The 57,605-nt window shown below is 40.5% G+C and overlaps 2 protein-coding genes across 4 annotated transcripts; one reads left to right on the forward strand and one right to left on the reverse strand.

Annotated features, from left to right (window-relative positions):
* Positions 1–12,843: 12,843 nt before the first annotated feature.
* LOC146628537 (deoxyribonuclease-2-beta-like) lies at positions 12,844–18,023 on the reverse strand. Of its 2 annotated transcripts, none has more exons than XM_085357891.1 (7): positions 17,930–18,023; positions 16,854–16,984; positions 16,126–16,336; positions 15,651–15,732; positions 13,997–14,161; positions 13,716–13,901; positions 12,844–13,539 (listed from the first exon to the last, which is right to left on the reverse strand). In XM_085357891.1, the coding sequence occupies exons 2-7, from the start codon at positions 16,943–16,945 to the stop codon at positions 13,106–13,108; spliced, it is 1,170 nt and encodes a 389-aa protein (XP_085214017.1). In that variant the 5' UTR covers positions 16,946–16,984; positions 17,930–18,023; the 3' UTR covers positions 12,844–13,105. The 2 variants fall into 2 exon arrangements, with proteins under 2 accessions (XP_085214017.1, XP_085214016.1); XM_085357890.1 differs by having other exon boundaries at positions 12,845–13,539; positions 16,854–17,006; positions 17,930–18,022.
* A 9,238-nt stretch (positions 18,024–27,261) lies between these two features.
* LOC146628538 (uncharacterized) lies at positions 27,262–34,166 on the forward strand. 2 transcript variants are annotated; one of them, XM_085357892.1, is made up of 10 exons: positions 27,262–27,439; positions 27,599–27,800; positions 28,596–28,764; positions 29,777–29,870; positions 29,962–29,994; positions 30,556–30,624; positions 32,642–32,769; positions 33,316–33,451; positions 33,591–33,661; positions 33,936–34,166. In XM_085357892.1, the coding sequence occupies exons 1-10, from the start codon at positions 27,316–27,318 to the stop codon at positions 34,164–34,166; spliced, it is 1,257 nt and encodes a 418-aa protein (XP_085214018.1). In that variant the 5' UTR covers positions 27,262–27,315. The 2 variants fall into 2 exon arrangements, with proteins under 2 accessions (XP_085214018.1, XP_085214019.1); XM_085357893.1 differs by having other exon boundaries at positions 27,262–27,433; positions 27,590–27,800; positions 29,962–30,003; positions 30,568–30,624.
* The last annotated feature ends 23,439 nt before the right edge of the window (positions 34,167–57,605 follow it).

The raw sequence follows: 57,605 nt of genomic DNA on the forward strand, positions 1-57,605 counted from the left end.
TTATTTCAAACAATCAACAGAAAATTTCACAGACATAGTTTTATGTAAGGTTTTTAAGGCTGTGGTGTTAATTTTTAAGTAACATGAGCCCAGCAGCAGCAGCAACGCTAGGCTAACACTAACTAGCTAGCAAGATTATAAACCTGGTGCAAAACTAAGAGAAGCCACAAAATCAGTTTGAATAAGAGTAAACATTTACTCACCAAGTCAGTGTATCAGGTAAAGATCCACAGCAATGACAATAATCTCTTGAACTGACGCTTCTCCAGGTTTGCTCAACATATTCCATAACAAATGCTGGCACCATGAACATGCGGACTGATCCGAGAGGTAGGAGGACGGTAGTCACGTGGCATTTTCAAAACACATCTTTCATCCTTCCGCACTGAGAAGCAAAACTTCCAGCTTACTTAGTTTTTCTAAGTTAAGACAACTCAAATAAATTGAGTTTATCAGCATTTTCGCATAAAAAGTACTGGTAACTTATTTAAATCGAGTTCTAATAAAAAATTGTTAAAAATTGAGTTCACCCTATTTAATATTTTTAATTAAACACAATATTACATTTTACAGTGTACGTCATGTGACAAATATGGCCAATGTGATTGGCTGTGCCTTTCAGTGAGCTCTGTTTAGTTTTAGCAGCGGAAATCCTGCGCTGCCAGGAGGAGAGGAGGATGACAGCCAAAAGGAAGAACCTGGATATAAGAAAGTATTTTTCAAAGAAACCTGTAAGTGACTTAAAGTCAAGTTCACTCATAAAATGTGTCCGTCATAATAACGTTACAGGCTGTGCTAGGCTTTGGCCCACATCAGTCTAAAATTGTATGTAACCATTAATAACGTGTTTTGGAAACTAACTGCACAACAGGCAGCACTCCCAGAGTAGCATTTCTAATATTGATTGAAGCTGTCGGAGAAAACGGCAGCCTCTAGCGAGCCAGGATATTAGTTTACAGAGGCTGTTAAAATTATAGGTCTAACGTCAAAATGTCGGTGACACAATAATTTCATCCTAATGGTACTGACATATTCATAGTGTTAATTTTTGAGACAAAATATCATGTAGTCACGATTTTGCAAATATTCCACCTTGTAGTGCAGTTTACACAAATTGTTGTAAAAATGCACTCACCCTACAAACATTACTGATGAGTCAAGATCTGCACAATTTGACAGAAACACTGAAGCAGCTACACATTTTATTCTTATTGTCATGTATGTCCCATTTGTCAGGTGACAAAAGAACCAACACAAAGCTCAGAGAGCAATGGTGATGCAAGATCACAGGTGAAATTGGATGATGATTTGGTGGTTCATTACTGTATTTGAAGCACATGTGTGACTGCATGTATTTGGAATGTCTCATTGTTATTTATCAGGTGACAGAGGCAGCTCTGCCATGTTGTAGCTCAGACAGAGGTGAAGAGGCGAGGTCACGGGTCACTGACTGATGATTTGGTGCTATAGATTAACTAGTATTATTATCATGACAATTGTCAGGCTGATTTTAGTCATCCCAGTATCCTCAGTTGAGGCTGAAAGAAGCTTCAGTGCTCTCAGAAGATTAAAAACATGGCTAAAGTCAACAATGACTCAAATGAGATTAAACAATGCTGCTGTATGCCATGTCCACCAGGAGAAACTGGACAGTATAGATGTAAAACCAATATGCCAGCAGTTTATCTCTGTTAATGAGAGGAGAAGGCATGTGTTTGGCTCCTTCACATAGTGGACATTGAGTTGTTGTGTGAGACACCAGTAGTATAAATGTCTGTTGCTGTAACAGTAGCTCATGCTTAGAATAAAAAATCCCAACTCATTGATTTGATCGGGGCAATAGTGTGGCTAAAATGTTGCATAATTTTGCTGAGAGATCTTTTACTTTGTGGTAATCTTAGATGGACATAAACCACCAGGTCATTCAGTGTTCCCTTAGTGCTAATGTATCAGAGATGTTGGTGTAATGTAACTGAAGTAATGTTGTTAAGTCCTTGAACTCATATTCGTTTATTGTCATGACTGTATCAGGCCAATGGGGATTTCTTCCTTTTCTTTTTTTAACGGTATAAATGAATGGTGGTGGATTGGCCAGTTGGTCATGATCGACTCTGGGCTGGACCGATTACAGCCGAGGAGGTTAAACTTTAAAGTTAAGGTGAAAAGGAACGCGATTTGTCCCGTACCACTTCAGCTAGAAAGTTGCTAATTCAATCATTAAAACTGATCAATGATCAGCTTTTCTCTCTGCGCCAGAAAGAGGAAACCAGCGGAGGTCGCATTAAACAACAGCAGCACGTTTAAGCTTGATCAGCTGTTGTTAGCATTTATTTAATATTAATTTCTCGTATCAGCTGATGTTTGCTGGAGCCACAGCTGTAAAAGCTGCTGGTCAAGATGTCGATTTGGATATGTGGTGAGAGGGAAACATGAAGATGAAACCAGGAGATGTCCTTACTGAATCATCAGAGCTGAGCAGGTGATGGAGAAACAGGTTTACCTTTTAGGTGACATGAATGAGTTCAAGGGAAGTTATGAACTGTTTCTGAGAGACAAATAACATCAGGATTCTTTTCTATGTAGCTGACAGCTGGTAACTGTGCAGGGGCGGATCTAGCAAAGTTTTGCCAGGGGGCCAGTTAGGCCATTAACAGGGAAAGGGGGGCACAAAGAAATACTTTTCTTTCTTATTCTCATTTAAAATGTCTCGCTTTTAACAAATAATTATCTGAATCTTTCAACTAACGTTTTCATCTGATGTAAAATGTATAGAAATCCATTATTGTATTCAGTAAATATTAAGTCTAGTTAGTATACACCCTAGTAAGTTATAGTATTCTTTACTTTGGGAAGGTACCTGATAGGTTTGTAGCTTGAACCTATTCGCTGGAACGTTGAAGGCAATATAATTACAATAATAATAATTGCAAGACACGAAGTAGGCAAAGTTCTTCTTGTTACTCATGCATGAGGGAGACCTGCCTGGAGCCAAGTGTCGTTCCACCACTTGACCTCCGTCAGACTCTCAGCCAGGTTCCCCATAGCACTCCTTTTATTGTGGTTACATGAATATGCATAGGTTCATTAACATACGACATCTACATACACACAAAGAGTACCTTGCCTGTGTGTGTGTGTGTGTGTGTGTGTGTGTGTGTGTGTGTGCGTGTGTGCGTGCGTGTGTGGGGTCAGAGTGTGACCCCATAAACAACTTCCCTTAACCTGCTGGTCTGGAAAATCCAACAGTTCATCTAAACAAAAAAGCACTTAGACTAAAACAAACGTAGCCACGTTTATCCTACCATAAAACAATAAGAGAAGGTACGACCTCTTCCCATGCTCCCAGGATGTAGGTGTGCATTCCAGTGTGGAATACACACCAAGCCTTTGCAGCCTGTTAAAGATCACACAACCTATCACTACACAATTGATTATACACCTCTAAGCATATATGGTTAAATATTTCTAAGCATAAATGACAATCAACAATACAAAACCTAACAGTACCATCTGTGCAGTCTGCAATTCTGTTGAAGAAAGATGTTGAATCTATTTAATTACTGGAGAAAAATAATAGATTTATGTGCATTTGTTTTATACGTGCATTAAATTTAAATCAGTTTTGTTAGTTAAGCATCTTGAGGCAGAGGGTGGGGGAGTGGTTCCCTTTTTTTTTCTTTTCTTTTTTTGCTGGGAGTTGGCAGCTCTATTAGTTATAGGTATATGTAATTATAAATTAGGTGTTACTGTTTAGAATACCAGAATAGGGAAGGTGGTGTAGGTTTAAGCTTATTATAAAGGCTTTAAAGGATTTATGACTTTTCCTATAATACCATGGTGGGCCGGTCACTAGTCAAAATGCCGATATTTTGTCTCAGTCCAGCCCTGCTGAATTTGAAGTTATTTTTATTTTTGTATGATACCTGATTTATATTGAATATGGCTGAAGTAAACTAAAGTCTAAAATACTTAGTCATTTGTTTAATTGTAATTTAGCATTATATAACTCACATATAAAACTATCAATTGTAATTTTAAATGGTTTAACCCTTTAAAGCCGGTCAGAGCGGGTACGCTCTGTTTTGCGTAACTATTTTTAAATCCCGGTAGCTCTGCAACCACGTAAGCTAGCGCAATAATTTTTTTTGCATATGAAACTGGAGGAGTTGTACTTACATCTTACGCCATCAGCTTGTCCTAGGTCACAGTTTCCTTCCACATATAGCTTTGCAAAAACTGTATAAAAAGCACTTGCAGCAACAAAAACATAATATTCCAGAAACACGCTTTGCCGATCCGATCAGCTGTTCATAACACTTCCTACATCCATCAGCTCGAACTATCGCATGTCCTCCATGTCCTGCCCAAAACCGGAAGTGACGTCATTTTGTGGAAATGAAGTTTTTTACCATCAGGGCCTCATGAGCCTATACTGGTGTTTTTAAAAGTTATCTTTGACTTTATGACTTTCTGTGTCGTTTCTGGGATGCTTAGGACTCATATTGCACTGCTGGAAATAGTTTATTTTGATGCATACAGTGGGGCAAAAAAGTATTTAGTCAGCCACCGATTGTGCAAGTTCCCCCACCTAAAATGATGACAGAGGTCAGTAATTTGCACCAGAGGTACACTTCAACTGTGAGAGACAGAATGTGAAAAAAAATCCATGAATAGGATTTGTAAAGGATTTGTAAAGAATTTATTCGTAAATCAGGGTGGCAAATAAGTATTTGGTCAATAACAAAAATACAACTCAATACTTTGTAACATAACCTTTGTTGGCAATAACAGAGGTCAAACGTTTACTATAGGTCTTTACCAGGGGTCCGTTCTTCGTACGTCGCTTACTACATCCAAGATCAAATCATCGCGCTAACTCTGAGCTCGCTATTCCGGTTCCACGAACACACCTGTTGTTGACGATTAGTACAGCTGGATGAAGTAATGTGAGATCACTGGGTGGCCCAACAGGGGCTACGCATCGATAGTAGAAACATTGATCGGCAACCCTTTGATTGGTCGGCGAAAATGTCGAAGGAGCGCGCTCGGTATTTTCCGGCAGCAGAGCAAGAACTCTTGAGTGAGGGATTTCAGGAGTTTCAGAGTTCAATCAGAACGCAAGAGAACACTGCAAAGGCTGCAAAAGCAAGGAGAGAGGGCTGGCAGAAAGTTGCTGACAAATTAAACTCGTAAGTAATTTAATAATAACAATAATAATGGAGTGGATTTATATAGCACTTTTCAAGGCACCCAAAGCGCATGACAATGCCACTATTCAGTCACTCTCACATTCACACACTGGTGGAGGCAGCTACGGTTGTAGCCAGGCTGCCATATTGCGCCATCGGCCCCTCTGGCCAACACCAGTAGGCGGTAGGGTAGATTTATCATATCACACTATATTATCCAATATTATATTACATTATATTATATTATAATATGTTATATTATATCCTCTTTCACATTAGAGCCACGACAGGACCCACTAGAACATGGGAACAAGTAAAAGTGAAATATAAGAATATTCTACAGAATGGTAATATTTATCACCTACATTGCTTTTAGTCTCTTGCAAAGAGACCCTGAAATAATCTGTTTGTTTGTTTATAACAGCAACCAAGGAAAGGGCAGCGCAAAAAAAGACAGGTGGTGGTCCTGCACCCCCTCGTCAACAAGTTGGTTAAGTAAATGATACCCTCACGGGAATATCGATATCTCTCTATGAGCACACTGTCGCGCTGAGCTAAAGGATCCTGTCTATCCCGCAATATACGCTGAATTCTGAACACTCTCCTTATCAATCTTGCACCTTCCGCAATGGGTGGCTCGCGTATACGGACAGGACATGGCTGCGACAGGCTTCCCAAATCCACCTTCGCTTTTATAGCCGTGGTCTCCTGTTACGTTTCGGTGTGTCAGTGTTTTGTTTTTACGTGACTGTCATGTGTTTCCTGTTTTACTTTGAAGGTCTGTTGTTATCTTAGTGTGTTCAGTTTACATTTTCCCTGTCTCGTCAGTTCTAATTTGCCCCAGCTGTGTTTCCCTCCTGTGGTCCATTCCCTAATTGCTCCTTCTATGTATTTAAGCCTTGTGTTTCAGTATGTCATGGTCGCGATCTTCCCCCCCGTTGTAAATAGTTTGACGTCTTGTGTTTGGTGATGTAAATAAATGTGGTATCTTGCTTTAAATCTCGTTTTGGGGATTATTTTTGTGGAAGCTCGTATTAGTTTTTTCTCGTGTGTTTTCCTTATTTTTATTTTTCTGCGTTGCACCCCGGTTGCCTAGGCCGGGGTGTAACATATGGGGGCTCGTCCGGGATTGCCTTCGCTGGGGGGTCCGGGGACCGCCCCAGCCTTTGTCGTCGCTGGAGGGTCCGTGGGACCGCTCCAGCCTTCATCCGCCTTCGCTGGAGGGTCCGTGGGACTGCTCCAGCCTTCATCCGTCTCCGCTGGAGGGTCCGAGGGACCGCTCCAGCCTTCATCCGCCTTCGCTGGAGGGTCCGTGGGACCGCTCCAGCCTTCGTCGTCTGCTGGAGGGTCCGTGGGACCGCCCCAGCCTTTGTCGTCGCTGGAGGGTCCGTGGGACCGCTCCAGCCTTCATCCGCCTTCGCTGGAGGGTCGGTGGGACCGCTCCAGCCTTCCTCCGCCTTCGCTGGAGGGTCCGTGGGACCGCTCCAGCCTTCGTCGTCTGCTGGAGGGTCGGTGGGACCACTCCTGCCTTCATCAGCCTTCGTCCGTCTTCGCTGGAGGGTCCGTTGGAGGGACCGCTTCAGCCTTCGTCCGCCTTCGCTGGAGGGTCCGAGGCACCGCTCCAGCCTTCGTCTGCCTTTGCTGGAGGGTCCGGGGCACCGCTTCAGTCTTCGTTTGTCTTCGCTGGAGGGTCCGAGGCACCGCTCCAGCCTTCGTCTGCCTTCGCTGGAGGGTCCGGGGGACCGCTCCAGCCTTCGTCGTCTGCTGGAGGGTCCGTGGGACCGCTCCAGCCTCCACCAGCCTTCATCCGGTTTTGATCAAACATTTCACTTGGGGTTACATGTTTGATTTTTGGGTAGGGGGAATTGTTACGTTTCGGTGTGTCAGTGTTTTGTTTTTACGTGACTGTCATGTGTTTCCTGTTTTACTTTGAAGGTCTGTTGTTATCTTAGTGTGTTCAGTTTACATTTTCCCTGTCTCGTCAGTTCTAATTTGCCCCAGCTGTGTTTCCCTCCTGTGGTCCATTCCCTAATTGCTCCTTCTATGTATTTAAGCCTTGTGTTTCAGTATGTCATGGTCGCGATCTTCCCCCCCGTTGTAAATAGTTTGACGTCTTGTGTTTGGTGATGTAAATAAATGTGGTATCTTGCTTTAAATCTCGTTTTGGGGATTATTTTTGTGGAAGCTCGTATTAGTTTTTTCTCGTGTGTTTTCCTTATTTTTATTTTTCTGCGTTGCACCCCGGTTGCCTAGGCCGGGGTGTAACATCTCCCATCTTGATTACACGAAGTAATTTGCAATTACTACTCTGAAATATGAATTACATCTGTAATAATCACATACATGTAATAGAATGTTAATAGTTCATTTCCCTTTTTTAGGAAATGACCTGTATGTATCTGTGTGAAATCAATGAAAGGATCAAGTGCTGCATTATCTTTAGTTACATTGATGTTATTTATTTATGGTGAAACAGTGGTGGAATATCGCTGTTGCTTTCGTATAAATGACGCGGACATACCTGCGTGGCCGCGATCTAATCCTGTTTACATAAAGTAAACCTGCTCCCGAACAGGTTTACGCTTACGGCTCTGTTGCTATGACAGCAAGTCCCGGATGGGCTTCGGGGAACCGAACGATCCAGGATCACGCGAAATCGTCAACAATCAAATCCAGCTAACTTACTTAGCGAGGTACGAAGAACGGACCCCAGGTTTGCACACACAGTAGCTGGTATTTTGGCCCATTCCTCCATGCAGATCTTCTCGAGAGCAGTGATGTTTTGGGGCTGTCGCCGAGCAACACAGACTTTCAACTCCCGCCACAGATTTTCTATGGGGTTGAGGTCTGGAGACTGGCTAGGCCACTCCAGGACTTTCAAATGCTTCTTACGGAGCCACTCCTTTGTTGCCCGGGCGGTGTGTTTTGGATCATTGTCATGTTGGAAGACCCAGCCGCGTTTCATCTTCAAAGTTCTCACTGATGGAAGGAGGTTTTGGCTCAAAATCTCACGATACATGGCCCCATTCATTCTGTCCTTAACACGGATCAGTCGTCCTGTCCCCTTGGCAGAAAAACAGCCCCATAGCATGATGTTTCCACCCCCATGCTTCACAGTAGGTATGGTGTTCTTGGGATGCAACTCAGTATTCTTCTTCCTCCAAACACGACGAGTTGAGTTTATACCAAAAAGTTCTACTTTGGTTTCATCTGACCACATGACATTCTCCCAATCCTCTGCTGTATCATCCATGTGCTCCCTGGCAAACTTCAGACGGGCCTGGACATGCACTGGCTTCAGCAGCGGAACACGTCTGGCACTGCGGGATTTGATTCCCTGCCGTTGTAGTGTGTTACTGATGGTGACCTTTGTTACTTTGGTCCCAGCTCTCTGCAGGTCATTCACCAGGTCCCCCCGTGTGGTTCTGGGATCTTTGCTCACCGTTCTCATGATCATTTTGACCCCACGGGATGAGATCTTGCGTGGAGCCCCAGATCGTGGGAGATTATCAGTGGTCTTGTATGTCTTCCATTTTCTGATGATTGCTCCCACTAGGGCTGGGCCATATTATACCGTTCACGGTAATACCGGTATAATGTTAGGCAACGATAGGAAAATGAAATATCGCGATAGAATGGGAGTAAAACGCGCATGCGCAGTGCCTTTGTTTTCATACGCACATGGCCGATTGTTGAGTGAAACAGATGAACCAGAATTGGTTTGTAAAAATGGTGCAACTTCCGTGATGTGGAACTGGTTTGGTGTTTATCCATCAGATACACAACAAAGCACATTTTTTTGCAGAACATGCAAGCAGCCGTTGTTATTGTCATATTTGTCGGACTAAGATGCTCTTAAATCTGGGAGTAATCTGGGTCCTAAACTCCGTATGCTTCAGGTCAAACAACACTGCAGCATCACTTAGAGTTAAAAACTGTCTAAATTCTTTCATCTTTAATAAAACGATCAGCATTGCTGCTTTACCAGGTGTAACTATAAAGTTTAACTTCCAGGCATCCATGAAAACAAAAGTTATTACATTTAACGGAGTTAGAAGTTAGCAGGAAGCTAGCGGAAGTTAGCTCGCTAGTTTCGCTAGTTACCTAAGCATGATATTGCATGTTCTGACTGAGAGATTTCTGAAAAAAATCAAACGTACAGCTCTGCTATCACTTCCAACATAAATGAAGACAGGAAACTAAACAGCAGCGACGTTTGCAGGGTTACTGAAGTTGGGCTAGCTGGTATATAATGACGTGCTACGTGATCGCTAGCGACACAGCTATGTTAGCATAACATAAACAGTGAAGCTGGAGGACGAACACTAACACTTTTCCACTTATAAAAGTTAACGTGAAGGTTCTTCATGGTTAGAGACAAATGCAATCGCATGGCAGGATGCTGTAAACGGACCAAACTTCAGTCAGGAGAACAACTGAGATAATCCATCCACAATACGAGGTTAGTCATTAATATACTGCAGCAACATGGGAATAGAGCAGCTGCCAGAGAATTCAACATTAATGAATCAATGGTACAGAAGTGGAGGAAGCAAGAAGAATGAGTTTAATAAAGTTTGATTTATCTGACTGCTTTGTTTCGCTTAATGTGCCTTATAATCCCTTGCACCTTATGGTCCGAAAAATGCGTAATGCACACTGCAGTTTAATGTTGCAAAGCACCTCACAGTAGGTATGGTGTTCTTGGGATGCAACTCAGTATTCTTCTTCCTCCAAACACGACGAGTTGAGTTTATACCAAAAAGTTCTACTTTGGTTTCATCTGACCACATGACATTCTCCCAATCCTCTGCTGTATCATCCATGTGCTCCCTGGCAAACTTCAGACGGGCCTGGACATGCACTGGCTTCAGCAGCGGAACACGTCTGGCACTGCGGGATTTGATTCCCTGCCGTTGTAGTGTGTTACTGATGGTGACCTTTGTTACTTTGGTCCCAGCTCTCTGCAGGTCATTCACCAGGTCCCCCCGTGTGGTTCTGGGATCTTTGCTCACCGTTCTCATGATCATTTTGACCCCACGGGATGAGATCTTGCGTGGAGCCCCAGATCGTGGGAGATTATCAGTGGTCTTGTATGTCTTCCATTTTCTGATGATTGCTCCCACAGTTGATTTCTTCACACCAAGCTGCTTGCCTATTGTAGATTCACTCTTCCCAGTCTGGTGCAGGTCTACAATACTTTTCCTGGTGTCCTTCGAGAGCTCTTTGGTCTTGGCCATGGCGGAGTTTGGAGTCTGACTGTTTGAGGCTGTGGACAGGTGTCTTTTATACAGATGATGAGTTCAAACAGGTGCCATTCATACAGGTAACGAGTGGGGGACAGAAAAGCGTCTTACAGAAGACGTTACAGGTCTGTGAGAGCCAGAGATTTTCCATGTTTGAGGTGACCAAATACTTATTTGCCACCCTGATTTACGGATAAATTCTTTACAAATCCTACCATGTGAATTCATGGATTTTTTTTTCACATTCTGTCTCTCACAGTTGAAGTGTACCTCTGGTGCAAATTACTGACCTCTGTCATCATTTTAAGTGGGGGAACTTGCACAATCGGTGGCTGACTAAATACTTTTTTGCCCCACTGTATGCTGCTTTTTTGCAAATTTGCATTATAATATTTATTTTCGTTTTTCCTGCAGTATATAAAAATTGGTGTATTTCAAAAATAAAACTTTGAAGACAATTAAAATAAATTTCCTGTGGTGGGAAACTATTTTGTGCAACTTTTTTGTATTTGCAGTTTTGAGGGATAAGCTTCTTAAATTTCTCTAACTAGAAATATATGTTAAAAAAACAAAAACGATTTTAAATTTTTTTGTACTTTATTGCACTTTTTTGCAATGTATGTAATTACTATGCACTTAATGCAGACATATTATTAAAATTTGGGCTATAATGGTTGTATTGATGTATATCAACTTGAAATGCTCCCAATAATGGCACTACAGCATGTAAAAATACAATATAAGCTCTGGCGGACTTGGTTCTATGGTAGGTCTTAAAGGGTTAAAAGCATGTAGAATAGCATATGTAGGCAAGTACATTTATCCTTTTGTTATCAAGAAGCAAAGACAAAAAGGAAAAAACCCCTGAATCATTCGTCCCCACCAATGCCAGAACGAAATCTACGCCCTTGCTCTCTTTCTTTCTCCCTCCTCCTCCCCCCAGTCATGTCTGTCCCGTATTTAGCGAGTGAAAATGAAATAAAATAAACAACAAAAAAATGTGAATCAAATTGACCATTACGGCAAGGCTGGGATGGTCCATTTGGTAAAGTAAATCCGTTGGGCATCTTTCTTCGCCTTTAGACAACAATTCTGATGGCAAAAGAGCAAAACGGGACAGATAAAAAAAAATAAAAAAAAATAAAAAAATTAATCCTGGATTCTCCAAAGTGTTTACCTGCTTACCAAATTGGCCATAAAAAAGATAAGTATAAATTAGTTTCTCTTTGAAATTTTACTATGTTAAAATATTTAGAATTATTTTGACACTGAACACTGAACAAAATTAGATTTATTTATTTTTTTGAAAAACACATTCCTCATATCTGGGCTGGAGCCTATCCATGCTGTCATAGGGGAAGAGGGGCGGTACACCATGGACCCTCGACAGTTGTAGGGCTAACACAGACAACCAATCACACTGAGATCATATTTGCTTCCTCATGTATGTGTAAAAAATGATAGATGCAGCTATTTGTACACCAGGGGGTGCTGGAGAATAGGGTGATAAATACAGATTAACCCTTTAAGACCTACCATAGAACCAAGTCCGCCAGAGCTTATATTATATTTTTACATGCTGTGGAGCCATTTTTGGGAGCATTTCAAGTTGCTATACATCAATACAACCAATATAGCCCAGATTTTACTAATATGTATGCATTAAGTGCATAGTACTTACATAAATTGCAAAAAAGTGCAATAAACTACAAACAAATTGAAAATTGTTTTTGCTTTTTTAACATATATTTCTAGTTAGAGAAATTTAAGAGGCTTATCCCTCAAAACTGTAAATACAAAAAAGTTGCACAAAATAGTTTCCTACCACAGGAAATTTATTTTGAGTGTCTTCATAGTTTTATTTTTGAAATACACCAATTTTTATATACTGCAGGAAAAACAAAAATAAATATTATACTGCAAATTTGCAAAAAAGCAGCATATGCATCAAAATAAACTATTTCCAGCAGTGCAACATGAGTCCTAAGCATCCCAGAAACGACACAGAAAGTCATAAAGTCAAAGATAACTTTTAAAAACACCAGTATAGGCTCACGAGGCCCTGATGGTAAAAAACTACATTTCCGCAAAATGACGTCACTTCCGGTTTTGGGCAGGTAATGGCGGACATGCAAAAGTTCGCGCTGACGTCTATTCCAATGTAGGAAGTGTTATGAACAGCTGATCGGATCGGCAAAGCGTGTTTCTGGAATTTTATGTTTTTGTTGGTGCAAGCGCTTTTTATGCAGTTTTTGCAAAGCTATATGTGGAAGGAAACTGTGACAGAGGACAAGCTGATGGCGTAAGATGTAAGTACAACTCCTCCGGTTTCATATGCAAAAAAAATTATTGCGCTAGCTTACGTGGTTGCAGAGCTACCGGGATTTAAAAATAGTTACGCAAAACAGAGCGTGCCCGCTCCCACCGGTTTTAAAGGGTTAATAACAGAGATAAAGAGAAACCAAATCATGGTGTCAGATTAATTTATTTTATCCAACACAAAAAAATCTTGTTCTCATAATCAAACAGAATAAAATCGGTGAATCATGCTGTAATACTTATCTTTTCAGAAACAGGCAAACTGTGATGACTAAACCAATACGTCTCTAACTCTTTTTCTTTAGCATTTTATTAAAAAGTAGGAAACTCTACAGTGATGTTAAGCTGTATTCAGCCCATGCGAGTATCAGTGCTGAAATCAGGGCTTGGCCCACAGTCAGGGTCGATGTCCATGATGTGGAATCCATGACGTATAGTAGGTGGACAATCCTCAGTGAGCCCAGCAAAATTCAGGAACATGTCTCTTATTCGTTGATTGTTAATGCACAGCGCCCCACCTCGCCTCTCATACTGGGTTTTAGCCCTGTTTACATCAGCAATACAGGTCCAGTGTTTGTTTTGGTTTTTGGTCACACACCACTTTGAATGGTCATTTGAAGGAGTCCAACTACCCACACCTGTATTTGTATTGATATTTTGAATATTGTACACTCTGTGGTTGGGGTCTGAACAATAGGACGGGGCCCGTCCAGCCTGGCAGCCCCAGGTCTGCACAGCAACATCACTGTCAATTACTTGGGCAATGGTGAAGTAGAGGTCTCCAACTACAAGAAACAACAAGAATCCTTTAATCCTGTCCAGTTCTTACAAACTGATTCTGATTAGTACTATTGAACAAATAAATAAAAGCAAATTGAAAAAACCCCACACAAGCCCCACACTTGTTTAATTTAAAAGGTTAGCCTTTAAGTTGGCACTCATATACATACAGACATCTCACCTGTTAAGTGTTCTGACTGTTGTTTAGCAATGCTGTAAAAGTTCTGATGTTCTTTTGACGTCAGCATTTGTAAGGTTCTTGGTGGGTTGACTTGAACCCATTTTGTTGCTTTAATGAGCTCTTGATGGAAATCATTTGGAATATCATAGTCAAAAGGAAAAGCTCCGATGTACTGCAGGTGATTACCTGGAAATAGATCAAGGAGATCTTTACTGTGAGCTTTAGATCAACCTCTGGGGGTTAAATTGTGAAATGTATAGAATTTAAATTGTGCTTATTACCGATGTTTTTGAACTGGTCGTAGGGGAAAGTTACACAGATGAACGTCTGAGCATTTTTAAATCCGCTTTCAGGCCAGAACTTGTTTTGGTCTCTTCTGAAGGGGAATTGAGGCATGCTGTGTAAGAGCCAGACCCCATAATTGTTTTTTTCAACCATCAGAACCCCTGTGAACCGGAACAGTTACACAGCTGGTCATTAAACAGTAGAATGGATACCCATTCATCAAATACTTTACTCCTTGCTAGCCCACTCATGGATGACTCAACCAGTCAACAGACTTTGTTTCTAGTATTGTCCCTAAATGCATGCGCAGATGGCATGGAGTGGAGTGTGATGAGGACCCAAATGCAGGGCCCAAAATGTAGTCTTAACAAAAGGCAAGCTGTTTATTAGCAGAGCACAAACAAGGAAAGTGAAAATGAAGATAACGATAAATAAACTGAGTAAAAACCAAACAATGGGGAAAATAAAACCCCAAAAAACCTGGAACATGGATGTCATGGCTAGGTGGCCAGTGTGTTGTAGTGTGAACCCAAAAGCAAGTGAATAAGAGGCAGGATCGAAATGAACAGAAAGCGAGCCTTTATTGTGTCTGATAACACATAAATCAAACAATAACAAAAACTGGACAAGAACTAGCAAAAGCCTGAACTGGGAAAAACTACAGGAGGAGAAATCTGGGACATGAAGACGCAGGGGAGGTTAACAGACAACTCGACAACGAACACAGGGAAGCTCACACAATACATACACATGAGGGTGATGAGGGAAGTTTAAACACATGGGAATGCAATTGGGATGAATAGACATAATGACACAGGGGAAGCAATACGAAACACGAAATGAGAGACTGTCAAAATAAAACAGGAAACACTAAGACGCAAACTATAACACACAACAAGACACATAGCCAGGAGGAAGGAGCGCACATGAGAACAGGATTGACTTGAACCATAGTAACACAAAAATATATAAACTCAAAAGTTAAGTTCAAGACCCAGAACCCTGACAACAGAGAAAACTAACAGGAGTAGCAAGATGAACACACAAACTGATAAAGGGCTGAGGAATACGGGGACAATATAAACACTGAGGGGTGACAAGGGAAGTGGAAGCACATGAGAACACAGCAGGAATAAATTAGACATAAAGAGACAGGGGAAGCAAAACTAAACACACTGAATATAGGATGCAAAACTGTCAAAATAAAACATGAAACACACTGAGGCATAGACTAAGAAACATGGGCTTGACACAGAAACGTGTGTAAACCAACAGATACAAAAGATGAAACACAAAGAGAGGAACAGGTAAAGGTAAGAAACACAGAGACACAACCTAAGACAGGGAGAGTGAGAAATACACACAGAGAGGGTGAAGGAGCTAAACACAGAAAAACATGACACAAGAGGAACCTCACAGACAAGCAACCAGTAACCTGAAATATAAATAAACTCAGAAACACAGAAAGAACTGAACTCAAGACTAAACTGTAAAACTTCAATATCTTCGCAATATCACCAAAAGAATCACAATAACAGGATAAACTAAAAATGCTCAACAGACCCAAAACCATAGCAAGTATTTCCCTTATATGATGGACTCGCGACAGTGTGTTCTTAGTGAAAAGATACAATCTCTAGCTTTACTTACCTTTACTGTGGCCAAAAATGTCAGTGTTGGCACTACATCCTGGAGGCTGATCGCTGTAACTGAGGAATCCAAAGTTTCGTGGCTGCAAATGATGCAAAAAAAGCTACATTAACACTTTGTAAGTAAACATACAGAGCAGGCCTACATGACAACACAGTCTCACAGCAGAAACACTCATGACATTCAACCTTTTAATTCCAGCTTCTAGACAGAGATTTTGTCTGTTTTTCAGGTAATCTGCCTGGTTAGGTTTTAGCAACAAGGCTGTTTGGTAGTTTTAGGTTTGGGTTAAAATGCAACAGTTGCCACTTTTTAAAGCTCCATTTTCTTGGTTGCCATTGTGACACATCCTCTCTGAAAAGTCTTAGCAACACATGTTGCAGAGACAAAATTATACTTATTTTTGAAACAGATTAGTGTTCACTGGTAACTTGGTTTTTGTCTTTTATGTGTTTAACCAACCAAAGACTCTCACCATGTCTTTAACTGACTTCAAGATTGGCCTCAGCGTGTTGCCCAAGGCAGCAGAAGAATCGATGAGGTTCTTATAGTTAGTTGTACCGGGTACCATATCCACTCTTTGTGTTGAATCGATGTAAATGTATTTTATCTCCCTTTTATATATTTTAGTTTGAGGATTTTGAGGATCTGGGATCTTCTCTCCTGGTGCCTTATATAAGATGTACCTGATCACAAAGAGAAATAAAATGTAAAAAGAGACAAAAGGATAAATGTTAGCCTGACTGACTCCCACTAAAAACATTTGGTTAAAACCCTTTCTTTGATGCCCAGGGGACACCCTTAGCATAATTTTCCAACAGAGTTGTCACTGAGAGGCAGGTAAAGTGACAGACGGCACAGTCATATAACCTTTAACCAGAGTAAAAGAGTTGGTTCTTTGTTGTTTTTTTTGCACTTGTTTGCATTTTGATTTTAAATTTTCAACTCTACCTCTGCTGTTAGTGTTTAGTTTTAAAATGTTAAAAAACCCACTCACATTAAGCACTCGTGTCTGTTTCACTCCTCCTATTGCTCTCTAGTGTACTGTTCTACACATTAAAAATGAGGATGAAAGAATGCCTGCTGTTGTACAGTGTTAATAAAAACAGGCTTTACTGAGACTCAGTATGTGACAAGTTAAGAGTGAGACAAGATTAGTTCATTGCTGTCTTAGAAAGGATTTTAATAAAAGTGTTTCCTCACCAGTCTACCTCATGATCATTGTTATCCCTGCAGGTCACTATGGCCTCAGATCCCAAGAAGAACAGAGTGAGAGTCAGCACGAGCCTCCACATCGTAAAACAGCCACAGCACAACCTGGTTTATGTTGGCACCTTCCAGGAACAGTTTATTTGCCTAAATTATTAAATTTCAGGAGGTTAAAAAAGATATTTTATAGTATTGCTGACATCCTTTTTATGAATATGGATTAATTCAGGACTCATATACATACACACACACACACACACACACACATACATATATACATATATATATATATATATATATATATATATATATATATATATATATACACACACACAAACTCACAAAAAAAATTTGTGAGTTTGTGAGGGAATCATGTCCTCTAATCTAAATGTCCAGCAAGTACAAAGAAGTCAAAAGGTTAAATATTCAGCTAATCTGGCACTGAATGATTCAGTATTTCACATTTAAAGGTGTGGATTTAATTTCAATTAGCAGCACTTTCATTCTGAATGAAAAATGGGCACTGGTATACTGGTATATCCTGCAAACCTTGTTGGCCTATTCTCACACACACACATACTCTGGATGTATCAATGGTGCAATGGTGGTGTTTTGTATCTTGCACGAGGCTATTTAGGCATGCAGACCAGAGCCCACTCCTCCTAAGCCCTGTGTCATATTTGGTAAATGGACTGATTCTTATATAGTGCTTTTCTACTCTCCCCGAGTACTCAAAGCACTGTATACAACATGCCTCATTCACCCATTCACACCCACTCATACAAGCACTTCTAAACTCAAGTGCAACTAATAAACATAAACATAAATGTTGGGGTTAACATCTTGCCCAAGGATATTTGGCATGCAGACTGGGGGAGCCAGGAATCAAACCATCAACCTTCCAAGCAGTAGCTGATCTGCTCTACCACCTGAGACACAGCCACCCCATATTTTAATAAGCTTTGCTGTGCAGACTGCACATACTGGGGTACATGCACAGTGTTTCTTTTGGGCTAAAGCCCAGCCTTTTCCCTCCCTGTCAGCACATCAGGAGCAGTGAAGCTTCTTACCTTCCACCACTTCAGTCGTCTCAGTATTTCTGACAGAGCGTGGTCTTCACCTCAGATCTATCCACCTCTTTGTTTATTTGTCTGTTCCCCCTCACTTAAATCCTCTCCAGCAGGCTGCTGATCAGAGGTTAGACGGAGGCTCCATTTATGGTCATTTAACCTTGTGAAGAAACTAAATGCTGTTTGATTTTCAGCAGTCAGCATGAATCTGTACTTTGTGCCTCACAAATAGAATAAACTGAACTAAAGTGCAGTATTTATTTGCTTTGGAGCTTGTTTTTATCTCTATACATGTACGGCATAGAGACTGTTTGAGAATTAAAGCTCAGACCAAAGGAGGTCCCAATTTAAACTCACACTCCCACCACCTCTACAGGGAGTGCAGAATTATTAGGCAAATGAGTATTTTGTCCACATCATCCTCTTCATGCATGTTGTCTTACTCCAAGCTGTATAGGCTCGAAAGCCTACTACCAATTAAGCATATTAGGTGATGTGCATCTCTGTAATGAGAAGGGGTGTGGTCTAATGACATCAACACCCTATATCAGGTGCGCATAATTATTAGGCAACGTCCTTTCCTTTGGCAAAATGGGTCAAAAGAAGGACTTGACAGGCTCAGAAAAGTCAAAAATAGTGAGATATCTTGCAGAGGGATGCAGCAGTCTCAAAATTGCAAAGCTTCTGAAGCGTGATCATCGAACAATCAAGCGTTTCATTCAAAATAGTCAACAGGGTCGCAAGAAGCGTGTGGAAAAACCAAGGCGCAAAATAACTGCCCATGAACTGAGAAAAGTCAAGCGTGCAGCTGCCAAGATGCCACTTGCCACCAGTTTGGCCATATTTCAGAGCTGCAACATCACTGGAGTGCCCAAAAGCACAAGGTGTGCAATACTCAGAGACATGGCCAAGGTAAGAAAGGCTGAAAGACGACCACCACTGAACAAGACACACAAGCTGAAACGTCAAGACTGGGCCAAGAAATATCTCAAGACTGGTTTTTCTAAGGTTTTATGGACTGGTGAAATGAGAGTGAGTCTTGATGGGCCAGATGGATGGGCCCGTGGCTGGATTGGTAAAGGGCAGAGAGCTCCAGTCCGACTCAGACGCCAGCAAGGTGGAGGTGGAGTACTGGTTTGGGCTGGTATCATCAAAGATGAGCTTGTGGGGCCTTTTCGGGTTGAGGATGGAGTCAAGCTCAACTCCCAGTCCTACTGCCAGTTTCTGGAAGACACCTTCTTCAAGCAGTGGTACAGGAAGAAGTCTGCATCCTTCAAGAAAAACATGATTTTCATGCAGGACAATGCTCCATCACACGCGTCCAAGTACTCCACAGCGTGGCTGGCAAGAAAGGGTATAAAAGAAGAAAAACTAATGACATGGCCTCCTTGTTCACCTGGTCTGAACCCCATTGAGAACCTGTGGTCCATCATCAAATGTGAGATTTACAAGGAGGGAAAACAGTACACCTCTCTGAACAGTGTCTGGGAGGCTGTGGTTGCTGCTGCACGCAATGTTGATGGTGAACAGATCAAAACACTGACAGAATCCATGGATGGCAGGCTTTTGAGTGTCCTTGCAAAGAAAGGTGGCTATATTGGTCGCTGATTTGTTTTTGTTTTGTTTTTGAATGTCAGAAATGTATATTTGTGAATGTGGAGATGTTATATTGGTTTTCACTGGTAAAAATAAATAATTGAAATGGGTATATATTTGTTTTTTGTTAAGTTGCCTAATAATTATGCACAGTAATAGTCACCTGCACACACAGATATCCCCCTAAAATAGCTAAAACTAAAAACAAACTAAAAACTACTTCCAAAAACATTCAGCTTTGATATTAATGAGTTTTTTGGGTTCATTGAGAACATGGTTGTTGTTCAATAATAAAATGATTCCTCAAAAATACAACTTGCCTAATAATTCTGCACTCCCTGTAGCTGCACTTTTAATGCATTCATGCAGCTTATGTGCTGACTTCCATCACGGTCTGTGACGCCTGCAGCCACTGTCTTTACATTAGCTGATCAAATTATTTGAACTATTCTATTCAGCCCAAAGGACGTACGAGGCTCGTGTGAACTAATTACCCTTTTATAACAGGGTTGGTGATCCGTATTTAATTACATGGTTTTCTTTTTATAATCCAGCTACCCATCAGGTGAACCCTTGTTTAATGAGAGAGGGTTTGTTTTTAAATCAGGTTTCTGGAGTTTTCAGGAACTACATGGGTGCCTGAAAAATGTAAAACATTTTGTAAAACAAGTATTTCTTGGCATTACACACAGTGCTTTTGTTTTCTTAATGTTTACTCAAAGTTTACTCAAAGATTTTCACATTTTCACTTTGCCTTTGAAAACAGGTCTGATGACTTACTCAAGTTATTCCTCCATTCAATGCAGATGAGCCTCACTGTTTTAATAAATATAGACAGATTTATATTTTGACATGGTTTCTAAAAATATTATAAAAGGTTATTATAATTTTTTAAATTAACATTCTAATTCTGTTCTTTACGAACACCAGTTTTTGGTTTCTCTAAACATCAGTCCATGTTCTGCGTCACCTGACTAACACAGTTGTCTCTGCACTTAAAAATATATCGTTAGTATGTTCACAGATCTCTCTAAAGCTGTTGATGATCATCATATTTTATTGGAGAAGTCACTCAAATATATTATTGCATTATTATGTAGAAATGGTTAAAGTTCAAGTTCAACAGAGGTCAGTTTTTATGTGTTTTGAGCTGTTTCGGCAAAGTCAGATTATTCTGTGGAGTTGCACAAGATTCCATTCCTGGATCCTTGTTATTCCTCATCTATATTAATGATTTTTCTAAAGTTTCTAGGATTATTCAGTAATAATACAATTAAATAAATGCTTAAATATACTATTTTGAATATAATCAGTTTAATCATTTTCTGTGGTAAAACTAAACTCAAAGGATTTATTTCTTCCTCGATTTGTGAATCTTGACATCTTTATTTTCCTAAAATCCTCACTTAGGGCTGTCAGTTTTCTATGAGATATAAATTATGCTATAATAATTAAACCTACCATGGGTTGAGAGGTGGGGTACACCCAGGACAGATTAGCAGCCTGTTGCAGGGCTAACACAGAGAGACAGTGTCACGATCCTGGATCTTTTGACCCAGCGTGGGTTTTAGTATTGGGTTTTAGTTTATTTTGATGTTTATGTTTAAGTTCACTTATTTATTAGTTTCCCCTTGTGTTTTCAACCCCTGTGTTAAGTCTCCCTTGTCCTTTATGTGTTTCATGTCTTCATGTCTTTTGTTGTCAAGTTCATGTTGTCATGTCTGCGTTTTATTGTTTCCTGTTTTATTTTGAAAGAGGTCCTGTGTTCCTATGTTCATTGTGTTTAGTTTTACACTTCCCCTGTGACATCGTTATGTTCATTTGTTTCAGCTGTTCCCCCACATGTTGCCACTTCTCCATATCACCTCATGTGTGTATTTCAGTCCTCAGTCTTCCTGTGTTCAGTGTTTTGTCCTCCCTCATAGCTGTGTGTAATTTCCCTGTGTCTCCCTGTGCATTAGTTTTTCCAAGTTTAGTTTGTGTTGTTTTGTATCACTTTTTCTTCAGTTCAGCAAATAAAGCTGAATTTTTGAGTCAAGTTCCTGTTCTGCAGAGTTTGCTTTTGGGTCCTTCTCCTGCCTGCACACATCCGTTTTGTGACAGACAGTTAACCATACACACGCATATTCACACCTTTGGGCAATTTAGAGTAACCAGTTGGCCTAATCCCACTAACTGAATGTCTGTGAACTGTGGGAGGAAGCCGGAGTAGCTGGAAAGAACCCACACAGACACAGAGAGAACATGCAAACTCCACACAGAAAGGACCTTCTTGCTGTGAGGCAACCGTGCTAATAAATTTCATATTTCAGTAAATTTCATGTGTGGACTCATTCATTATCTGCATTTAGCCAGTTTTTAATATGAATTAAACGGAGGCTACAAAATAAGTGCACTGACTCTTCTCCTGTATGTTATTTGTATTCTTTTTCATTTTGGGGATTGTTTGTAAAAGTGTAAAAGCAATACGTTGAAATTGAGAATTATTTGTGGCTGTCTATCTACAAACAAATCTGTCTTCCACTTTACTTGATAAAATCTTTTCATGTTGATTCCACAGAACGATTTATTTATGTAATCTCATCAGCCGGTAATTCTTCATTTTTTACCTTCATCATCGCTTCTGATTGTGCGTAAGTGCTTAATGTACACAAACTTTGACCGAATGTTTTCATAACCAATTATAAGTATTATTAGATAACCTTTGATTGGCTACTTGCCCAGCAACAAAGACTATGGTTACTATAACAGACTATGTTCTTCGTGGTAAGTCTGACAGTTTCAGCTTTAAAAACAGACAAACACTGAGTGCTTGTGTGAGCACTCAGTGTTTCCTCCACCCACATCTGTTCGATGATCACCCGACACAAATCCAACAGTGTGCCTACCGCAGTCAGTCAGCCAATCGCATGAGGAATATTGTCTTTTAAAGACACATAAAACCTGCCCAGCAACTCCTCAGCTTTGTTTCACCGTGCTGCCGTGATGCTTCCATGGAAGTTTCAATGAAGAGGCGAACTGGCTTCAGTCCAGACAGACTCAGTTCGCATGCTGGGAAAAATGTTGTTCATATGCATTTAGACTAAGTGAGCAAAACAGACTCAGATATTGATTTAGAGAACTCGCTGATTGTGTCAAGGTAATGATGTCATTGCTTGGCCTGCTAATAAACTTCTTACAGATTTTATTTTTAAAGTACTCAAATGGAAAATAACCACTGAGCTTTACCAGCTCAGATTTTAACTCCCTGTAAATGTGTGTGAGGACCCTAGCTGCTAGCCACATATTTTCAGTGTGTGATGGTCTGAACCAGTGTTCCCTCTAATTTTTCATGTGACTGAGCAAACACACAAACTCCCTGAGCGATCCCTTGGACCACTGTGAGCAACAGCAGATGTGTGCACTGTGGTCACACCAGCATCGAATCCATGTTACATGGTTTATTAAAATAATCAAATTACAGCATTTACAGTTATGGTAGACTACTTTTAATTAAGTGCTTTAGCCCACTTACAATGAAAATTTTAAAAAGTCATGTTCATGGTCTGTGTAGTATGTTAACACTATTGGAAGTAAAAATATTGTAACTTGTATTATGAGTCTGTGGTCTGGGAGAGAGTCCTGTAACTCTCTGTGTGCAGAATACAGTATATAATGACCAGTGTTGGGCAATTAATTATATAGTTACTTCTATAAAAAAGTAACTGAGTTTTGCAAACAACTAAGTTTTTTCAGCTATTTATCTAAAAACGCAGCCAAAGCGGTTTTTTAAATAAACATTTCAAACTATTTACAGAACAATCAGCTGTTCTGCATCAAATTTGATGCCACAGAAATTATTTGTGCCACTCCAAAAAATCATTTTTGTCCACTATGAGATAAAGAAGAACATCAAAAGCCTGACAGCAGGAGATGTATCACTCCTGTAACACCTGTAACATTCAGTAGTTGCCTCATTGTTCTGACACACACAACAAAACTATTGACTACACTACACACTAACTACACAAGACAACACACTAACTTTAGACTCCAAACACGCTAAACGTCGCAAATCTCTCACATCTCAAAACACCGCCTTCACTCCTAAAACTTCCCCCTTTCCTAAACAACTAGATGCCATGTTGCCATATCATTTTTTTAATTGGTCGACATGGTACATTTTTCGACCAATGGGATTTTTTGTGTTTCTTTTTATCGCTGTGTGACTGTTTTCATGTGAAAGCTATTAAAACCCGATTCTTTGATCCCCATGATAGAACAGAGAAAACCCGACTCAGAGTGGTCAAAACATTTATAATTCTTTATTCAATCATCTTCCGGAAGAGAGAAAGCCCTGCACAGCCCAACGCCAGTGGCAGGATCTCTAATATTAGAAGCTAAGAATGTCTCACATATAGGTGTTATTTTGGTACTTTACACATCACACAATTTCGATACAAACAACTCCTTATATGGTACAAGTTCCTCTTTTCTGTCTGGCTTCCTGCATTTATTAATGTGCTTGTATAGCTCTACACTAACTTCCTGTTTTTCAGTCTGGCTGAGCACTTAGTTTATGAGTCAAAAGTGGCCTTGCTTTACAAACCTTCATTATTAAAGTACATAAAACAATATAATCAGAAAATAAGCACTAAGAATATATTAATTACACGACAAAGCCTGTGTGCGCTAGTACCGCTTGCCACTCGTTCCCAGTATCCTTTGCGGTTTTACCCCTGAATGACATCACATTTTCAATCTCTATAAAGTCCACACTTTTTCCGTCAATTGTTCCGTCTGTCCTGCTCACATCTCCAATAGTTGGTACATGTTGTCATTAACGTGGCTTCACTCCTCATCAGCCGCTTTGCTAGCTAAAACACCGGTGTCGGCACATAAGGATGCTGTCATAGCCTGTCAACAACGTTGATTAGCTGCGTATATACGAATGTGAATCGTATCTTTGGCTGGAGCAGCCAGTCACCGGTCACTCACTGACTCACACTGCAGATAAGAATGAATTGTTAACGTATTTATTTTAATTTCAATTCAGGTTAGTTTTTTTTTGTGTGTGTGCAACGCAGATTTTCTGTGCGCACAGACCGTGCCAACAGTGCGCGATTGCGCATGCGTGCAGCTTAGAGGGAACATTGGTCTGAACTGCTTGTGGAATATAGGAACATCATCTCGCTGAAACCAAGACTGTCCCTGAAAACGACACCTGAGGGTCAGTACATGTCGTTCCTAAATCTGTATTATTGTGGCATTTGCACATGTGCAGGTTGCCCTGCCATGTGCACTAATGCCCCCCAAATACCTTTAGGGATGCTGACTTTGCACTGATTGGATGGTCTTGCTCCTCTTCAGCCTGTAGGATCCAGCATCCATGATTTCCAGCAGAGTCTGGGACTCTAATTGGTCAGAAGAGAGGAGAGGTTACCCCTAAGCCTACATCCATCATAGATGAGCTCAGGCTCAGAGAAGACAGACGTGTTTGCTCTATTTGTTCTTTATGTTCTTTATGTGGTGAAGTTTGAACCTCACGTGTGGATGCACGGATGAGCTGTAGTCCCTGCTGATGGTCTTCAGAGTTTTATGATCTCACGCAGATATTTCACCACAGAATCATCTCTGAGGACCTGAACATCACCAACATCCAAGCTGTGGAGCCCGGTCCCTGTGTGCAGGCATTTCTCTCGATCCTTTGAACCTTTTCGAGAGATTTTGACCCATAAACAAACAAATCCAAATAATTCAAATTCTTCTCAAATTCTTCTCAAATTGTTGAATTATTTGTCCACGTTTTTCGTAACAGAACCATAAACATGTTCTCTTTAGTTCTGAAACAACTTTTTGTATCTTAAGTCTCTAATTAACCTCACTAGTTGGAAGAAGTCCCAAACACCTGCCCCTCCAAGTATTACACGACTTTCACAGTCTTGTTGTAACATGTTGCTAATTTAAAATGAAAACTTAAAAAAAAAAAGTTTCTGCATGTCATATATTTTCTTTTAAATGCATTTTTAAAGTGATCATTCATTTGTGTAACTTACATTTTGTACATCATCCAGAGTATTTTAGAAATAAATGTTTGCAACATGCAGAAAAGAAAAGAAAATCTCAAAAATGAGATGAACAGAATAACTTGCTCACGGTTTGGAAATGTTTTAAAGACCTTACTGCATTACTCAAAGTGTGACTTAGTGCCAGTCAAGCAGGAACAAGGATTTTCCAGTGAAGTCTATTTTGGCGTTGGGTGTTCTTTGATCTGATACCATCAGTTGTGGTTTGGCTGCTGCATATTACAGATTGCAGAGCAAAAGGAAAACATTTCAACTCAACAAACCACTGCGACTAGTTAAAGCACTTTAACTACAGTTTTTCGAGTGACTAAGGTAAGACCCGACGGTTTAACCTTAACATTTCAGATTAATTCATTCATTCATAATTAACCCATAAAAGCAAAGATTGAACAGAGCTCAAATTTAAATAGTTACAAAAGTTTTTAAAGATTTTAATTTAATGTTGTTTGCTCAATGATATGACTTCAAATGCATATGCAGGGCTGGGTAATAAATGGGATCATAATAAAAATGTTTATATAAACTGACAATCAAACTGAAATGTGCTTAAAATACTGATGAAGCTTGTCACAAAGCCTTGTTTGTGGTTGTTACCTGATTTAACATCTGATATTTTTAAAACTAATGAAACAGCATTTCGTGTATATTTGATGCTTCTTGGTTACAGTGTATGGTTCATGTGGCTACTTTTTTCCCTCTCAGACTTTAAATGATCTCTAAGTGATCTTTCTCATCAGCATGTTGTCATCCTTTAAACATGCGAACAGCATTTTCTGTGCATGATTTGGAAACATTAAAGATGATATTGAACTGATTTATTGCAGAAAGGATTAAATAAATCATTTTATTTTTTTTGTTGCCCAGCCCTACAACTATGTACTTACTATATGCTAAATCAGTATAGATGCATGCATCTATAACACATAATATCTTGTTTGTTGGTAGTAATCTGCATTACTGATGCAGTGAACAGAAACAAAGGTCATGCAACTTTTGGAAAAACTGATGAATCCATTCCTGTTCCAAAATATTTTTGGTTAAAAATGTAAATTTTAGATTAATTATAAAAAGTTATTGATATAAAAATCAAGAACAGACAGGTTACAGTTGGTATGACCAGTCTGCAGTTCACCTACAGAGAGTTTCTCCGCCAATGATGACGGATCACTTAAAGTGAGCTTTTACACATCGCCGAGCAGTCAGGATGTTTGTAGAGGCAAAACATAAAAGCTAGAAGACGACGAAGTCTTCTTCAAAAAGCTCAAACATGCGATTCATGCCCGCCGCCACAGTGAAAAGTCAACAAATAGAGGGATCAACTCCAAAATCCATCACAGAACTCATAAAGAGGGGTAAACTCATTCCCAGAGTGTTTTTAAATGTGCACTAACTGATGCAATACTAATAATTAATATTCATTAATATTTTAATATATTAGGGGCTTGTATCAAAGTGCAGGTGAGGAGGCATGATGAGAAGACATCATGGTTTCAGTTAAAAAAAAATCACAACATCAGCTCTACACACTGAAAAATGAAGTGGTCCAGTACAGGAGTGAGACCAGCTGGAAGTAAAGTGACACGAAAGTAGTAGAAATACTGCCAGTTGTTTTTAGCTGCTCTGTGACTTCTGTGTCCACAGATGTATCAAACTGAAACCAGCACGGTTCTTAAGAATGTGGGAGCCGATGCAGAACTCATCTCTAATAACAACTTAAATAACAAGATGGATCTGCTGACTCTGGTCAAAGTCAGTGAGGGAAGATTCTGGCCCGTACCAAAGTACAAGCCCATGGAGTTCAGCCTGTCTGAGCTGGCCGAGCTTGAGGAGGAAGAAGACACATGTAAAGGTGTGTAACCACACACACACACACAAACACACACACAAATACACACACACACACTTGGTCCCCACAAGTATAATAGCATTCCAATTTTCTGTCACCACAAAGACATCTAAACATGTCCACTCAGACACACCCAACATACTTATGTGATGCTCCTTCCAGATTATAAGGAGGAGGTCTTGGTGAAGGATTTCACGACTACTATGGAGACAAAGGGGAGTGGAGAAATTGGTGGGGGAGATGATATTGTGGGTAAAGCCAAAGTTGAGGCAACTGGTGATACCGTGGATGGACTGGAACAACCTGTGAGCATTATAAAAAAGAAAGCCGACGTTAAAAAACTGAGGAACAAGTTCAGTGGCAGGTAAGTGTCCGTCTCTCTGCTCGAGTTCAGCAGCAGACTTTCTGTAAACATGGAAATAACTTCCAGGCCTGCATTCTTTCTTTTGTCCAGCGGGGGGCAATTTAAAAGGGTTATCAGATAAGATTAGATTAGATTAGATTAGATTAGATTAGATTAGATTAGCCTTTATTGTCTTGGGTGACATTTCTCTTGGACAAACACGAGATATAATAGGTAACATGTAATATCAGGTAACACACATACAATTTCATCATCACCTAAAGAAAATTTGTACCCAATTAACTCAGGGTTTTGGGTTTTTTTTCCTGTGGGCATTGACTCATACTCTTTATAAAGGATATGATTGATATCCTCAGAGATTTTCAGACTCTTCTTTATCACTGACTCTTGAAATACTGGAGGGCAAGCTCGGGGAGCGTGCCAATTATCTTCTCACCCCTTTCAGTCAAATTTTGAAATTGGGAACTGAACTTAGCAGAAATGTTAGAAATCCACATATGATGAACCTGCTGTATCTGACAGTCCAGGTAAACACCTAAATACTTAAACGTGTCACTAGTTCAACCTTCTCTCCAATAATTCATCATGGTTATCATCACGTAGTTATTTGTATGTTGCTCCCACAGCCCTCTGTGACTCCTGTACGTATAAGCTCAGCATGTGTAAGATTACGATTAACTTTCACTTACGTTTATCTTGTAATTAAAAACACCACATACCATCTAACTATATGTGCATCCTCCTTTGCCAACAGTTCCTAACCTGTTTCCCTCTCTTGGTGCTTTCTGTTTCCAGGAAAATAAAGAAGGAAAACATGGAGTTACTGGGACTGAAGGACAATGACAAACTGACTTTTGTTTACCAGAAAGTTTACAACAGCGGGCCTGTCAAGATGATTCGAAAGTCTAACAAGAGTGGGTCCATCTCAGCCTCCTGTCAGAAGATGCTGCATGTTCTTATAAAGGTGAGTGAATCTGACGTTTATCTATGAAAGCTGAACTTTGATGGTATGAGGTGATTAAATATGTACTGTAGAACATTGGAATAGAGCCAAACTAATTTAACCTGAAACCACAACAAGCCATCAGAGAAAGTGAAAAGTTCTGTATGGGCTCTACAGAGAATCAGCTCATCTATGAACACTGAGCCAGCCCGGTCAGTTCTTTAATGAGCAACACAATCTAATGTGAACAGAAACATCAACATGTCAAAAACAAGCCGACCTGATGGCAGACTGGATAATCAGTCCATCCTCATTATCACCAGTTACCTCATCACTCATACTGTAAACTGTAAAGCTGCTGCGTTGGTCATTTTAAACCACTTCAAGGTTGCTTTAAATCTCAATTGTAAATTGTACATTTTAGACTATTATTGACCCTTTTTACCTCAAAGTGTATATTTACTCCCCTGTCCTTAGTCTTAAAGTGTATATTTATTTCCTACTCTTCCTGTATTTATTGTTGTTCTTTTGCACTAAATGGAACTGGAGCCTCGTTGTCTCATCTCTGCTATATACTGTACTATATGTAGCAGATATGACAATAAAGTTTACAGCAGACACCAGCAGGCCAAAGCCCCAGCACCTGGTTGATAGAGAAGTGCACCAGGACCCAGGCAGACCAACCAGAGCGCTGGAGTGCATGGCACCGTCAAAGGCTAATAGTGCACTGATAATATAATTATGAGCTCACTGATTCTATGAGCTTTAATGATAGTCCAGAGGCTCTGCTAATGGCAGCGCAACAACAGCAGCAGGTCAAGAGAGTCCATTGTTCTTATTTTTTGTTTCTAAATGCTGTATAAGGCAACAAGTATTCACCACAGAAACAAACAGTTTCTGCACAATCCTGATTTTAATGTATTTAATGTTGTATGATTAAGACGTTGTTCTAGCACTCTTCTGATCTGTCTGAGGAACAAACCGACGTTTCAGTATTTCTCAGTAGATCCAACATCGTGTTATTTGTATTTAGGGCAGCAAGAAGGAGGTGACGAGCTTCACTGTGCCGGAAAACTCCACCTTTGGTTTTGGTCTCATGGAGCTAAAGATGGATGATGAGAAGCTGAGTAAGAGTACATGACTGTGTTTAATGTTTCCGAGTAGATTTAGTGTGTTTTCCTGTTACTGAATGTAACAATGTCTCTTTTCTCATCTTAGAAATCACATGTGAACCCTTTACTCATAAAACAGGTTTATTCGGTAGGTTGATTCTCTTGTTGAAGGTTTTTCTTCTTCATTTATAAATGTCAGATTTAGTCTTGATTCCATGTTTGCCTTGATCTTTACTTTTGGGAGGCGTGAATGATTAAATCAAGTTTGACAGTTTAGAATAGAATAGAATAATCCTTTAATTGTCCCACAAGAGGAAATTTGGTTGTAACAGCAACCAGAAAGACACATATACAAACAAACAGTACACAGGACACAGAACAGAAACATACACAATTTGTTCTTACATACTTACATCAAGGACAATGGTTTCTATAAACAGAGTACTGTACAGTTATTAAATTAAATAAAATTAACTACAGATGGCAAACCCAGGTTGTAGCGCGAATCGGTTGATTAAATTATTGCAGTTACAGCGCAGATGTAAACATCTATGATGTTGTTGGGAGCAGTTTTGATTGTACAGTCTGACAGCTGCAGGGAGGAAGAACCTGCGGAAATGCTCCTTCATGCATCTAGGATGTAGCAGACATTTATCAGACACTGTGCTGTTTTTCCTTTTGTGGCTTTAATCATTCTGAGGTTTGTTTCCAGGTCTGTTTGCCAACGATGCCATCAACTCCAAAGAGATGCTGCACAAAGTGAAAGAAGGTGTGTGTGTGTGACTTTTAAAATTTTAGAATTGATTTATTTTTTTAAATAACACTGCATCAGCATTAACAATATTTTAAACATGACAACGGCTCATTCTGTCACTCTCCTCCTTATCATCATGATATCAGAGATGGATAGGGATGGGTATTGATAAGATTTTCACGATTCCGATTCCATTTTCGATTCTGTTTAACGATTCGATTCTTTATCGATTCTCTTATCGATTCTTTTTTTTTTTTTAAAAGGAGAACACTAAGGTCGATTAGCTTAGAACTTTGTTTTATATCTTCTCTTTGAACAAGATAGAAATTTAGGAGTAACATGGCCTTACAAACCCAACAGTGAGATCTTAAGAGATCCAGCCTACGGCTCTTCAATGGGGTGTCACAGGGTCCCCAGGAAAAAAAATTGTAAATGTAAAATAATAAAATAAATATTCTTCTGTAGCAATAACAAAGTATAACATAAATTATTCTGTAGCAATTACACAAGAATATCCAGTAATGTCCCTGCCTACAATTAAACACATTCACTTACCAAAAATCGGGGGCATCTGCTGTGGCAAATGGGTGCAAGCCTTTGACCACAAACTTAGTCACTGCTCGGTAACATTCGTCTATCCTGGCCTGAAAGGAGATGCTACCGGTAGACTGCAGCGAGAACTGCCAGCGAGCGCCAGCCAGACTCTGTCTGTCTCTCTCATCATGGTCACCTACATGTACAGTAATGGCAGGTCTTGTAATAAGGCAGATTGCGCTAACATAATATGCACTGTTAGTTGATTATTTACCTGCCGCATTAACGGGAGAGGACGTGCAACGTTACTGCTGCTGCTGGGTTGAGAGTCACGAGTCCGGAGCGGAATTAAAAACACGTGTCATCGCGTGTTTTGTGAGCAAATGCTTTTGCATATTCGTAGTGTTTCCTCCCTTAAATGAAATATCTACTTTGCAAGTTGCCCTGTTGTCATCGGTTCTCATAAAGTATAATCAAACTTTTGAGCGTTTGAGCCGCTTAGGCGCCGTGTTTCCTGCCAGGTAAATGACGCTCCGCAACGTGGTGACGTCATTCGGGGCGACTGGAATCGATAAGGGAATCGTTTGCAAAAATGGCAAACGATTCCAAGGAATTGAAACAGTGGGAACCGGTTCTCAACAAGAACCGGTTTTCGATACCCATCCCTAGAGATGGACATGTAAAAAAAAAAAACAAGTAAAGTAAGAGTAAAATAGAAATGTTTCAGTAGCTGTGATGGATCCTGTATAACTACATAATTTAACAATAGAGCGCTCCTTATTTGTGCACATTCACCTGTCTGAGGTGAAAAAAAGTCGCTCGGTTGGTAGCTTTAGGTTGAGGTTGTGCAGACACATTGATGTGTCTTTAACATCTCTGCCATTGGATGTAGGAGGATTATGGAGAGAAGTGCAAAAACAGATAGTATATTCCAACTATTCCAATACTATAGTATTCCAACTATAGTATGGAAAACTGCCATCTGCAACATAAACAGTTTTATGGGCAGTAACAGGGACTCCCAAAGTCATCTGTTTGAACAATCATTGCTAGGAACCAAAACAATCACTTGGAGGTTTTTTGCTCAGCACCATGTCATCCAGGAACCACTCACTAACCAATCAGGTATAAATACGTTAAATATGGTAATGTGAGAAATCATAATAGATTATGGGAATTGTTTTGATCTGTGTTTGCAATAAATAACTTGAAATAAATATTTATTTTGATCGAAGGTCATTCAGGTTTGTCTGGTGAGATACGCATGCATGAAGTGTTTGAGTGATGAGTCATGTTTTACTCAGAGAAGTGTTAAGTAAACCTGAAAACATGAGACATAAAACCTGATTATGTTTTACTTTTTTTAATAAATTATTTGATGTCTGCTGGGATTTGACACTGAGACCTGATGCTTAATAAACTGGTTTCTATGGTTCCAATAAAAAGCTGCTTTCATTTACTGATGGTATGATTGGTGCTGCTTCTGTGTTTGCTGCAGAACTGGAGACGAAGGATCATCTTCTGCTGCCGCTCGGAGAGCTTCCCGAGTCGACCCGTCGTGATCTGCTGAAGAAGCTCAGCGAGCTTGCTGAGGACGGAGATACTCTCTCTCTGCTGGAACAGACAGTAAGAAGAATATTGACCAGAGTCTGGTGTGTGCTTCTCCTAAGGTTCAAGGCTCATTGCCATCTTCATCAGTTACTGCAGCCTGGTCAGCTTACACTGAGATAAACATCGGTGTTGCAGGTTTTTAAAGACGTATTGGATATTTCAGTTTATTTTAAAATACACTTCCTTGTCATCTTAACAGTTTTTTCTTCTTTTTATCTGAAGCCAAATCAGTCCTGCTGGCTGGTCTTTATGATGTTAAACTAAGCACAGAGGTAGTTCAGGGAGACACAACCAAGCTGCCCAAAGTTTCTGCAGGCCACTTTGTAACCCAACGCCACCCCACCTGCCGTCTTCCATGTGTGCTCGAACAGTTCTGCTGATCATTAACGCTGTTAATAAATTAATAAAAAGGGAAACATCAGTTATCAGAGGAAAAAGTGATACTGAAACAAAATAATCTTAAAACCTGTTTGAAACTACAACTTCTATGACTACAACCCAACAACAACAACTATAATAACAACAATAATAATAATAATAATAATCCTCTGCTCCTCTCAGCTGGACCAGTGCACTAAAGGAACCTCTGAGCATGTCCTGTCTGAGGCTGTCTCCTCCTTCATGGACCTTCTTGATATCTCAAACATCTCCAGTGCTGTGAAGGATGCCGTTCATCTGTTGGTCAGCACGTTGGACAGTAAGTCAGCTGACCCGCTCTGAGACATTTATTCCATTTAGTAACATGTAGATTTAATTTTATTGACACATCTGAAGCAAAGTGTTTCAGCTCGTCACATCGTCATCAAACTTTGTCTTTCTTCTTCATGTTTGTGCAGCTCTGCCAGATGAAGTGCCACCACTTCTGACCCGCTGCAGTCCAGATACTCTGAGAGTCCTCAACCAGCTGGTGGGTTCATTCACTCATTCGTCTACATTCATCTACATGCTCCTCTCAAAAGCCTCATCACACCTTATTCCACACAAGTGCTTGCTGTAAGAATATGTGCAGAACATGGTTGGGCTTCCTGAATTAAGCAAGTGAACATTTACAGTGATTTTACAGACCCTGTTACACTTAACAGCACATCAGCAGCAGCTCCGCCCACTATCAGCAGCCTGTGGGCGGAGTCTTCCTCATGTTTGAATCTGATCAGACAACAGCTCCCTCTCTGCTTCTCCAGGTGGATGGTCTGAAGGACGGTCGGGCCACACTGCCAGAGTCCCTGCCCGTCCCCCTGCAGGAGGGAGGGGAGCTCCGCTGGGCGGCCGAGTTCATCTGTTTGAACGATCAGAAGCTGAAAGAGTTGAGTGACGGCTGGGACCGGCCCGAGCTGCCCCCAGAGGTTCTGCTGGAGGTTCTGTGCCTCGCTGTGCAGGGACTCAGCCTGATGCAGCCCACAACAAACCCTTAATGTCAGCTGCTGTGATCTTTGTTAACCTGTTTTCACAGCAGCTGATTTTATATTGTGTGCAGCTTCAAAGCAGGTAACATCAGTACCTACAGCTGGGTTGATTCCAGCTTTTGTGTTGCAGCGTTTCTCTGCCTTTATTGTCTTTCCCAGGAGCAAAATGACTTTAATTTGTAATAACAATAATAATAATAATAATTTACTTCATGATTCTTGTCATTTATTGGTTTTGTTGCAGTCTTTGTTTATAGTTCCTGTTCCCTCCTGTGTTCCCCATCTCTGTCTCCACGTTTTAATATTCTGAATGTGAATTTATTATTCTCCTTGTTCTGAATTAAAGCTTTATGATTCACTGAAAAGAGCGAGTGGAGCCTTTAAATCTAAGAAAAAAATTTTACAAGAACCCCTAAAAACACATAAATGACAGCAGATAAGGATCAGCGCCGAGGTAATGACACTGACATTCAGAGAAAGGTTGTAATTCAAAAATAATTAGGAAAGTAATTTAAAAAAATCAGTGTTCACAAAAAACCTTTTTTCTATTAAAGTTTGTACATTTGTATATGTAGTTTAAAAATCTCATCTTGTTAAAGGTTGTATGTTATTACTGATGTAAAATCTGAAGGTGTTTCTGAGTTATGAGTAGTGTGAGTTGTGAAACAGCATGTGTCAGAATAGAGAGGTGGTGTGATAATTATGTATATGTATGGGGAAACAATTAAATGACGAGAGTCTAAAAGATTTAAACCTGACAGCATTAAACTGTTTATCAGGAGGATGAATCCTTTAATCCTCTGTGGGTTCAACATGAGAACACTCACTAGTGGGAAAAATGCAGGCATAGTCAGAAGATGTTCTGAAGGTGGAATTTAATACAAAAGAACTATTTACAATAAATAAAAATACAATAAATAAAAAATAAGAAAATAAAATAGTTTGCTTAGAGACTAACTGACTGAAGTGAGTTCTTCATAAGTCTGCCGTTTTAACAGCCAGGCCACACGTTACCCTCACTGTAACCACCAATAAACTGACTGTGTAGGCCTGGGCAACTCCCTTTACACCCTGTTGTATCCCACCAGGCATCATGTCTATCCATCTTTCCCACAAAACAGTATGTCTCCCTGCTCATTACCAACAATAGTTTCCATATTAATCATATATATTTATACAACTACTTGCAGGCGACTTAAACAGGATGGTTAAAAGAGGAAGAACCCAAACAACATAGTACAGGTCGCGTGACCCCAAAGCGGGACAGGAGCCCGCTATTTAACACCAGGAACGACATGCCTCACCTCCAGCTTTGTGGTCCGAAACAGTGCAATCCTTTCAGTGGCAAGTAAGTGATAATACACGCTGGCTGCACGTGTACTAAAGTCACCTGTCTTCCTTTCCTCCTGTTCGACTGCTGGACCCAGCGACATGCAGCAGTAACAAAAAGGCAAGTGTGTGGAATGCGCGCACGCATCCATCCCACGACAGCCCACAGTCAGTTGTAATGATAATCAGTGTTGGGGAGTAACGTAATACATGTACCGCCGTTACGTATTTAAAATACAAAATATGAGTAACTGTATTCCGTTACAGTTACCGTTTAAAAAGGTGGTATTCAGAATACAGTTACTTTGTTGAAATAAATGGATTACACTGCGGTACTTTCCTGTTTCATTTTGTCGCGGGTCAGGACTGTTTGGGTTTTGTTTGACAGCTACGTTCTGTTGTTCCAGGCGGCAGCGTTACGGTTGCCATGGTTACAGGGCGACGCTCTCTCTCTCTCTGCGACTGTGTGTTTCCTGGGTGAGAGAGCGCCTTTTCGTTGCTGTTGTTGTTGTGCTAAGCTAACAGGCAGAATGCTACAAGCATAGCTCTAAAGAATGTAGCATCATGGGCAGTGTAGTCCGTGTTGCAGGGAGAATGGACTGCCATACACGTTATGGGTCTGTGAGCGCGAGGAGGGAGAAAAAGGGGAGTGGAAAGGTACGAGTTGTCATCGAGGAAAAACGGGAGCTGGAAGCATGTAAATATAATAATAACCACTTCAGCCAAGAAGAGTGCCTTACGAGCCCAGTTGTAAGTAAGCTATTAAGACTCGACTGTACACCGTGTTCCTGTTTTCCTCCGAAAACAATAAGTTCCGTTGGAGCAGCCTTTCAACGCCTCTCTCTGTCTCTCGCAAGAAAAGTTGACCCACACAACAAAGTAAAGCTATTTTTCGGCTACGAGCCGACAGGGACCCCGCCGTATTAGTCAGAGGTCCCTTTACTACAGTTCGGAGTCGCGGACCTTCAGTAATAGTAATAAATCACACAGCAATAGTACATTCACGTTGTTGTAAAAAGCATGATAATATATTAAGTAATCCAAAGTATTCAGAATACATTAATGTCATTGAGTAACGTAACGGAATACGTTACAGAATACATTCTGGGGCATGTACTCTGTATTCTGTAATGGAATACATTTTAAAAGTAACCTTCCCAACACTGATGATAACAGCAAATCCTTATTTGCCTAGTATCATGTTTTATGTTGTTAATACTCCTAGACTGTAGGGGGAGCTAGAGAGCTAGAGAGAGATACCTCGGGGCAGACGGTGATGGCTAAGCTTTGTTTACATGTGAACCACAGCTCGATAAAATACCTTCTCTTCAAGTAATGGTGTCATTCTTGAGAACCCACAACAACATAAAGAAACAAGACATGGTGTCAGAAGCTAGACTTGAAGAAAGGTAACGGACTACAACATAGCAGTAGCGATGGATCAGCTTAGCAGTGAACGTAGTGTAGCTAACTCGCCGAGGGGGAGAAAAGAGACCTAGTGACGTGAGCATGGACGTCTTATGATGGGATTATACTGTGCGATTTTTGGCCCATTCTGAGACGATTTTTCAGTCGTGCGACCGTTTTGGTGATTGGCCCGATTCTGGCCTTCATTGTGCATCGTGTAGTATACGTGGGGTAACGAGAAGCGATTAACACCTCACGACCAGCTCCCGATCATCAATCGCTTGGTCGGGAGGATTTCAAACATCCTCGTGAGCGTCGTGAGGGTGTCACCGCAGCTTCTTACACTGCGCACGCGCAAACATATAAATGTCGGTGAAAAAGACGGAGTAGCACGGCAGTGCAGCGTGTGATCTGGACACAAGCGATGGAGGCACTTGTAGAACTTTGGAAAGCTCATCTGAGCCTTTTCAATGTGGCCTCAGAAAATTATCACGACCACAGTAACCGTGAAAATAGTTGGATGGACATTGCTGCTCAATCACAGCTGACTGATCAATGTTTTTCATTAGCAATTTAGCAAAGTTGATGGTGGCAGTGTGCGTGTCTGTGTGAGTGAAAGACAGAGAGGGAGAGAGAGCGAGAGTGACCTTAATTTTATGGACGCACAGTTTGAGCATTCAGGTCGCATCAGAGCATCGGGCCATAAAGTGTGAGACCCTGCATCCTATCAACTTGAGTTGATCCCTGCGAGTCAATCGTACAGTTTGAGCAGGAGCTGAATCGCGCGGCTGAAAAAAATCGCACAGTGTCTGCCCAGCATTAAGCTGGGTTTGTAGCTTAACAAAATTGTACTGAAACATTTGACAGATTTTTGAACGCCGTGTACCACATAAAATAGTTTCGAGGTCAGTAAACACAAACAGAATTCATACATAAGGCACACGGGATTATAAGGGGCACTGTCGATTTTCAGAAAAATCAAAGGATTGATTTTAAGTGTGCCGTATTTTCCAAAATACACAGTAATAACGATGGCCCACTAGCATGCTCTACCAAAAATAGTGCTTTGTTGTGTATCTGATGGACGAAAGCTAAACCAGTTCCACACCACTTAAGTTGCAGCATTTTTACAAACCAATTCTGGTTCATCCGTTTCATTTAGCGATCAACTTTTGCTCTTCTCATTCTGCGTCGCCGCCATGTGCGTATGTAAATAAAGGCACTGCGCATGCGCATTTTACCCATATTCTATCACGATATTTCATTTTCCTATCGTTGCCCAACATTACACCGGTATTACCGTGAACGGTAGCCCAGCCCTACTTGTGGTCACTGCGGAATGCAACATCCTCCTAAAAATGTCCAGCATATGGGAAAAGATGCAATAATTGTAACAAAAATAACCATTATGCTAGGTGCTGCAAAGCTCAAACCTCGAAACAGAGTACAGTACATACTGTGGATGAAGAAGACACAGAGGAGCTCTATGTAGCGGCAGTGACAGACAATAAGACAGGTGAAAAGGACTGGATAATGACACTCAAAGTGAATGACACACTCATGAAAGTCAAGCTGGATACTGGAGCTCAAGTGAATGTGATATCAGAAGCAGAGTTCAAGAAAATCCGACCTAGCCCTAAAATACATCCAACAAAGTTTAAAGTGAGTGGATACTCAGGTGCAGAAATACCTGTGAAAGGAAAATGCATGGTTAAAATGACACACAAAGACAAGGAGCACACACTAACATTCATTGCGGTGCCCATGAATGTGCAGCCTATACTAGGGTTACATGCCTGTGAGAGTCTGAACCTAGTGAAAAGAATGCTCGTTGTGGAAACGGATGATGACATGGACTATAATGAGTTGATGAAGGAATATGGTGACCTATTTCAGGGACTTGGTTGCCTTGCTGGAGAACACACAATCAGAGTCGATGAAAGTGTAAGACCAGCCATTCATCCATGCCGCAAAGTACCATTTGCTCTACAAAAGCCACTGAAAGCCAGGTTGGACAGGATGGAAAACCTGGAAGTGATTGAAAAGATCGATGAACCAACGGAGTGGGTGAGTTCTCTTGTTATTGTGGAGAAAAAGACTGGAAAGCTCAGAATTTGCATGGATCCTAGAGATCTGAATAGAGCAATAAATAGAGAACATTTCAACCTACAAGAGAAGAGATAATGTCACAGTTTGCAAAAGCGAAGTACTTTAGCAAGCTAGACGCTTCATCAGGATTTTGGCAACTGAAGCTGGACGAAGCAAGTTCAAAACTTGGCAGGTACAGATTCCGGCGACTGCCATTTGGCATTGCTTCAGCACCTGAGGTGTATCACAAGACAATACACATGATCTATGAACACCTGGAAGGAGTCGACACGTCAATGGATGACATCATTGTGTGGGGTAGCACAAAAGCTGAACATGACATGAGACTGAGAAATGTTCTTGAAGCAACCAGAAAAGCCAATCTGAAGCTGAACAAAGAGAAATGTCAGCTTGGGGCGAAGGAACTGACATTCGTTGGAGATATCCTGAGCAGTGAAGGCATCAGACCAGATCCTCAAAAGGTGTCTGCAATTGAAAACATGCTGAAGCCCCAATGCAAGAAAGATGTGCAGGGATTTAATGACATGATAAACTACATGGGAAAATTCATACCGAATCTCTCGGGAAAAAATGGCACCACTGAGACAGCTAACTGAAAAGAGAATTGCATGGGAGTGGAATCATGAACATGAGAAAGCATGGCGTGACTTGAAAGATCTGCTTACAAAGGAACCAGTTCTGAAGTTTTATGATCCAATGAGACCTATTAAGATCTCATCAGATGCATCAGAGAGTGGGCTTGGAGCTGTTCTTCTGCAGAGGTATGATGAGTGGCAGCCTGTTGCATATGCATCGCGATCCATGACAGATGCAGAGACAAGATATGCACAGATTGAAAAAGAACTGCTTAACATATCAGGCCCCATCTTATCTTAATGACCTTGTAGTACCATATCACCCTATTAGAGCACTTTGCTCTCGCACTGCAGGCCTACTTGTTGTTCCTAGAGTATTTAAAAGTAGAATGGGAGGGAGAGCCTTCAGTTTTCAGGCCCCTCTTCTGTGGAACCAGCTTCCAGTTTGGAGTCGGGAGACAGACACTATCTCTACTTTTAAGATTAGGCTTAAAACTTTTTGCTAAAGCATATAGTTAGGGCTGGACCAGGTGACCCTGAATCCTCCCTTAGTTATACTGCAGTAGACGTAGGCTGCCGGGGATTCCCATGATGCACTGAATATTTCTTTGTCAGTCACCTTTCTCACTCACTATGTATTAACAGACCTCTCTGCATTGAATCATATCTGTTCTTAACCTCTGTCTCTCTTCCACAGCATGTCTTTATCCTGTCTTCCTTCTCTCACCCCAACTGGTCGCAGCAGATGGCCGCCCCTCCCTGAGCCTGGTTCTGCCGGAGGTTTCTTCCTGTTAAAAGGGAGTTTTTCCTCCCCACTGTAGCCAAAGTGCTTGCTCATAGGGGGTCATATGATTGTTGGGCTTTTCTCTGTATCTATTATTGTACGATCTACTGTACAATATAAAGCGCCTTGAGGCGACTGTTGTTTGATTTGGCGCTATATAAATAAAATTGAATTGAAATTGAATATAGATCCACCACAGCTCCTTGAGGTTACCACACAAACTGGCTTCATGGCTAATCTGCATCGCTACCAAATAAACATTAAATATACAATAAAATGCACTAAAAATACACAATAAATAAACACTACACATAATGGGAATTAACAGCCAACTTTCCCACATTCTCTGCAACCCTGTGGACTTATCTTTAGACCAAAGTCAAGTTATTTAGTATTTTGTATCTGCTTACCTGCAAATATATAGATATAGTACATCGTTACACATTTGTACACAGTCTCACACAGCTCTTGTTAGTCGTACTGTATGAGTGGCCTGGCTTGTTTGCTCCCACTGCTCCTGCTATTCATTTCAGGAGATACTCCCTCTTGTGGTGTAACAGAGGAATAAGTACACTTCCAGCACACTGGCTGTCTCCCAATTCAGGGTCTGCAGCCTTAAAGTACGCAGCTTCAACGATCCTCAAGGGCCGCGTACTCAAAGACCGCTAAGGCCGGAAGTGCGAGGCTTGTGTAATGGGACGGTCTAGCCTCCGTTGCGCTGATACTGTTGTTTGTCAATAAAGTTAAAAAAAAAAAGCCTCCGTTGCGCTGCCCAGGTTGCCTAGCAACCATGATACTAACCACTGGAAACTTGTCATACAGCTTTGTTTGACAGAAATGAAGGAGAAAATATTTTGTTCATTTGTTTGTTTGTTTCTACATGAGCTTTGATCATTCTCTGTAAGATTAAGCTCAGCTATTGAACGGTGTATATTTTAAAGTAAAGGCTTTAAAACCAAGTTAGTACAAACGTCACTAATGTCACATAACTTTGCCGACATGTGGCCAACAGTAATGTTTAATGTTCTTCGTTATTAAACATTTGCACATAAATAAGTGACATAATATTCAGTACTTACTTTTCACAGTTTAAGATAAGATAAGATAACCTTTATTAGTCCCACACGTGGGAAATTTGTTTTGTCACAGCAGGAAGTGGACAGTGCAAAAGTTATGAGGCAAAAATTAGAATACAATAAGAATAAATACAGTACACAACTGTACAGAATAGAATAAAATAAAATAAATATACAATAAGATAAAAATAGAATACAAATACTATATACAACTGAGTAAAAATACAACGATGACAGAAACTCTTCGGCCGCTCCGCTTCTGCCGTCTGCGGCAGAATTCTCCACACCGACTGCCGTGCTATGAATTGTGGGATATATGGGACCACGAAGTCTACACTGCCACAGCCTTAAAATTCAGGGAAATGAAGGACGCATTTCAGGGCCGCATTTCGAGCAGCCTTTGAATTGGGACAGCCTTCGGCGCGCCGCTGTAACGTAATCGGCCTTGAAATGCGTACTTTAAGGCTGCAGACCCTGAATTGGGAGACAGCCTATGTCTCATTGGAGATTGGGGCACACATTATTTTACAACATCCATCCATTCACTTCCGCTTATCCTTTTCAGGGTCGCGGGGGGCGCTGGAGCCTATCCCAGCTGTCATAGGGCGAGAGGCGGGGTACACCCTGGACAGGTCGCCAGTCTGTCGTAGGGCCAACACACAGGGACAGACAACCATTCACGCTCACATTCACTCCCACATTCACACCTATGGGCAATTTGGATTAACCAATTAACCTATCCCCACTAACTGCATTATTTTACAACAGCTAATGAAAATTGTTATGGTACGGCTGTGTGGTAGGCAGCATGTAGGACCCAAACGCATGTCACTCAAATGGAGGAATAGACTTAAAGAGGCTGCTTTATTGCGGTGCAAAAACTCCACAAAAATAAACACGCAAAAAACAAACAAACTAGAAGCTAATGCTAGACACATGGAAACGGAGCCCAGGGAGAAACACACACAGCATGAAGAGGGTGCAACACAACACTGACAGAGAGAAACGCTGCACCTAAATACAGTGAGGGATGACGAGGGAATGAGACACAGAAGGAGAGCACAGCTGGGAGTAATCAGACCAGACGAGACAAGGGAAGAAAAACCAGACACATGCACACAGGACAGGAACTATCAAACTATCACAGAAGCAAAAGGAACTACTAGAGCTTACAAATACAGAATCATAAACCAAAAGACTAGTAGTGATAAATCATGATGAAATCAAAACACAATAAATAATACAAAAATCGCCGACCAATGACCGTGACAAAAGTATTTGAACAATCAAAACATTTTAACCAAATATTATATTGTAAATAAAAGATTATGTGGGGTGTCTTGTTTTTGTCAATAATGCCTTTCTTGTCCTTACACTAATCTCCCCTCAAACTTCAAACTGACATCATTTTACCAGCTAACACAGGACTCGTGCTTTCAGTGATGATAAACCTACACGCATTCATCTCTCTCCAGTCCAAACAAGTACCGACACGTCCATTTAGGGATGCGGATTTTGTTGGTTTGTGTGATGTTGTGGGCTTGGTCTCTTATTTTTCCTGTTTTTGTTTAACTGGTCTGTGTCATACTTTGGTCATTTTTCTTTACATTGAATTTTTATAGCTATTTTGGCCTTTGCCCAGTTTGACTTCTATCGAGGAATGTTGTAAAATGACCACCATTATGTAGAAAGGCACCACAGACAACCTGATGCTGTTTCAACAGCAAAATTTCATTTAGTAAGTCTCTTCAAAAAAATACTGATACTTTTTTAAAAATTTGTTCTTTAGAGTTTTGTCATCATACAGACGCAAACATGTTTTATGGCCCAAACATTCCTTGTACAGACTAGCCCCCGCTGTAAAGCCATCAAGCGCCCACCCAACCAAGCTTCATGTAAAGTAAAAATGATGGGGACAGTAATGCTAAGATCATGAAAAGTCAAAGTTTCACACTGATCAAAAGGCCTGATTCTCGGGGACAGCGGCTAATAGGAGTTCTGCTCACCTGTTTACTACCGAGGAGAATAAATGAGAGTATGGCACAGAATAAAAATATATCAATAATCCATGGAGGAAAATAATCCCCAGGCGATCTCTAGAGGCTTCAAACTACTACTGCTTCAAAGCTTGCTTCGGTATGGATCATTACAAGTGACTGATGACATCTGAAGTAGGAAGCTCTGATTAAATCACATGACTGGTCAAAGCCATCGATACAGCCATTTAACCATCCCAGCACACTGTAGTAAAGCTTGTAATGAACCACCGGTCTGTTCCATAAATTGCCAATACTGGAGTTGTTTGGAGCTCTGTGTGCAGTAGCGTTAGTGATGGGCACGCTCGGAGGCGTGCTCCATAACCTGTATAGAGTAATCTGTCGTGCACAGGAATAAGCTGCATAAAGTCTTGGTTAGTTACAATAATACCTTGATAAAATTCAGTGTTGAGTCTTTACTTGAGTCACCATCAACAAAGGTCGTCCTGCTGCCTCTTCTCTAATCCCGATTCATTTTAGGAACAGAGACATCTTTCAACATGGAGCACCTACACCTCTCTCAGGAGGGAAGATTAAGGCACAAATTAGAGACAGGACAAAAACCCTGGTGTCTAATGTGTTCAGGTTCAGACAATCAATAACCTGACTTATGGAGACTGAAAAGTCTCTTATTGGTTGTAATAGTTGTTTATCCAAAGGGTGGAGCTCCACACAGTAAAGTTTAAGGACATTTCCGTGCAGAGTCATTAGCTGATGAACTTGTAATAAAGAGACTTTAACTGAGGTGAAAGTGAACCTTTGTCAGGCCTCCTGTCTCAGATTCTCGTTATTTCTTACCAGGACAAACAAAATGAGAGGAAAGCATTAGCACTGACACACACACTGTTTTGTTCTTCACTTCCAGCTGGGATTCAGCTTCATCTGAATAGTTCACATAGAACAGGATAAAAGCTTCTGATTAATGATTATTGGTCTATATAACTTTTTTTTAAACAAAGTTTACAAAGAGCTCTGAAATAAGAGCAGAGATCTGAACACTAACCTCAAACACAAAGACAAAAGGGAAAATCAAATATAGAAACACAAACTGTCACCATGATTCATTAAAAATAAGAGTAATAAAGCTCTCATAACAGATACATTAAAGCTGCAAGAAGTAGTAACTCTCCCTTTGGAAACTGTAACAACACCCAAAACATATTTCAGCCCAAATATTAATCTGTGATTCTATAAAGCAGGGGTGTCAAACTCAAATACACAGTGGGCCAAAATTCAAAACTGGAACAAAGTCGCGGGCTAACATTAATATTTATTGAAAAAAAAATCTTCCTCCAGATATAAGAATGAATCTTTTCTTATGGACTCAAATAAGTTTTGCTGGAAAACTGAATATGGAACAAGCAAAGTTTAATACTAAACAATATATATATTAGCTGTATAATACTAGTAGGCCAGCTCTAATAGTAATTTGGTATGGCTTCGCGGGCCAAATGTAATTAGGCGGCCAGAGTTTGACACCTATGGTATAAAGGAAGAAATACATGAACATAACTTTTCTAGTGAAAATAAAAACAGTCAGTGATGAAGCTCAGAGTTCAGTCATATTAAAAGTGCAGTAAAAACTGTCAGATAAATGGTGTTGATTAGGGGTGTCAACATCAGGCTGGGAGGGGCCAGAATCAGCCAACACTGTATGGTTATGGAAAACATGAGGGAGGGCATAGTTTTTGGACTTTTAACTTTATGAAAAAAGACCACAACAAAATGTTTTTGTTTTGTTTGTTTGTTTTAGTTTTACAGCTTTTCCAGCCTCCCCCGTTATAATAATAAACAACAATGAGCTACCAGAACTTGTAATTTTACAGATTTATTTCTTACAATTTAAGTCCAAAGAGTCATGCTGGCGGATATCTTTTTTTAATACAGCAGAATTCTTTTTCTAGGACGAAAATCAAAAAGACATAATGTTGAAATTACCCTTTTTTTCTTATGTTAATATATCTCAGTGATTAAATGTTCAGTTAAGCTTCTTTACATTGACAGAAAGGAGGGTTTCACTGGTCCAACCCACTAAGATCAAAGTGGGCTGTAAGTGGCCCACACTGTGAAATGAGTTTGACGTCCCGGGTGAGATCAGCAGAGAACATGGAGGAAAGCAGCTCTTTGTGAGGCTGTGGATCCTCTTCATACGACCTCTCTGTGACATCAGGCTGCTGTGGATCAGCTTTACATGAATATACAACAACATCCTGTCTATGAACAGAGGACATGGGGAAGCTTCAGACTCAAACTCTACAAGTCCCTTATACAGTCCAGGTCAAAGTCTGATGATCCTTTATTAATAAAACTTTATTGGTTAGTCAGTGTGAACAGTAAGGCTCACAGGGTGATGGAGGGGGGGGGATGGGTGGAGGTGACTTTTCTTTTATTTGATGTAAACTCTTTCAGTTTTGTTCTCATCTTATGAAACTCCTCAATGATCTTCTGACTCTGATCAGCTGCCTTTTTGATGGCGTCTCTTAACTTTTGATCTTCTTCAGGAGTCGCAGTCACTCTGAAGACTTCCTTGATGAGCATTACCAGACCACCCATAACATCCAGCAGGGTTTCAGTTATAACCAGAAGTCCTGAACTCATCTCTTTCAGGTGCGACACCTGTCTGAGGGTCCTCTGAAACTCGTCCACATCAATCTGAGAGTCTCTGGCCTGAGCTTCAGCTGATTCCTTTTCCAGCTTTTCACATATCGTCTTTATTTCTTCCAGGTTCTTCATCATTGGTCTGACTTTGGCCATGAATTCTTCTCCCCACTTTTCTACTTTCTTTGCTTTTCCTTCCTCTGACAGAATTTTTATTACATTGGTAGTAACAACAGTGGCTCCACCTCCGGCAGCTGCAGCTAAACTCACTCCTGCAGTAAACGGAGCTGCTAAGATCCCACCAATTAGAAATCCAACTCCCACTTTTCTCGCAGTGTTAGTTTTTCTCTGCATTTCATCTACTTCATCAGAAATCCTCCTAAACTCTCTCATAATCTCTCTCATGCTTGATTCACTCCTGTCAAACTCTGCAGTGAATGACTTTGCAGAATCTTCAAGTTTGTTCTTTAATTTATGCAATTCAGGAGGCGGGTCATTGCTAATTCTTGCATTTTTTGGAGCTGAGGCCATTTTGCACAGCTTCCTCTGAAGTGGACGTGTGGTGAAAGTTTTACCGTGGGTAAGTAGGTAAGCAGTCTTATGGGAAGCAGCTTGAACTCTGACCTTTGGTTTGGATTGTAAATCAAACTGTTCAGCAAGACTCTGTGGACACAAACAGAAACAGGTCATTTTCAAAAACGTTAAAACACTGATGCTCACCTCTGCTGTTAGCTGACAGCCAGCAGCTGTTACCCCGTATGCACTGATTTAAATGTATTCATTTCCTTCCACTTATCCAATTCAGGGTCACAGAGGGGGGCTGGAGCTTATTACAGCTGCTACAAGGCAGGTCACCAGTCTGCGGCAGAGCTAACACAGAGGGTACGTCCACACTAATGTGTTTTCGTTTGTAAACGCATCTTTTTCTCTCCGTTTTGGCTTCCTGTCCACACTGAGACAACGTTTTCTGTCAAGGAAAATGCAGCATTTTGAAAACGCTCTCCAAAGCGGATAGATTTGAAAACGCCATTTTCGTGTTGCAGTGTGGACAGTGAACCCGGAGCCTTTTCAAAAACGATGATGCATTTTAGTCATGTGATGCAGTCACGTGACCAATTAAACAAAGATAGCGGAGGGCATTATACAGCAGTTGCTTTGTTTGCTCTCAATTTTGACAGCCCTATTAGAGATTAATATCAGTTTGTACATGCTCTGGAAAGCTTTTCTTCAAATTCTGTAATTCTCACTCGCTTTTGCAACTTTGTACTTTTGTGTTACTCGCAGCAACAATGCCACCTCATTGTTAGTCCATTTAAATACCCGGTGCTTTTCCTCGACCTTTTGCCGCGACGTCTCAAAGAGCCGGAAAGTAAATAAACGGCAGACAGAAATGAGGCAGGCCAAATCTTCTTGATCTTCATCTGTGGGAGGAAGCTGGTGTACCCGGCGAGAACCCACACAGACACAGGGAGAACATGCAAACACAATGCAAATGGTGGAATTCAACTCACGGCCTTCTTGCTGCAAGAAAATAAAAGTCAATAGTAAATAAAATATTTTTTGACATTTACCTGAAAATAAATTTTAAACAACAGCAGATCTTCTTTGCGTTGCTTGATTGATTAATCTTTCTCACTGATGATGATAGAAATACAAACACTGTCAATGTTCAGCAGGAGGATCAGGCAGGATTCTGGAAACCAGGAGTGAACTCAAAAATATAGCTTTACTGCTGAAAGCCCGCCGGAAGACAAAAAAATATCTGCTGAGCTGATTCAAAGGAGACCACAGGAAACACAGAGCAATGAAACACACTACCACGAGGGAGGATGCGACAACTAACAGAGGAAGATTTACATAATAAATACATGAGAGCTAATGAGATGCTGAGATAATCACTGAAGACGAGACAAGAAGGACCTGATACAAGGATCAGAACAAAAGGAACACAGGGAGCTATCCAGGTCTCAGGGCAAAAACTGGAGGCTTAGAGGACATCAGAGGGACAGCTCAGGGAGCAGTTTGGAGACAAAGTTAGAGAGGTGAGTCTGACATGACTTAGACGCGTGCAGAGGAGGGAGAGTGGAGGTGTCAGGCAGGTGGAAGATTACAGAGAAGGTTCATGGACTCCATCCACAACGTGCAAAAGGTGCACAGGCCAGCTTGGGACTCTTTTAACTCAAACAGCTTGAGTAGGAAACACGAAGGCAAGACACTCACTCTTTTATCAGTGAGCTCCAAACATTCTGCACATCACTGCAGAGATTTCACAGTTAAACAAACTCTGCTGTTCTGTGAGTGATGACGAGCAGCTTCATTCCAGTCAATGAGCATGTCAGCGACAGTAAGACGAACATTTCACATCTAAAAGAAGCTAAACCTCAGTGTTTCTTCAGTTTGTAACAACAATAGAGCTTTGTGTTTTCTCTTTTAATATTTAATCTGGTTTGATATGGATTTATGACATTTAATCTCACACATTCTTGGACTTTGCTGTAGGGCTGTGCGATATGACGAAATATATCAGATGATGAAATTAAAACGTCTATCGTTTCATATTATACACTATTGTTCATTTCGTGGTGTTGCAAAATACACTGTTTACAGCAATATTTTTTCATCGTTTGGATCGTCACCGTGTTGATGCAGGCACAGAGAATACCAGCATGGCCAGTGAAGATGAGGAAGAACCAAGTAGCTCCAAACAGAAGGACCTCTGTAGCATGCACATGATTTGGTTGTGCTGCAAACAGGTCCCCACCACAGACTCAAACAAACCTCTTCTACCATCCACGCAAGAATCATGTGAAAGAGTATGGAGAGAGTTTACGGATGAGAAGCAAAAAAGAGCTGTCAGGTGCTCAAAATAAACCTTAGACTCAAACTTTAGAACAGGCTTTCCCCGCAGCAAACCGTGTAATAAATACAAAGTAAATGGCAGCCGTTACAACTTTTATCTCAAAACACTGCAGGGACACAACGCCCAGCTGAAAACACTTCACACAAGTCAAGTTGGCCAAGGCTCACAGAAATTACAGAAAAAGAACTATTTTGTGATATATGTCGTTATCGGGATGAGAAATGTCTTATAACGGGATATGAGATTTTGGTCATATCGTACAGCCCTACTTTGCTGGCATTTTTTTTATTAGGAAGGCTGTAAATTAATGTTTTCCCGTTTCTATTCAGTACTTCACCTTCACGTTTCTCTGTCACAGTGATCCTCCACCACTTTTTCTCCAAGAAAATAAATAAAAATATAAAATGAAACCATCATGCAGTGACAATAACAATTAAACAATGATTAAAACACACTAGGACTAGATTTTAAAATATTTTTCATCAACAAGTAAAAAAATGCATATACGCATAGACTTACATTGGAAATAGCAATAAAAACAATAGTAGTAATAACACTAACAACAACTATTTATACAGCGTCTTTCAAGAAGAACTAAGGTTGCTTTACACACAAAGGCGGACAGGTGTGTTGAGTCATGTTTACCTTTCACATGGTCTGAAATGCTCGTGAAAATGTTTGATCACTCTTGTTCACAAATTGTTGAGTTCATAATTTGACAGACTTAAATAAATAAATAATTCACTGCTCACGTTTAGGCATCAAAGCAAACTCCTTGGTTAGGATTAGAAAAAGATGAGTTTAGGTTCAGGTGCACTGGCTGTACCTTGTTTAATGACTGAGCAGTAGTCAAACTCAAACTCTCACAGCTCATCCGGAAGAGAAATAGAAATGCAAAGGAAAAGCTAAAACACTGAAAAGATTTATTTTTTAATGAAGAACTTCGAGAAAATTCTGCACTTACTTGGACAGCAGAGCTTGTGGATTGATGGCAGAGAGTTAGTCAGGATGCTTTTGAGTGGTCTGACTTCAGGAATAAGCTGTGAGGTGAATTATTAACTTCTCCACCTTGCTTCATCAGTCACATGACCCGGTATCCCCTCTGTCAGCCTTCAGTCTGCATCGGTGTTTGTGTTCAGTTACAACAGTGATTAACTTTGATCTGATATGCTGGACTGCTGGAATCCAGTTTAAAGTTTGACCATGATTGAAATCTGTATTTCACAGTTCTTTAAACAGTGATAAAGCTGTTCATATGGTATTGGTGGGTTTCTGAGAGGTTATTAATGAGGCGCAGACACACGAGGGAGGGAAAGACTGGCTTTGATAAGCTGTCTGTGATCAGAAGTACACTTTACATTTGTATGTATGTACTGTTGAGATGAGATTGCTGAGGCGCCTCAATGCTGTGCTTTATATAAGTGTCATATAATTACATAGTGTAGTATTGAATGGAAGCGGTCCTGATATTAAAGGGCTTAGACTACGTGTCCTTTAGTGATAGAAATGTAGGAGACTCTCGCCCACGCTTGTCTGCAGGAGTTGATAACAGGGAACCATCTGCCAGTGGAAATTTACTAGAAGGGAGTAGGGCAAGGATGCAGCCTCGCTGGAGCTGAGTGAAGATGTTTTGCAGCTAATAGACAATAACCTCTGAGTACTCCATGCAACGTGACTACTGAATGCATGTGTAACACTGTTGTTTCGACTAGAGTGGGACAGCTTGCAATAAAACTGTTAAGCGCACACCGCCTTTTCGAGATTTGCGTCAGAGTCTCATGCAGGACGCATCTCCCTTCCGGAAGTAATAAAAGTGTTTAAATGATCTACTGAGCCGTGTGTTGTCTTCCATCAGATGCCTATGAGGAATCAAAAAAACTTGGTGAGGTGTTGATATTTAACAGTACATATAGCTGCAGGATCACCTTTTTCAACTTTTGGATTTAACACTTTCCAGTCGCTGCTGCTGAGAGCTATCATGGGAACTCTCAATCATCAGTCTAGGAAACAAACTTCAGACATATTTTTATTAATCCTTTATTTATCCAGGTAAAAAAATCTCATTGAGATTAAAAATCTCATTTCCAAGAGAGACCTGGCATCATAGCAACAAAAGTCACATACCACATAGGTATATAACATTTAAAACATCAGTGACAGTTATCAGTCTGTCGGGTTAGAAATCATAAACCGCTGGGACTCCATTTCACCTGCTTTGTTGCCACTGACAGTAATAACAGGTGCACTGAAGACACATCAACCAACAAACAGGGAGAGGTTAGTATGAGATAGTACCTGCAGCCCCCAGCTCCTCCATATGTGCTGTCACTAGAAGCATCGCTGTGTCTCTCCACATGTACTGTCTGTCCTCTCTGTCCACATGTGACCCTCTAAACAATCTCAATGTTGATGAATACCTGTACCTGTAACCCCAGGCAGTATAAAAGACGGATGTAGCTACAGTGATGTCAGCCAATAGTGACGACCTGTTTTGTAGCTCCAAGCATTCGTGCAAAGAAGTGGTTCAACTCATCCGCTAGCAAAGCGTAACCATTAGCAGCTTTGAATCACATCTGTACTGCCACATTTGCCGTGTTACTGCTGTAGAAGTAGTTCCCAGTCTTCCTCTTGTAAGCAGCCGTGGTCTTCTTCATGCCTCTTTTCAGGTTATTTGATTCCGGCTGCTAATCTGAATTTTTGATGTTGTATTTTTAGGGTTAGTGCAACTTGCAAAAGTTTAAAAAAACAAACTCAGTCTCTGTCTTCTCCTTTGAACTAAACTCCTGCTTACGGCCCTTTACAAACTGCTACTGGTAAGTCATGTTGTTATACAGGCAGGCCTGATCAGCTGAACTAATGAACTAAACAAAGAGATTAAATGTATTTAATCTAAATCTCTAATCTAAATATATCACCTCAACCTTTAGCCTGTCATCTAAAAGAAAAGCAAATTTTACCACTGCCTTCATTACACTTTGGTTCCACCCAGAAGCTTTAAAAGGTGCTCAGGCCAGCCTGAATACCTTGGAGAGGTGTCTTCATAAACTCTTTTCTCTCGCTATGTTTGCCTGACCTTGATGAAAACATCAAACCTGCCACAGGTCAGGGCGATGGATCATGATGGTGGAGTGTGAGTGGATTTTCTTCTTCGTTTTTCTCTCCTTTCTAACAATTCAGAGTTCAGAATGAGCAGGTGTGGAGCAGGTCAGCACTTTGGCTTTGGCCCCAAGCCTGAGCCACGGGTCCTGTGGGTTTGCTCAAAATTGAATTGAATCTTTATCTTGAACATGTTGAAAAAGTACAACAACATAGAAATAAAAAGAGAGAAACAAACAAACCGAAACAAAAGGACCACAACTACAATCCCCCCCCCCCCCAAAAAACAAAACAACAACAACTTTCATGTTCAAAAAGGAGCAGGAAGAAGCATAACCTTATTTAATCCCACTCCCTTTCCACTATCTAGTAATTCATAGACGACACTTTTTCGACTTTTTTATGCCCTGATCATCAGAGATATCTGATTACAAATACATTATATGTTAGATGTATTTTTCATGTATTAATCATTCAGTTATTCAAGTAGAAACAAAGTAAAACAGACGAGTAGAAATAAGCAGACAGCAGTCGACCGGATAGTGTAGCGTCGCAATGACATAATACATTATTCATAAAACTTAATTTGTTAGTTAGTGTGAACACAGTACAGGTTCAGAGGTTAGAAGCAGAGTTGATGTTACTGCTGTCTGTAAGTTCATGTGAACTCTCTCAGTTCTTTTCTCATCTTATCAAACTCAGTAACGACCCTCTGACTCTGAGCAGCTGACTGCAGGATGGCGTTGCTTAACTTTTGATCCTCTTCAGGAGTCGCAGTCACTCTGAAGTCTTTCTGGATGAGCTTCACCACGTCATCCATAACATCCAGCAGGGTTTCAGTTACAACCAGAAGTCCTGAACTCATCGCTTTCAGGTGAGACACTCGTCTGAGGGTCCTCTGAAACTCGTCCACATCAGTCTGAGTGTCTCTGGCCTGAGCTTCAGCTGATTCCGTTTCCAGCTTTTCACATATCGTCTTTATGTCCTCCAGGTTCTCTTTCATTGGTCTGACTTTGGCCATGAATTCTTCTCCCCATGTTTTTACTTCTTTTGCTTTATCTTTGTCTGACAGAATTTTTATTACACTGGTAGTAACAACAGTGGCTGCAGCTGCAGGTGCAGTTGCAGCTGCACCTGCACTCACTCCTGTAGTGAATGGAGCTTCTAAGATCCCGCCAATAAGAAATCCAACTCCCACTTTTCTCGCGGTGTCAGTTTTACTCTGCATTTCTCTGAGTTCCTCTGCAATCTTCAGGAACTCTCTCACAATCTGTCTCATCCGTGACTCGCTGCTGTTGAACTGTTGGATGAATGAAGTTGCATGTCGGACGAAAGAAGCAACCTATGAACAGAAGAACATTTTTACAGAATAACCACCAAACTAAATAAGTGCATCTAAAAAAATCTGAGACTGGAGTAGTCCAAATTTATCCCATTTATCAAAAATGATAAATGATCACAGTTTCCGAATATATGATGTCTGGAAGCTCAACTGTCAGCCATGAGTTAGCATCCTCAGTGTTGTAACTCCACCAAGACACCATCAGAAGGTCAAGGAAAGGGTGAGAGATAATGTATGTGTGTTGCCTTCTTAACCCTCTCAAGGCAGACGTTGCCGATTTGCAACAGTTAGAAACTAACAACCTGATTACCCCACATACATATTTTATGAGTTTATTTTACTCAGAAGTACCACTGCAGGACTTGGTTGTGCATTAGCAACAAAAAACTTAATTTGAGCCTGAGAGGGTTAAGCAAACTGGACTATTCAGCCAAAGCCCTGGTCAAATACGCTCTCTCACTCCCTATTGGTTTCCACACTTGTAGGCTGGTTTGTTTTAACTCTTGTGTTCCAGTGACAACACACCAGACCATTACACTCATCCAAACAAAGGCTCAGTATGCATTTTTGATTCCTTCTGATTCCACACATGCTCATCATTTGCTCTTACTGACTTCTTGGTAATAAATATAATTAGCATTGCAACAGTCGTCTCTCCCTTCATCACTGGCTGTGAGCTGGCTTGGGATTTTGTTGTAAACATAAAGTTAAGAGTCAAACTGCTGCTTTGTGTGATGCAGTTTTTCATTTATAATTCTAAATTTGGGACATTTTGATCCATCTTTAAATTGTTAAATCACTTCAAACTCCAACAGGGGTTATGTAGTATGGTTGTATGAATGATTGTGTGGTCGTAGGTATTGTTTTACGTACCTCTAGAAGTTGAATCTTCACCTTATTACACTCGCTGACAACAACCTGACATTGATCAGCTGACAGCAGGATAGACTGTTTTAACTCTTTGACCACTTCATGGGTTGGATGGTCTCTGATGGTTCTTCCAGTAAGTGTGACTAGTTTATCCATGACTTGTATCAGTTTTTCAAATTCAATCAATCCTTCATTCATCTCCTTCAGTTTAAACACGTAGATGTGTGATATCCAAAGGAGTAATTTCAACCCGAGCTTCAGCTGATTCTTTCTCCAGCTTTTTAAATGTACTCTTTATTTCTTCTAGGCTCTTTTTCAGTAGTTCACAATTTTCTATGAAATTTCTATCCTCTGAAATTAGTATATTTACATCTAGAGCAGCAGCTCCACCAGCAGCAGCAGCAACTAAACTTAGTCCTCGATTTGGTGGAGCTGCAAGGGCGGCTGACAGTAAGACTTTAGCTCCTATTTCTCCAGTACAAACTCCTGCTGATTTCAGACTTTCTGTATTTCTCTGCATTTCTTTTATGTCTTCAAAAATCCTCTTGGATAAAATCTCTCTGGCCTTTGTGTCTTGGCTGGAAAATTGTTTGATGATTGAATTTCCATGTTGGAGGAAAGAAGCTGCTTGTAGAATAAATGATGCTGAATACTGGAAATATGAAGCTGTGTGCTGGATAAATGAAGCTGTGTGACGGCTGTAAAAATCCTCATGTTCAGTTAGTATCTGTGGACACACAAAGAGAGACATAATTTTTACAGAGTTACCACCTGACTAAACATGTCCATCAAACATATCAGGGAATCCAAACTTTTTCAGTCACACACTGAGGTTTAAGCTAAAAGCTCAGTCATACACACTGATTATAGCTGGTGGATTTTTGAATGTTATCAAGTCTGGGAGTTTGCAGCTGACCTCCCAGACTGTCAGGGATTTCGCTTTCAGGGCCACTTACTGTTTTACTGTTTTACTCCGCTGCGAGATTACTGAGTCAGAAACACATTTGCCACAGGACTGAGCATTTTAAGATCGAAACATTTTGTCTGTGTTGTATAAAAACTGAGAAAAGAGCCACAAAATGAACAAGTAAGATAGCATGGAGCACACTCAGTCTACTGTGTTTACATGAATCTGAAAACCACACCCACTCCATTTGTGGTTCACCTGTAAATAGAGATGTCAATCATTCAGATGCTGAGTTGAAACATCAACCACAGCACCTCCATGATCAGTGAGAAGGTCTGATGCAAATATCAGTCTAGCGGTTCTTTTGGCAGATATTAAAGCTAGTGCTGTGATTCTTAAAGTGTGAGCTACATGACAAAAAGTTATGTGGGAATTAATGTTTAATATTGACATAGTTTCTACAGCAGAACAAAGAAATTAATCTCAGGTATAGTAATCTGGTCATTCACTGTAGATGGACATCAAAATCAAGAGATATCTGGCAGTTACGAAAAGAAAAATAGGTGTTGCATCTGAGACAAACAAGTGCCAATAGTAAGCAAAAGAAATAAGCCAAAAAGGAAAGATGATGAATCTTATCTTTCTCTTGGTTTCATGGTGAGTGTGGTAGATGATGAGGAGAGACGCGAGTGTATCTTATGATTGAACAGTCTGCCAGCTGACAGTATGAGGCCCAACAAATTAGGAAGACACTTAGGGACATTACACCCCAGTGACATGAACAATCCACTCTATTTGGAGAGAATCTTCAGCAGGAAGATGCTTTCTAAAATCTGCATCAGTAAACAGCAAAGCACTAATGGCATCATACAAAGTCACATACGAAATTGCCCAGAGCAAGAAACCTCACAGGATAGCAGAGAAGCTCATACAGCAACTTTAGATATGGTGTCATCGATGCTCAATGAGACAAGCGCTTCAAAATTAAAGGCTCTCTCTCTGTCCAGTGACACAGTTGGAAGATGGATATGTGATGTTTTAAGTGAACAACTACGGATGCGCTGAAGGACAAAGTTTTCATCTTACAGGTGGACGAGGCTACAGACAGCAATAAAGACTGTCTTTTGATTGCTTGTGTTTGCTTTGTCATGTCAGAGGCCCTGTGTGAGGATGTGTTGCTTTGCAAGTATGTCCCAAGTACAGCAACAGCTGATGAGCTCTTTAAGCTTCTTGACTGTTATCTTACAGAACAAGTCTCACCAAATGTGCAATGGACGCACTGCTTCATACACAGAGAAGCACTCTGCAGATTAGCCCAGAATTTAGACTGACGTTGTTGCCACAGTGAATTTCAATAAACAAGGCCCCTTAAGGCGTGACTGTTCATTGCACTTGGTGAGGAGATTCAGATGTTTTTGGAGGTGGAGCTTAATGATGATGAAGCTGGCCGATCTTAGCGATATATTTGGAAAGCTAAATGATTTAAATCTTCAGCTTCAAGGCAGAGACAAAAATCTTCCTCATAGCAGACAAAATCAATGCATGCACTCTAAAACTTGAGATGAACAGCAGGCAACTTGATGAAGGAAATGTTGATTCCTCTGGGTATCTAAATGTAGCCAGTGAGTTGGGAGCTTGCACACTGATCTCATTTCTTAAAGAGCACATCTTTTCCCTGAGAGCATTTTTTCAGAACCTGCACCTGCTGATTTTACTTTTGCTGAAGAAAACAGTTTATTGAGATCACCTCTGACACACACTCAGGCTGAGCTTTTCAGCTCAGACACTAAGTGAATTCTGCCTTGGTGTGTAGAGGGAGCATCTACTCATAGGACAGAGAGCTGTGGGCATTCTGCTTCTATGTACAACATCCTATCTCTGTGAGATGGGATTTTCTGCTGTTGCCTCACTAAAAAACAAAATATAGACTGAGGCTGAATACTGAACATGACTTGAGAGCAGCAGTATTAAGCCTCCAACCACGTTTTGAAAAGCTGCGCCGTGAAAAACAGGCTCACTGCAGCCACCAAGAGTGAAACGTTTTAAACTCTCACTAAACAATTTTTCCATCTTTCCTCACAAGTTTCCGGATTTGCTCTTTTTTATAAGGCTGAACTTTATTGTTGCATTTCTGATAAAGGACCCCGTCTATTTAATTTGTCACTGGTTTTTAAAAAAAGAAAAGGGAAGACTGATGTAGCAGTATAGTGATGCAAACAGTTGTTTGAAATTAAAGTTTTTCTTTTATTTTTACAAGAAAAACTACTGAAGAATTCAATGTGAATGAGTTATTGAAAATATTTGTTATTAATATTTTGCTCTAGTGCAAAATGATGACAGTTTTCTAGCAGTGATGCACGCACATTATGATTATGACACATGGACTGAGGTTTCTTAATCATACTCTCATCTTCAGTTTCACATTGTGCTAGAAATGATCAGAATAAATTGTTGAAACT

The sequence above is a fragment of the Diplotaxodon limnothrissa genome, linkage group LG7, assembly GCF_057381915.1.
Source record: "Diplotaxodon limnothrissa isolate DT_005_m linkage group LG7, D_limnothrissa_male_GT1.1, whole genome shotgun sequence".
In the NCBI taxonomy this organism is placed as follows: domain Eukaryota; kingdom Metazoa; phylum Chordata; class Actinopteri; order Cichliformes; family Cichlidae; genus Diplotaxodon; species Diplotaxodon limnothrissa.

What these genes read in the sequence shown, in the direction of transcription:
- LOC146628538 (XM_085357892.1), top strand. Translation starts at nt 27,316, where the DNA reads ATGGATCTGCTGACTCTGGTCAAAGTCAGTGAGGGAAGATTCTGGCCC. An exon ending in TCTCTCTGCTGGAACAGACA is followed by an intron (nt 32,770 to 33,315) that starts GTAAGAAGAATA and finishes TGCTCCTCTCAG; the next exon opens with CTGGACCAGTGCACTAAAGG. An exon ending in GTTGGTCAGCACGTTGGACA is followed by an intron (nt 33,452 to 33,590) that starts GTAAGTCAGCTG and finishes ATGTTTGTGCAG; the next exon opens with CTCTGCCAGATGAAGTGCCA.
- LOC146628537 (XM_085357891.1), bottom strand. Translation starts at nt 16,945, where the DNA reads ATGTGGAGGCTCGTGCTGACTCTCACTCTGTTCTTCTTGGGATCTGAG. An exon ending in AATGATCATGAGGTAGACTG is followed by an intron (nt 16,337 to 16,853) that starts GTGAGGAAACAC and finishes CTTTGTGATCAG; the next exon opens with GTACATCTTATATAAGGCAC. An exon ending in ACAGTCAGAACACTTAACAG is followed by an intron (nt 13,540 to 13,715) that starts GTGAGATGTCTG and finishes TGTTTCTTGTAG; the next exon opens with TTGGAGACCTCTACTTCACC.